At 36.4% G+C, this 60,948-nt stretch overlaps 3 protein-coding genes and 2 non-coding genes across 8 annotated transcripts; 2 read left to right on the forward strand and 3 right to left on the reverse strand.

The window, feature by feature from the left end:
• Positions 1-10,351: 10,351 nt before the first annotated feature.
• Positions 10,352-10,458, reverse strand: LOC120580366 (small nucleolar RNA R71). The gene has a single exon (XR_005646090.1). It is a non-coding gene; the product is annotated as a small nucleolar RNA R71 (small nucleolar RNA).
• Positions 10,459-28,811: 18,353 nt separating this feature from the next.
• On the forward strand, positions 28,812-28,918 carry LOC120580354 (small nucleolar RNA R71). The gene has a single exon (XR_005646078.1). It is a non-coding gene; the product is annotated as a small nucleolar RNA R71 (small nucleolar RNA).
• An 8,083-nt stretch (positions 28,919-37,001) lies between these two features.
• On the reverse strand, positions 37,002-38,123 carry LOC25479450 (heat shock 22 kDa protein, mitochondrial). Of its 2 annotated transcripts, none has more exons than XM_013588155.3 (2): positions 37,693-38,123; positions 37,002-37,601 (listed from the first exon to the last, which is right to left on the reverse strand). In XM_013588155.3, the coding sequence occupies exons 1-2, from the start codon at positions 37,898-37,900 to the stop codon at positions 37,177-37,179; spliced, it is 633 nt and encodes a 210-aa protein (XP_013443609.1). In that variant the 5' UTR covers positions 37,901-38,123; the 3' UTR covers positions 37,002-37,176. The 2 variants fall into 2 exon arrangements, with proteins under 2 accessions (XP_013443609.1, XP_013443608.1); XM_013588154.3 differs by having other exon boundaries at positions 37,696-38,119.
• A 6,154-nt stretch (positions 38,124-44,277) lies between these two features.
• On the forward strand, positions 44,278-50,630 carry LOC25479449 (conserved oligomeric Golgi complex subunit 7). The gene is made up of 9 exons (XM_013588153.3): positions 44,278-44,780; positions 44,851-44,970; positions 45,076-45,177; positions 45,262-45,542; positions 45,844-45,989; positions 47,032-47,230; positions 47,560-48,229; positions 49,129-49,458; positions 50,166-50,630. Exons 1-9 carry the CDS (start codon positions 44,406-44,408, stop codon positions 50,445-50,447), a joined length of 2,505 nt encoding a protein of 834 aa, XP_013443607.1. The 5' UTR covers positions 44,278-44,405; the 3' UTR covers positions 50,448-50,630.
• Positions 50,631-52,720: 2,090 nt separating this feature from the next.
• Positions 52,721-57,285, reverse strand: LOC25479448 (luc7-like protein 3). Of its 3 annotated transcripts, XR_003008680.2 has the most exons (9): positions 57,055-57,285; positions 56,852-56,980; positions 55,890-55,929; positions 55,097-55,172; positions 54,798-54,998; positions 54,427-54,633; positions 53,952-54,352; positions 53,031-53,854; positions 52,721-52,915 (listed from the first exon to the last, which is right to left on the reverse strand). XR_003008680.2 is itself a non-coding variant. In XM_024774858.2 (7 exons), exons 1-7 carry the CDS (start codon positions 57,095-57,097, stop codon positions 54,014-54,016), a joined length of 1,035 nt encoding a protein of 344 aa, XP_024630626.1. In that variant the 5' UTR covers positions 57,098-57,285; the 3' UTR covers positions 53,866-54,013. The 3 variants fall into 3 exon arrangements, 1 of the variants encoding a protein (XP_024630626.1); XR_003008679.2 differs by having other exon boundaries at positions 52,721-53,854; XM_024774858.2 differs by lacking the exons at positions 52,721-52,915; positions 53,031-53,854 and having other exon boundaries at positions 53,866-54,352.
• Positions 57,286-60,948: the final 3,663 nt, after the last annotated feature.

The following is a 60,948-nucleotide window of genomic DNA, read 5'->3' on the forward strand; positions in this document are numbered from 1 at the left end:
TTTCGACAACCATTTCTCCATTCATATCAGACATGACAAGACCCAACTTAGTAGCACAATCATAAGCAATAAAACAATGTGTAGCACTAGTATCAATAATAGAAACTAAAGGTGTATTATCAATATAGCAAGTACCTCTGATCAAATGATCCTCGTTCTCTGTCTGTGTACCAGTCAAAGCAAAAACTCTACCAGTAGCCGGCGCCTTCTTAGGCTTCTTGCACTGTGAACCAATGTGACCCTCTTCATTGTAGTTAAAGCATACAATATCATCATGTTTGCACTCAGCTAGTGCATGACCCTTCTTCCCACATCGGAAACATCTGTTGGTATCCCTAGGACAAGCATTACTCTTGTGGCCCTTCTCACCACAAGAAAAACAAACAATCTCTGTAGGAGCATCCTTCTTCTTAGGCCGTCTGTCTTCGACCATCCTCTGTTTGCCCTTATCAGCAGGGGCACTGTAAGGCTTAGGGCGACTCTATTGACCCTTAGCTTTCCGCTCATTCACAATCTTGTAATGAATCTTGGTATCCTCCTCATAGATCTTGCAACTGCTCACCAGCTCAGAGAAAACTCGGATCTTCTGGTAACCAATTGCCATCTTAATCTCAGCACGTAACCCGTTCTCAAATTTGATGCACTTTGAAAACTCAGAAGTCTCTGGAGTGTAGTGCGGATAAAACTTTGCCAATTCCACAAACTTGGCAGCATACTCAGTCACGGACATGTTTCCTTGCTTCAGCTCAAGGAATTCGATCTCTTTCTTCCCGCGAACATCTTCCGGAAAGTATTTGCTTAGGAACTCCCTCCTAAACACAGCCCAAGTAACCACATTACCATCTTGCTCTAAGGTAGGTAGAAGACTCACCCACCAATCACCAGCTTCCTCAGCTAGCATGTGCGTACCAAAACGCACCTTCTGAACCTCTGAACACTGCATCACGCGGAACACTCTCTCAATCTCCTTGAGCCACGTCTGGGCTCCATCAGGGTCATATCTTCCCTTAAAAGTAGGAGGATGATTCCTCAGAAAAGTCTCTAGCATCCTCGTCTCAGCATTCGTACCAGCATTTGCATTAGGTTGTTGTCCCACAGCTTGAGCTACGGCTTGTAGTGCAGCAGCTAACGCATCATCATCTCTTCTGGCCATCTCTTAGTTTCTACACATCAAGTAACAACAACATAAGATAGTAATATAACTATTACTAAAACTCGACACGACTCTTCTAATTGGCCGGACGGACCGACCTGCTCTGATACCATTTGTAACACCCTGTTTTCCCAACTTAAAAATTTCAACATTAATCAGAGTAAAACATCATGAAACGGGATATCACACTTCTTAAAAGTCTCAAAATAGATAAATAATAATTTATCCTTCAACATAAACTTCAACATAAAAGTAGCGGAATTAAATTCAACTTCATAAATTGTCTTGGCACGCAGGCCTCATCAAACATGTCATAAATTCAGTTCATTAACATTAATCATAATTTCAAAAGTCAATACGTAAAGGAATAGAAGCATGCAATCAAAGACCCCAGCCCGTTATGTATTAGAGCAACCTAAGACTCAGTGAGGCAAGGCCACTCACGACAGCACAAACAGCAACCTACTCTGGATCACCTGCAAGTTACTCATACGAAGAGCAACATTTCCAAGCAGAAGGGGTGAGATTTTACAAAACAATAAAATTAAGCATATAATTCAACAATTATATTTAACAACTTGGAAACATCATAATAACATCATGGATAATAATATATCACATATCACTTCATAAATAGTTCATAAATGGAACACAGCTCAACATCTTGGCAACTTATCATCTTTGACTCGACAATGCGATTATGCAACTTAGACCTCTTATATGAATGTGGTACCAATCCAGGGCATCAAGCCCTCATCGCTACAAGTTTAATATACTTCCAGGGCATCAAGCCCCCATCGCTATTTGAGCTAAAGCTCCATCGTGTTGAGTACAAGGCTATAGGGCATCAAGCCCCCAACAATGAAATGCTAATGCATGGACTCGACCTCTTAAACATCTTAGAACAACAACCTCTTATATAATCCAATAATTTGGAACATCATCATCTTCATCAACTTAGACCGACTCATGCAGCTTAGTTAAATAACAACAGCAACATAGGCAGTATACAAAACAACATGACATAATAATATCAAATGCAAGTCAACAACATCTCAAATATACATTCATAATTCAAGTAATGCATATAACATTATATCACATCATAATCAACATCAACGCATCTTAAACAGCTTCACAGGTTATAATTAACATCATCATTAAGTCTCAATACTACCCCAAGGTTCAACTCTCAACAACTCGTGCAACACAGGTCGCAAAAACAACAAGGCACTATGTCATACCCTAATTTCTGACATAAGGTCTCACTGACATGTGTCGCTTAACCCTGATCAATCTCTGACGTTTTAGTAAAAATTCGGCAGGAGGGTATTTTAAAATACCTCATTATTGAATCCGAGTCGGACCCTTTTCTCTCTTTATTTTTATTTCCATCTTTTATTTTTAAATTAACTTTAATTAACTTTAATTTTGCTTTTAAAAATCTTTTTATCTTTGTCAAAACAAATCACACGCCTTCACTTTCTTCATCCCAATCCAGTATTTTTGTCACACGTATGCCATTCCAATCCAGATTTCACCAAGCCTTATCTGCAAAAAAACTGGAACAAAAACGCGTACCTTTTCTCCTCCCCAAGCTACTGACTTTCTGCTCATTCTCAACAAACCCTAGTCCCAAGCAGCATTATAAATACAGATCATCACCTACACTAAAAGACACACAGGAAAAGAACAGGAAACACAGAGGAAACACAGAAGCACAGAACGGAGGCGCACAAGATACAAGAATCGCATAGAAAAGGGAGAAGAAGCAAGAATCGCACATCCCCAAGGGGCAGTCCGAACCACAACACAGACACGATTTCCAGATCGCAAGCAGTAACGATCCAGTAGCAATCGGCCGATCCAAACTCGTACAAACCAGATTCAGTCTCGAATTCAAACCGACACAACCGGTCCATACCCGAATCCGAATCAAAAGCTCAACAAAATGTAGTATTTACTTCTCCTTTAGATGTAGGTCTCTGGGTGCGTGTTATTGAAAATTTAGGATTAGAATCGTGTAGAGGGGAAGAAAACAAGTGAAAGAGCTAAAAAAAAACAAAAAGGTCGACTTTAAAGTCCAGCGCGGCGGCGCCGCCACCCTTGGTCGGCGACCACCGCGCCGGAAAATTCATGCTTGCCGGAAAATTGTTAGAAGGGAAGAACATGAAGAGAGAGAACAGAGAGCATAGGGGAGAAGAGAAGAGAAGAGAGAGAAAGGGAAAAGAAAAATGAAGAAAAAACCAGCCCCTGTAGGCTGAACCGGTTCAGCCATTGAACCGAACCGGACCAAAACCGATTATCGTTAAGCCCAATTTCCCAGCGCCCCACCTGTTTCCATGAGCCCAATTCATTTTTACTTGCTGTTTAATACCCCTGGATACTGCTGCACCCCTACCTTGTGATTGAACCTTGTTTTTTTTATTTCAAGTCTTGCATTATTTTTTATCTCTTAGCATTGCAATTATCTCCTCATGCATATTTTAGGATTAGATTTATTATTTTGTTTTTTTATTTATTTATGTCATTTATTTTATAGCAAGGATATTAGAATGTAAATTAGGTTTTAATGTAAATAATTTATTTTCTTGTCATTTATTTTCCGCAGACCTTAGAATGTATAGTAGGCTTAATGTAAATTCATGCATGTGTTCGTGTGTGTGCTTTATTTTCATGTTTCTAGCTTAGGTTACTATGTTTTATTTTCTTGCTCCGTTAGTTTACTTTCTAGTTTAGCCATTATTCAAAAACATACAAATAACCAAAAAAATCAAAAAAACATTTTTCATAAGCAAACCTTGATCCTAAATCAAGTGATCGTCTTTTTATTTTATTTCTTTAATCAAATTGCAATCAACTCTAATTCACTTTAAGTCATTTTCTTTTAAACATAAAAAATACAAACCAATTCTTATTTGCCACTTGGCTTTTCAATTTAAAACCTTTTTTTTTTTCAAAACTAATAAAAAACACAAAAACAAATCAAACGTCAATTTCTACCCCGAACTACGAGGTTTTGATCCCTCACGGGTACGTAGGCAGAGGACACTTGTCCTTCCAAACAATAAAAATGTAGATAATTAGGTCTTTATTTTTTTCACTTTAATTCTTTCTTTTCAAAAAGATAGCAAGCAAGTTATAGCACGAAAATTAAATAAAAACCAAGAGGTTCCCGTAGAGTACCACGGACATAAAGGGTGCTAACACCTTCCCTTTATGTAGCTAACCCCCGAACCCTAAATCTTTTCAAATAGGCTAAGTTTGAACTTTTTTCCCCTTTTTCTTAAAAAATTAAATGTTTGATCGTGAAATAATTAGTGAGTCAAAAGCTAATCAAATAACCTTGATCTCCGAAAAATGACGCGACACACTCTGTTTCTGGGTCACTCGCGAGGCGAGAGCCTCCGCTCACCGTGGCGAGTTCAGGTCAGATTTCCAAAAGTTCATTCTACAATCTTTTCAGATTCAATCTCATTCTACATTCTTTCCTAATCATTATTAGACATGTTCAGGCACTCAAAAGCATATAAGGATCAACTCGAAGGTCAAAATCACAAAATCTTACAAGCTCTCTGGTCAAGCTCGCTAGGCGAGTTCATCTGCTCGCTATGGCGAGCTGCGACGTGCAACTCGCAAGGTGGGGAAAGGTTGCTCGCGTGGCAAGCGATGAATTTCATCACTCGCCGTGGCGAGGATCATAGCTCGGGAGGCGAGCGATGAATGTTGCTACGGGAAGAAGTGCAGTTTTTCATAAAAATCACTAATTCTCATGGTTTTAAGCCTAACATTGATTCCAGAATTCATCAAACACATTATCTAAGGTCTAGGGACAATTTCTACATCAATCTAACAAGTTTTCACCGTTTAATTATCAAATTCTATCATTAACCCTAATTCTCCGACTTCTCTAATTCAATCCTACACTTGCTAAATATGATCATCAGGATTATATAGATTAATAGAATTGTAAGTTAGTCTCACCCTTACCTTATAGGATGAAAATCGCAGCCCTTCTTGGTGGTTTCTCTTCTCTTGGCTTTTTCTCCCTCTTTTCCAAAAATGATCGTATGTACAAATGTTTTTATCTAAACTAGGTTTCCCTATTTATATCTCCTCCATCTATCTTATCTTATTTCTCTTTCTCCCCCAAAACTCTCTAAAATTTTGTTGAATCTCCATGAGGTTGATCCCACTTAGTGGGAAAATGCTTATGTGTTGTTGTATTATTAAAATGATAAGATGATAAACAAAATTAGGGATGACAAAACGGGTTGGGCCCTCGAGTCGGCCCGTTTAGCCCGCCTATTTTGACTGAGTCAGTTGAGATTTTTAATCCATCATTAGTAGGTGCCCGCCCCGCATAACCCGCTAAAAACGGTGCGGTGACAGGGCGGGCGTGTTGGCCCGTCGGGAAGACTACTTATTGTTATTGCTTAATATTCGATCGTATCGTTTAATCGACGATTTCTCAGTCTATTAAACGATCTAAAAGCATGAAGCTTATATACACAAAGTCTACTTGGGGTACTCCACCGTGCCTCATGCCCTGCAGCTTACTTTATGCGAGAGGTGGCATCCGGAGACCAGCACCTTCCACATGCCGATGGGGGAGATGACTGTGACATTGGATGATGTCGCATGTCTCATGCATCTTCCTATTGAGGGGCGGATGTTGGATCATGGGAAGAAGATGCCCAAGCATGAGGGAGCGGCACTACTGATGACGTATCTGGGTGTGGCCCAGCATGAGGCTGAGAAGATCTGCAACCAGGAGTACGGTGGGTACATTAGCTACCCCAGGCTGAGGGACTTCTATACCTCGTACCTTGGTAGGGCCAACGTATTGGCGGGTACGGAGGATCCTGAGGAGGTTGAGGAGCTGGCGAGGGTCATGAAATAATGCGTCCGGTGTTACCTTCTGTACTTGGTCGGATGCTTGTTGTTTGGCGATAGAAGCAACAAGCGCATCGAGCTGATATATTTGACGACCATGGCGGACGGCTACGCAGGGATGCGTAATTATTCCTGGGGAGCTATGACCCTCGCCTACCTATACGGCGAGTTGGCGGATGCATGTAGGCCTGGACACAGAGCGCTTGGGGGGAGCGTGACATTGCTCACTGTAAGAAAACTGAAATTTTATATTTATGTTAACTTTATTTTTTTGTGAACTTTTATTTTTTTGTTATATTTTTCCGTGCGTAATAATTTATAAATGTTATTTGTTTGGTTTGTGCAGGCATGGTTTTTGGCGCATTTTCCAGGATTTTTCAGTGTTGATCTCAACACTGACTACCTGGAAAACTATCCGGTTACAGCGAGGTGGAAGCTCCAGAAGAGTCATGGGGAGGGGATCAGGTATCGGTCACTGCTCGATCGTATACAGTTAGATGATGTATGCTGGAGGCCGTACGAGGAGCACAGAGAGATCCAGGACTTCGAGGAGGTTTTCTGGTATTCTGGATGGATTATGTGCGGCGTCCGTAGGGTGTACCGTCACTTGCCCGAGAGGGTTTTGAGGCAGTACGGATACGTGCAGACCATCCCCAGACATCCGACTGATGTTAGGGACCTCCCCCCGCCTTCCATTGTGCAGATGTTCGTTGACTTCGGCACTCACACGCTTAAGGCGGACGCTCGGGGTGAGCAGGCAGGAGAGGATACATGGCGGGTGGCGGATGGCTATGTCCTGTGGTACACTAGGGTGTCTCACCCTCAGATCTTGCCACCTATTCCAGGAGATCTTCCGAGGCCTGCAAATGAAGAGCAGATCATTGCAGAGCAGTGGCAGCGGTATGAGGCGAGAAGCTCGCCTGACACCTATGACATGGTTAGTGGCGCTGTTGCCTACGCTGATGCGCAGTTAGGCCAGGAGGAGGTCATGAGCATGACCCCTCAGCAGTGGTTTGAGGCCATGACCCATATGAGGGAGCAGATCGCGCCGATTTTGACTAGGAGGAGAGCCCAGAGGCCGAGGAGGAGGCACCATCAGCAGGATCAGGACCAGTAGTACTATTTTCCTTTTTTAGGACTTATTTTTTAGTTTTAGTCTTTTGATGACATTGAGTTATGTATATTTGTATATTTGTATATTTCTACTTTGATGACATTATTTTTAATTTCATGGGCGTTTTTTACTTTGTTTAATGTGCAAATATAGGTTGCTTTGGAAGATTAACATTTGTTCGGGTTCTTCACTGGATCATCATCTCCATGATCATTAATTCATTAAAAACATAAAACATAAAAATAAGTTGATAGTAGGAAAAATAGGGATGAGAAACAATTATTTTGTTTCAAATAGTAGAACTTAAGAGAAAAATATAAATTAAATAGATCTAATTTATAGTAAACATGAAAGCTGATGACAATGGCTGGAAATGGTATCTAAAAATGATAGGTGCTGCACAAAGGACAACTCTTTCCATAGTTTCAGATCAAGAGATAAGAGAGGAAAAGAGAGTGTAAGGTGAAGACCTTAACTTGGCTCTTGAGAGAGAGAGAGGAGTGTAAATACTTAGACTCAATGAAAATTAAAGTTTGTTCTTATAACTTCATGTATTGATAATAAGCAATTTTCAATGAGACGTGATCGTTACTTTTTTCCAAGAGTGTAGTAGTAGATTTGAGAGAACTTGAGAATTTCCTCGGCAGTTAACTACCGAGGTTTTACTCGGCACCTAACTGCCGCCGGATTCCTAAAAACTTCGGCAGTTAACTGCCGCCGGTTTCCTAAAAACTTCGGTAGCAAACTGCCGAGGGGCATTTTGGTATTTTACTCGTGTGGCACAGCCAAACAACATGTGGGAACAGCAATTCTCTTTAAGTTTTCACTCACGTGGACGGTAAATTCAAACATACAGTAACTTCGGTTATGCGGTGGCGAAAATTGACTTTTAACTTAAAAACACATGTGGTACACATAATGTAAAGGAGAAAATCTTTGAGCAAAGATCAGAAAGGGCATTAAAAAGCACCATCAACATCAAAAGTGGACAGTTTCCATAAAGGGAATGAAGTGAATATTTTTGTAACAACACTAAAAAAATTTAGCACTGAAGATTAGTTACCAAAGCAAATTCATGAACTGTTTAGGGTTATATTTTTATACAGAGAATGAAGTCAAGTAAATTACTCTAATATAAAATTAAACATTAATGGAGTTGCATTAATGAAAATGGGGACATTGAGAATTTAGGCCGGATAGAAAATCCAAATGACCATTTACAAAATCAACCCAACATCCTTCATGAACCATAAAGGATGCAGAAGCTGAGGCACTTAAAGAATCAATGTCAAAGCATAAAGATTACATCCCAAATTCACTCATCTTTAGTTCAATCAGATACTTGTGTGTTTTAACCTTGGAGGAAGTATTCTACCTATGCAAGTCATTTATTATCCATTTTTATATGTTATTTAGTTTAGTTTTAATTAGATTTAAGTTTATTTTATATTAGTATTATTTCCTTTTTGAGATAATTTACTACAAATTGCATTTTATTATATTTCAGGAACGAATATTGGATGGATTGAGTCTTGGAGCAAAAGAAAGTGACTTGGAGCTGATTCGGTACGAAAATACGAAGATTCGGAGACAAAAATATGTCTCCCCCAAAGTCAGAAGCTTGGCACGGCCGTGCCACCCTCCAGAGTCACTTTTGCTGCTTTTGCTTAGATTTTAAGCTACTCTATTTTAGCCCGCAGTTTTTTGTGGAACATTCTAGTAATGTAATTGCTTAGATCTTAAGTCGAATGTATGCTATAAATAGAGTAGCTAGCCATCACAAATATTCATCTTTTCTTGGAATTCAAGAAGTGACAATTGTTTTTCTAATAAAAGTTCTTTTCTTTTCCTTTAGTTTCTTGTCATTTACTTTTATGCTTTCTCTCTTATTCTCCATGTCTACGATGAACATGAGTGAGTAGACTTCTCTTTGTCTTGAGATTGTTGGATAAGTCTAAATGACATAATCCTAATCAAGCCAAGCTCTAAGCCTTAATTATGTAACCCTAATTTCTTATCTAAATTCACCGCTTTAACATGGATCAACCATTATCAAACTATGGAAACGAAAGTGGAGGGTTTGATAATTGTTTATCCATCATCTCAAATATCAATTCATAAAATGAAAGTGGAGCTTTGATATTCGAACAAGTGAATTTAGATGAGGATTGGAAAGGCAGCGAAATAGTCTTTGCAATCTTTGAGACATATAGTTTCGATCTTCAAGGGAACTAATAATGATCAAGTCAGCGAAATAGGCTTGGTTGTTATAGGAACCAAAATCTAATAGTAATCAAGTTAGCGAAATAGGCTTGGTTGCTAGAGGAACAAAAGAGAAATTGTCTTGAGAAATTAGGTCTAACATAAAGTTATAAGCTTATAGTTTGGTTTGTGAAGGACTTGTCATTTAGATAAACCAACGATCCCAAGGCTCCTTTTATTATATTATCTTTCAATCCTTTGAAAACCCCAAACTTACAACTCGATTCTCCTCTAATCATCATCAAAGGTTAATTGAATTAAACTACTTCCTGTCGGAACGATACTCTTTTATTACTACTTCGATAAGACTGTGCACTTGCGGTTTTATCCTATCAAGTTTTTGGCGCTGCTGCCGGGGAGTAAACTAATTTAATTAACTCTTTCTTTGTGATTAGAACTCTTTCTTCTTCATCTTTTCTTCTACTTCTTTCTTTCTTTGTGTTACCATTAACTTCTTGGGTTCTCGATTTCTTATGCGAAGAAGTAAAAGTCTCGGAGAATTTATTCCTGAGATTGAAAGATATTTTCATAAGAAAAAGAGAGAGGCACAAAATAATACTGCTATGGCTGAACGCACTCTCAAAGAGTATGCTACTCCTTCAACGGAAGAGCCCCAAGCTATTATCGTGTACCTGACGGTTGAGGGTAACAACTTCGAGATCAAGCCTGCACTACTCAATTTGGTGCAGCAAAATCAATTTTCTGGATCACCCACTGAGGATCCAAATCTCCATGTTTCTTCCTTCTTAAGACTTAGTGGCACCATAAAAGAGAACCAAGAAGCCGTAAGACTTCATTTCTTTCCCTTTTCCTTAAGGGATAGAGCTAGTGCTTGGTTCCATTCCCTAGAACTTGGTTCCATCACTTCATGGGATCAAATGAGGCGAGCATTCCTTGTCCGATTCTTTCCCCCATCTAAAACCGCTAAACTAAGAGATCAAATTACGCGGTTCAACCAAAAAGATGGAGAGTCTCTTTATGATGCGTGGGAGCGTTTCAAGGAAATGCTTAGACTTTGTCCCCACCATGGTTTAGAAAAGTGGCTCATAGTCCACACTTTTTATAACGGCCTAACATATACCACTAAGATGTCTGTTGATGCAACTGCAGGTGGAGCCTTGATGAACAAGAACTACACGGAGGCTTACGCATTGATTGAAGCAACGTATATAAACATGCGAATAATACAATTATTCAAGAAATAGAGGCTACGCCGCATTCAAAAATTCAAAAACAATAATCATGTATATAAACCTCAACAGTCGCAGCGGAATATAAACCAGAGTAAATTCAAATATACATGTCAATAATCAATAAATTACATCACATAGATGCATCTCAATAATCCCAACAAACGGATAAATCACCAAACAACGAATAATCCAAAACAAAAGATCTAGACTAAGACGGACGCCTAGATCAGAGCCACCTAGACTCTATAAACGCCGATATCGGAGAAAGCTCCCGATATCACCAGTACAACTCACAAGCACTACTCCTGCACAACGTCTACTCACCCATACAGGCAAGTAGGCGGTTAAAACCACTAGGGGTGAGTATTACATCAACATAATCAAAATAGTAGTTAACATGAATATTACAATTAATCATCATGCATTTGATCGATAATAGTCACACAATAATACTTACATCACACCCCAATATTTCTCATCAATAATCATCAATCACATGAGCAATTATCAATGCACAACTATTCATTCGCAATCACCAATTACATTTATCATGAATAACCATTAATCACCTTTCATGAACAATCACCAATCACATACATCAAATAAGACTCATGTCATGTTATGCACTTATTGACACATAAATGCATGTGGTACCGAATCTCCAAAAGGTCGTCACCTTCGATGATAAAACACATCGTATGTAAGGGTTCACACCCGCCTTACATAATCTCCGAAGTAAAAGAACCACCCTTTTACAACTACACGACTATGATGCATGGACATGTAACAAGACTCGATAATGCAACAACAATCACAATTTTCTCCACAATATATAGGACGACACCCAATTATATTGTTAATCTCCACATCATTTGCATTATCAAGGAAACATGCCCACATACAATTAAATCATAGTATTCATCATCACACCTCAACATATTTATCAATAATCAACAATGTCATCCAACATCAATTACATGATTTTCAATAATCAACAAACATCACTTATCTCATATGATTTCACCAATTCGAGAATTCTCATATTCCAAGTAATTAGCATACGTTTCTCATGATAATCAACATATCTCAAACATATACATGCATACACAATCATTCACCCCAAGTACTTCATTAACCCATTATTAAGTTTTGAAAAGTTCTACGGCTCAAATAAAAAGTTATGATAAGTTTTAACAAAAATCCACATGACCCATGTGTAGTAAATTATTCATAACTTAAGTTATAAAAATCATTTGAAAGCCAAACCAAAGCCATTAGAACAATAACATAATTATCTAAAACTTTCATGTTTTCCAAAAAGTCAAAATCAAAACAGAAATATACGAAAACAATGCAAGAGCGCGAAACAGGGGAAGCTGGCACAGGGCTACTCGCCTCGCGAGTAAAGGTTACTCGCCGTGGCGAGCAATTCCAGTAGCTACTTGCCACCGGCTCGCCTCCCACTCGCCTCGCGAGTTATGACAGGTTGCAGAAAATTCTGTTTTCGTGAAAAATCCATTTTCACCCCAAAATTCCAATTTTTGACTTCCCAATATCCAAATTGATTCCAAAGGTTTACCCAAATGTTTTTAGACATGAAAAGATACTTAAATCCATATACAAACTTGAATCAAACATCATTTTAATCAAAATCACCATTTGATCCATTTTCTCAAAACAACAACAACATCTCATTTCTCATCATCAATCCACAATTAAGTATACCCAAGTCATGATTCCCTCACAATAGCATCAGTTAACAACAACAACATCAATGGAATATGAATTACATCTCATTTCAATCAAAACATATCAAATTTCATCAATTAAGTATAATTTCATAACTTAACATTTATACATACTTTGAAACATGTAATTTCACCCACAAACATACCATAATCATCAATTCATGCACAAGAAAATATCATCACAGCAAGAGCACGAATTTAGCAACAATTATTCATCAACCCATTTTCATACAACATGAGAAAATGCAAAAATTGAACATGATTATGAAGAAGACAAACCCCCTTACCTTAGATGATGATTAACCCCAACTTAGGCTTCACTTTAGCTCTTAAGCTTACCCCAAATGATTCCTCAAGCTTTCCTCTCTAAAACCCTTGTTCTTCTCTTCACCTCTTTCTCTCTCTACCTCTCTCTAGGATAGTCTTATGAAAAATGAATGAAAGATATTTTCTCTATGACAACCCTAGTGTTATCTCCCTTAATGGGCTTAACTTAGTTTCTAATGGGCCTAACCCATTTCTATTCAAACCCCAAATATTTCTCTTAACTATTAATGGTAAAAAGTCACTAACGGTCATTAAATGGTAAAGTCTCGACTTACTCTAGTAACTTAATGAAATAAATATTTTTACTAGTCACTAAAAGTAATTCCCACTAAAAATTATAATTTTACCCGTTCTCCCTAAAATTACCAAAATGCCCTTCTAATACGGAAATTCTAAGAAAATGCATCCAATAATGAATGATCACATACAAACACATAAAGCACATAATAAAACAAATAAAAAATAAATTTAGCTAAAAATCAGGCTGTTACAACTCCCCCCCCCCTAAAAAGAATTTTCGCCCTCGAAAATTACCTGAAGGAAACAACTCCGGATACGAAACCCTCATCCTACTCTCCGGTTCCCAAGTGGTACTCTCACCAGTTGGTCCAATCCAAATCACTTTGACCAAAACAATCTCCTTGCCACGCAAACGCTTCAACTCTCGATCCTCAATCCTAACCGGCCAAGTTTCAACCGTCAAATTATCTCTTACTTCCAATTCATCCACTTGAACCACATGAGACGCATCATGCACATACTTCCTCAACTGAGACACATGAAACACATTATGAAGATTCGACAAAGATGGTGGTAACGCAATCCGATATGCTACAACCCCAACCTTCTCAATGACATCAAACGGTCCAACAAAACGAGGAGTCAACTTCCTACACTTCAAAGCACGACCAACACCGGTCACAGGGTTCACCCTCAAAAACATGTGATCACCAACCTGAAACTCAATGTCCTTCCTTCTCTTATCATGATAACTCTTCTGTCTACTCTGAGACACTTTCATCTTCTCCTGAATCATCTTAAGCTTCTTCGTAGTTTCTTGCACAACTTCTGGTCCTAACAAAGCACTCTCTCCGGATTCAAACCAACACAACGGTGTTCTACACCTCCTACCATACAAAGCCTCAAACGGTGCCATACCAATACTAGCATGAAAACTGTTGTTGTAAGTAAACTCAATCAACGGTAAACATTCATCCCAACCAACACCTTGCTCCAAAACACAAGCTCTCAACAATTCCTCCAAACTCTGAATAGTCCTCTCTGTCTGCCCATCGGTCTGAGGATGGTAAGCAGAACTCAATCTCAACTTAGTTCCCAAAGCAGCTTGCAAACTCTCCCAAAACTTAGAAGTAAACCTCGGATCCCGATCCGACACAATACTAGAAGGTATACCATGCAACCTCACTATCTGCTCAATGTAGATCTCAGCCAACTTAGCCATAGACATACCAGTCTTAATAGGAACAAAATGCGCTGACTTCGTCAACCGATCAACAATCACCCAAATTGAATCAAAACTCTTGCTAGTCTTAGTCTGGCACAAACAACGGTTGCATCAAACCCGACGGTCTCTGATGTTCAATCTTTGATTTCTGACAAATCAAACAAGCATAAACAAACTCAACAATCTCTTTCTTCATTCCAGGCCACCAAAACAACCTCTTCAAATCTTGATACATCTTAGTCGCTCCTGGATGAACACTCAAACTACTTCTATGACCTTCGTCCAAAATCTGCCTCTTAAGCTCAAGAACATCTGGCACACAAACTTGATCGCGAAACATCAAGACCTTACTCTCATCCAATCTAAAGTCTCCACCTTTACCTTGATTAACCAACGTCACTCGATCCACGAGTTCCAAATCTTCCCTCTGACCATTCTTGATCTCTTCCAAAATATAGCTTGTCAGCTTCAACATTCCCAACCTCACACCATCTGGTGTTAACTCACTAACCAAACTCAAATCCCGAAACTGCTCAATTAATTCCAACTCTTTAACCATCAAAGCAGACACATGCAAAGTCTTTCTACTCAAAGCATCAGCAACAACATTAGCCTTCCCGGGGTGATAACTCAACTGAAAATCAAAATCCTTAAGATACTCCAACCATCTTCTCTGCCTCATATTCAACTCTTTCTGATCAAACAAATACTTCAAACTCTTGTGGTCACTGAACACCTCAAACTTAGAACGATAAAGATAATGCCTCCAAATCTTCAATGTATACACAACGGCTGCCAATTCCAAATCATGAGTTAGATAATTCTTCTCATGCACTTTCAACTGCCTCGAAGCATAAGCCACAACCTGACGATTCTGCATAAGTACACCACCAAGACCCATCAAAGAAGCATCACAAAACACAACAAACGATTCCTTCGGATTCGGCAAAATCAACACTAGAGCTGAAGTCAACCTCTTCTTCAACTCTTGGAAACTCTTCTCACACTTGTCATCCCAAACAAAAGCTTGTCCTTTCCGAGTCAACTGCGTCAATGGCAACGCCAACTTAGAGAATCCCTCAATGAACCTCCGATAATAACCAACCAAACCCAAAAAGCTTCTAATCTCAAAAACAGACTTAGGAGACTCCCACTGCAACACCGCATCAACCTTAGACGGATCCACAGAAATACCTCCCTTAGAAATTACATGACCAAGGAAACTCACTTCCTCCAGCCAAAACTCACACTTAGACAACTTTGCACATAATTGGTTCTCTTTCAAGACTTGCAACACAATCCTCAAATGCTCAGCATGCTCTTCCTCAGACTTCGAATACACCAAAATATCATCTATAAACACCACCACAAAACGGTCCAGATAAGGATGAAATATCCTATTCATGTACTCCATAAAGACACCTGGCGCATTGGAAACTCCAAATGGCATTACGGAATACTCATAGTTTCCATACCTTGTTCGGAACGCGGTTTTGGATACATCTTCTGCCTTCACTCTAATCTGATGATATCCTAACTTCAAATCAATCTTACTAAACACCTCTGCACCAACCAACTGATCCATCAAATCATCAATCCTTGGAAGTGGATACCGATTCTTAATCGTCACTTTGTTCAACTGCCGATAATCCACACACAACCTCATACTCCCATCTTTCTTCTTAACCAACAACACTAGAGCACCCCACGGCGAAACACTTGGTCTAATAAACTGCTTCTCAAGCAACTCTTCCAACTGTTTCTTCAATTCACCCAACTCTGATGCAGACATCTGATACGGCGCCATCGAAATAGGACTCGTGCCTGGTACCAAATCAATTGCAAACTCAACTTCCCTCTCCGGCGGTAACTCGGTAATATCGTCCGGAAAAACTTCAGGAAACACTTGCACAACCGGCAATTCACCAACTCCTTTCTCACTACTATCCTTCAAGGATGCAAACATCAAACACACACAAGCTTCACCTTCTAGAGACTTCTTCACTTGCTCCGCGGTCAAGAACCTCTTATCTAACTCTTTTACCGGCTTAGAAAACGTTACACTCTTAGTCAAACAATTAATGCTAACCCCAGAAGCTAACAACCAATCCATACCAAAAATCACATCCATATGCTTCAACGGAAGACAAACAAGATCCAACTCAAAATCAGTATTACCAAAATTAACAGGACACTTAGCACACATAAAAGAAGTAGTCACCGAACCACTAGCCGGGGTGTCAACAACCATCCCCTGCGACAAAGGAGTTACAACCAATTTCAAACGTTCAACACAACTAACCGAGATAAAAGAATGAGTAGCACCAGTATCAATAATTGCAATCAAAGGAGTACTATTGATAAAACACATACCTCAGATAAGATTATCCGGCTGCTCCACCTCCTCCGCATTCAAAGCAAACACCTTTCCCGCCGCCTTCTTCGGTTTGGTACACTTGGTACTAATATGACCTTTCTCTCCACAATTATAACAAGTGATCTCCCTTGCAACACTCTTGCAATCAGCCGCCCTGTGACCCGCTTTCCCACACTTGTGACAACTCATGTCATTCTTACAATCATTAGCATAATGACCCAAGGTTCCACACCTATAGCACTTGACATCCGCCAAACTTGGCTTAGAGCCCCCACCAGATTATCTCTTCTTTCCCTTGTCCTTGCTGTAAGGTTTACCAACTCCATGGCCTCTTCCACTCTTGTCATTCTGAGCCTTGTAGTAATTGGTCTTAGCTCTCCCAGCATCATCAAACATACGACACTTATGAACCAAAGTATCAAAATCTCGGATCTCCTAAACACACATGTACTGATTGATATCCGGCCTAAGCCCACTCTCAAACTTCACACATTTCGAAACCATAGCATCCTCAGCATTGATGTAGGGACAAAACCTCGAAAGCTCCTCAAACTTCGCCGCATACTCGGCTACAGACATGCCTCCTTGTCTCAGATTCAGAAACTCAACTTCCTTCTTGGTCCTCAAGTCTTCAGGGAAATACTTCCTCAAGAATTCAACCTTGAACTTAGCCCAGTTCACCACATCACCTCCCATCTCAAGTCTTCCTTTGGCATTAGCCCACCAGTGCTCTGCTTCCTCAGCTAGCATATGAGTCGCCAGTCTGACCTTCTGGTCATCTCCCGTAACCATAGCTCGGAAAATCCGCTCCATCCCCTAGACCCAAGTCTGTGCTCCCTCTGGATCGAATCTCCCCTTTAAAGTCGGTGGATTGTTCCTCAAGAAGCTATCGAGCCTCCTCTCTTCGGCCCCACCTTCATTCCTACGGTTAGCCACCGCATTCTCATTTGCTTGAGCCAAAACTTGTGCCATAGCCGCTAAAGCTTGCGCAATCGCCGAATCATCACGACCACCTGCCATCTCAGCACTACACAACCATCTAACCGATAAGAAACAACACAACAAAGCAAATGTCGAAGGTACTAAGCTACCATTCGCACACAACAGAGAAAAACAACAAACATAAGTCTAGACACTACTTACCATGGCTCTGATACCAACTTGTAACACCCTACTTCTATTAAAGCAATTAAACATGCGAATAATACAATTATTCAAGAAATAGAGGCTACGCCGCATTCAAAAATTCAAAAACAATAATCATGTATATAAACCTCAACAGTCGCAGCGGAATATAAACCAGAGTAAATTCAAATATACATGTCAATAATCAATAAATTACATCACATAGATGCATCTCAATAATCCCAACAAACGGATAAATCACCAAACAACGAATAATCCAAAACAAAAGATCTAGACTAAGACGGACGCCTAGATCAGAGCCACCTAGACTCTATAAACGCCGATATCGGAGAAAGCTCCCGATATCACCAGTACAACTCACAAGCACTAATCCTGCACAACGTCTACTCACCCATACAGGCAAGTAGGCGGTTAAAACCACTAGGGGTGAGTATTACATCAACATAATCAAAATAGTAGTTAACATGAATATTACAATTAATCATCATGCATTTGATCGATAATAGTCACACAATAATACTTACATCACACCCCAATATTTCTCATCAATAATCATCAATCACATGAGCAATTATCAATGCACAACTATTCATTCGCAATCACCAATTACATTTATCATGAATAACCATTAATCACCTTTCATGAACAATCACCAATCACATACATCAAATAAGACTCATGTCATGTTATGCACTTATTGACACATAAATGCATGTGGTACCAAATCTCCAAAAGGTCGTCACCTTCGATGATAAAACACATCGTATGTAAGGGTTCACACCCGCCTTACATAATCTCCGAAGTAAAAGAACCACCCTTTTACAACTACACGACTATGATGCATGGACATGTAACAAGACTCGATAATGCAACAACAATCACAATTTTCTCCACAATATATAGGACGACACCCAATTATATTGTTAATCTCCACATCATTTGCATTATCAAGGAAACATGCCCACATACAATTAAATCATAGTATTCATCATCACACCTCAACATATTTATCAATAATCAACAATGTCATCCAACATCAATTACATGATTTTCAATAATCAACAAACATCACTTATCTCATATGATTTCACCAATTCGAGAATTCTCATATTCCAAGTAATTAGCATACGTTTCTCATGATAATCAACATATCTCAAACATATACATGCATACACAATCATTCACCCCAAGTACTTCATTAACCCATTATTAAGTTTTGAAAAGTTCTACGGCTCAAATAAAAAGTTATGATAAGTTTTAACAAAAATCCACATGACCCATGTGTAGTAAATTATTCATAACTTAAGTTATAAAAATCATTTGAAAGCCAAACCAAAGCCATTAGAACAATAACATAATTATCTAAAACTTTCATGTTTTCCAAAAAGTCAAAATCAAAACAGAAATATACGAAAACAATGCAAGAGCGCGAAACAGGGGAAGCTGGCACAGGGCTACTCGCCTCGCGAGTAAAGGTTACTCGCCGTGGCGAGCAATTCCAGTAGCTACTTGCCACCGGCTCGCCTCCCACTCGCCTCGCGAGTTATGACAGGTTGCAGAAAATTCTATTTTCGTGAAAAATTCATTTTCACCCCAAAATTCCAATTTTTGACTTCCCATTATCCAAATTGATTCCAAAGGTTTACCCAAATGTTTTTAGACATGAAAAGATACTTAAATCCATATACAAAATTGAATCAAACATCATTTTAATCAAAATCACCATTTGATCCATTTTCTCAAAACAACAACAACATCTCATTTCTCATCGTCAATCCACAATTAAGTATACCCAAGTCATGATTCCCTCACAATAGCATCAGTTAACAACAACAACATCAATGGAATATGAATTACATCTCATTTCAATCAAAACATATCAAATTTCATCAATTAAGTATAATTTCATAACTTAGCATTTATACATACTTTGAAACATGTAATTTCACCCACAAACATACCATAATCATCAATTCATGCACAAGAAAATATCATCACAGCAAGAGCACGAATTTAGCAACAATTATTCATCAACCCATTTTCATACAACATGAGAAAATGCAAAAATTGAACATGATTATGAAGAAGACAAACCCCCTTACCTTAGATGATGATTAACCCCAACTTAGGCTTCACTTTAGCTCATAAGCTTACCCCAATTGATTCCTCAAGCTTTCCTCTCTAAAACCCTTGTTCTGCTCTTCACCTCTTTCTCTCTCTATCTCTCTCTAGGATAGTTTTATGAAAAATGAATGAAAGATATTTTCTCTATGACAACCCTAGTGTTATCAACCTTAATGGGCTTAACTTAGTTTCTAATGGGCCTAACCCATTTCTATTCAAACCACAAATATTTCTCTTAGGTATTAACGGTAAAAAGTCACTAACGGTCATTAAATGGTAAAGTCTCGACTTACTCTAGTAACTTAATGAAATAACTATTTTTACTAGTCACTAAAAGTAATTCCCACTAAAAATTATAATTTCACCCGTTCTCCCTAAAATTACCAAAATGCCCTTCTAATACGAAAATTCTAAGAAAATGCACCCAATAATGAATGATCACATACAAACACATAAAGCACATAATAAAACAAATAAAAAATAAATTTAGCTAAAAATCGGGCTGTTACAGACCCAACCAAAATTTTTATAAAAATCCTCAAGGTTCCTATGGGCAACTAGCACCACCAGGCTATACAAACAACTAGAGAGTGGCTCAGAAATCAAGTTTGGAAATTTTGTTAGGAAATTGCATGATGAATCAAAATAAACAACTTCAAGAGCTCAAAAACCAAACGGGATTTCTGAACGACTCTCTCTCCAAACTCACTACCAAGGTTGATTCTATCGCCACACACACCAAAATGCTTGAGACCCAAATCTCCCAAGTGGCCCAACAAGTGGCCACCTCTTCTCAAACACCGGGAGTCTTTCCCGGTCAAACCGAAACAAACCCCAAAGCTCATGTCAATGCTATTTCTTGTGGGGGTAGTAAGTTAGAAGAGACCGTTGCTAAAGCCAAAAGTATTAAGGGAGAGAGTGTTAGGCTTTTAGGTAAGAAAGATGCGATAGAAAGTGAGAAACCGCTTGATAAGAACAAAGCCCCTTCCCCATTAAGGCTTACTAAGCTTAACTTGGAGGCTCAATTCGATAAGTTTGTCAACACCCTTAAGAAGATTTACATTAAGATTCCCTTTGCGGAAGCTTTGTCTCGAATGCCTCTATATGCCAAGTTTATAAAAGAAATTTTTTCAAAGAAAAAGGCTATAGACCACAAAGAAACAATAGCTTTGACTAGGGAAAGTAGTGCAATCATCATGAAGCAACCCCAAAAGTTTAGAGATCCAGGTAGTTTTGTCATCCCTTGTGAGATAGGGAAAGAGACCGTAGACAAAGCCTTGTGTGACTTAGGAGCTAGTGTTAGTTTGTTGCCTCTATCCCTCTTTAAAAAGATGGGAATAGGAGAGTTGAAACCTGTAACAGCCCGATTTTTAGCTAGATTTATTTTAATTACTTTTATTATGTGCTTGTGTGTGATTATTTGTGCTTGTGTGTATTTAATTGTCATCGGGTGCATTTACATGGATTACCGTATTAGAGGGGTATTTTGGTCATTTGGCGGATAAGGGTAAAATGGTAATTTTGGTGAGAATCATTTTAATATTTAGTGAGAACCCTTATTTTACTAAGTTACTAGTGTAGTGATTAGTTTTTACAGTTAGTGACCGTTCGTTATATTTTACCGTTGTTAGTAATTACCGTGGAGTGTATAGAAACTTTTGAATTGTGTTAGGATGGGTTAGGCCCATTAGAATTTCGAGTTGAGCCCATTAAGGGAGATAACATTAGGGTTGTCATAGAAAATATCTTTCATTCACTTCACAAAACATTTTCCTAGAGAGAGAGAGGTAGAGAGAGAAAGAGGTGAAGAGAAGAACAAGAGTGTTGAAGGGAAAGCTTGAGGAATCAATTGGGGTGACCTAGGAGCTGAATTGAAGCAAGGGTTAGGAATAATCATCTTCAAAGGTAAGGGGGTTAGTTATTATCATAATCATGTACAATCTTTGCATTTTCTCATGTTGTATGAAAATGGGTTGATGAACAATTGTTGTTAAATTCGTGCTCTTTCTGTGATGCTATTTTCTTGTGCATGAATTGATGATTATGGTATGTTTATGGGTGAAATTACATGTTTCAAAGTATGTATAAATGTTAAGTTATGAAATTATGCTTAATTGATGAAATTTGATATGTTTTGATTGAAATGAGATGTGATTCATATTCCATTGATGTGGATATTATCAACTAATGCTATTGTAAGTGAATTATGATTTGGGTATACTTAATTGTGGATTGATGATGAGAAATAAATTGTTGTTGGTGGTTTTGTGAAATTGGTGAAGTTGAGAAGTGTTCATGTGAAGGACCAAAATGAACTTTTTGATATATATATATATATATATGGTTGTTGACTGAAATTTTGTTATTGTTGGATGAATTGAACCTATGAGAATTTCTGTTTTCATGTTGTGGTTATGTTAGTTGAGTCGTTTGAGAGAAAACGGGTTTTTCGTGTGAAATGTCGATGTTTAAGCGTTTTCGCCAATAAGTGATTATGTGAGGTTTTGGAAAATGACTTTTTGGATGGTTGAAACATGAAATTTTTATAGATTATGTTAGAGTCAAGTGTCAGGATCGTGTAGGAAGATTAGGATGGGTTGCTATGTTGAGACCTATGAGAGGGTATGAGAATTTCACCTATGAGTTTTTAAGTTCTATTGTTTTTACAAAAGATAGGTTGAACTTTGACAACCCTAACCATAGAGTCTCTTTCCGGCTTATGAATATTGATTATGAGATGTCTCTTCAACACTTTTGTGATGAAATGGGCTTCGCAAATGCGGGGTTCATCCATGACTCTTGGGATCAAAATCTAAAGCCGGTTGACTATCAACCCGCCGCCTTTTGGGAACGCATTACCGGTCTTAGTCAGTTTAACACACGTGCCAACAAAGCTAGCAACGTTCGCAACCATGTACTTAGGTACCTTCAAAGGGTTATGGCTTGCACCATTTGGGGTAGGACTGAATTGGGGAACACTAGGACCGATGAACTCTTCATGTTGTGGGCTATTGATGAGACAAAACCGCAAGTGCACGGTCTTACCGAAGTAGTATAAAAGAGTATCGTTCCGACAGGGAGTAGTTCAATTTAATTAACCTTTAGAGATGATTAGAAGAGAGAAGAGAATTGTAAGTTGGGGGTTTTTAAGCGGTTGAAAAGCAATATAATAAAAGAGCCTTGGGATCGTTGGTTTCATCTAAATAATAAGTCCTTCTCAAACCAAAACCATAAGCTTATAATGTTATGTTAGACCTAATTTCTCAAGACAATTTCTCTTAAGTTCCTCTAACAACCAAGCCTATTTCGCTGACTTGATTACTATTGGATTTTGGTTCCTCTAACAACCAAGCCTATTTCGCTGACTTGATTGTTATTAGTTCCCTTGAAGATCGAAACTATATGTCTCAAAGATTGCAAAGCCTATTTCGCTGACTTTGCAATCCTTGTCTGAATTCACTTGTTCGAATATCAAAGCTCCACTTTCGTTTTATGAATTGATATTTGGAATAATGGACGAACAATTATCAAACCCTCCACTTTCGTTTCCACAGTTTGATAATGGTTAATCCATGTTAAGACGGTGAATTCATATAAGAAATTAGGGTTACATAAGATTAAGGCTTAGGGCTTGGTTTGATTAGGATTACGTCATTTAGACTTATCCAACAATCCCAAGACAAGAAGAAGTCTACTCACTCATGTTCATCGTAGACATGGGGGAGAAGAGAGAAAGCATGAAAGTAAAAGACAGGAAAATAAAGGAAAGGAAAAGAACTTTATTTAGAAAAGCAATTGTCACTTATTGTATTCCAAGTAAAGATGAATATTTGTGATGGCTAGCTACTCTATTTATAGTACACAATTGACTTAAAATCTAAGCAAGTATATTCCAAGAATATTCCTCGGTAGATTGTGCGCCAAAATAGAATAGCTTGGAGTCCCAGCAAAAGCAGCAAAAGGTCTCTGGAGGGTGGCACGGCCGTGCCAAGGCTAGCACGGGCCGTGCCAGGCTTCTGACTTGTGGGAGATATATTTTGTTTCCCAATCTTCGTATTTTCGTGTCCAATCTGCTCCAAATCCCTTTCTTTTGCTCCAAGACTCAATCCATCCAATATTCTTCCCTGAAATATAATAAATTGCAATTTAAAGTAAACTATCCTAAAAAGGAAATAATACTAATATAAAATTATATAAAATCTAAATAAAACTAAACTAAAAAGCATATTAAAATAGCATATAAATGACTCATCAAACTCCCCCATACTTGAATCTTTGCTTGTCCTCAAGCAAAAGGCATAAACATAGTAGCATCAACAGTTAAATCAAATGACAATTTAATTAAAGCACATGTCTCCTCAAGGGCTTAAATCCCAAAATGTACACTAATTACAAACTCAAGTATTTCTTGAAATCTTTATTCTATCTAACGATCAAGTTTCAAGTGAGTGTGTGTGTGAAGTCCAACCCTTTTCTTGCTCCTGTATAAGATAGGTATTATGAGGAAACATGGTCTAATCCTAGCACTAAACTAACCAAGAAAGATTCCTTCTACAATTCACATAAGAGAGATGGGAGTTTTTGAGAATCTTTGTTCTTTGCCATATGCATATTTTAAGTTCTTTATTTAAGGAACAACATTTTCACGTAGGAGGTCGGAGGGCCTACCCCCTTCCCCAATCTAGATTCAATGGTATCCCTTAAAACATCGTCTTCACGTAGGAAGTCGGAGGGCCTACCTCCTTCCCCAATCTAGTTTCAACGATGCTTTTTAAAGTTTTTTCTCAAGATAACAATCACCTTCACGTAGGAAGTCGGAAGGCCTACCTCCTTCCCCAATCTAGATTCGGCGATGAGATCTTGGAATTTATTTGGCTTTTTATGATCTCCCTTATACTCACTTATACTACTGGCGCTTTGAGAATCTTTAAAGGTTAATGCACCACTAAGATTAGAACGCGTTTCCTTAAAATACCTATTCATACATTTACTCAAGGGAAGCAACTTTGTGTTTTTCTCATTGGAGAATTTTATTCACTTTAAAACAAGATGTGGTTATATCAAGAAGACTTAAAACACAAGAGTTTGCTTTTATGTACAAGAATCAACAAAATAAGAGGAGACAATGAAAATTTTTGTGTCATGATGTTTTCAATAAAAATTAGCTACTTAACCATGCCTTTTACAATAAAACAAAACAAAAGAATAAAGTTCAAGGGAGTTTGGAAACACTACGACTAAAGACACTTTATTAGGCTCCCCCCACACTTAGGAGAAGCATTGTCCTCAATGATTCAAGGTAAAAGAAAAATAAAAGAGGAGGAGAGGTAGAAGAAGAAGAAGAAGAAGAAAGAGAAAGAAGGGAAGAGTGGAAGAGGAAAGCTCACATTTTTATCATTGAGGTCCATATGGAGGACCTTGGAGGTGAAAGTGGTGCATCATGTTCCGAAGCATTTGGTTATTTTCTTCGGATATGCGGTTTCCCCGTTGGACATCGTGTCTTATGCTCATGAGTTCAACACCTTGCCTTTGTTGCTCGGTGCTTATTCTTTCGACCTCGGTAGTCATCCATGCCCATCTTGCATCTTCATTTGTTTCACCTTCATTAGGGTCATGGTGTTCCTCATCATGGTGCAGTTGTGCACCTTCCTCTTCTTTATGCAAGTGTGCACCCGCTGTTTCTTCATTATGCTGTTCTATGTGCACCTGTGGGTCATCATCAACATACAACAAATTTGCTTCCACCTCGGTGTTAGTTCGAGATGGGTTAGGCAATAAAATCAAGATGGGCACATTGAGTTGGAGTGTATAGACAAAGAGGGGACTCGAGTTTTTATGAAATTCATAGAGATGAGAGTTTCTATGTTTAGTCTATTGTTACCCTCGATCTTGTTTATCCCTAGGTCTTCACTCACACCGAATCGCCCAGCTATGTATGTTATGATACCACCAACTACTATTTCTCCCCTACTATCGGACCTATTGCCTATAAGGGAAAGGTAGTCAAGCAAGTAAAAACAAGTGTTAATGGGTTGGTTGTGCAGCATAGCCCAAAGCATGAAGAGTTCATCATTCCTAGTGTTCCCTAGTTCTTTCCGTCCCCTAATGGTGCAAGCCATAACCCTTTGAAGGTACCTAAGTACGGGGTTGTGAATGTTGCTAGCTTTGTTGGCACGTGTGTTAAATTGGTCAAGACCGGTGATTTGCTCCCAAAAGGCGGCGGGTTGATAGTCAACCGGTTTTAAATTTTGATCCCAAGAGTCGTGGATGAACCCCGCATTTGCGAAGCCCATCTCATCACAGAAGTGCTGAAGAGACATCTCGTAATCAATATTCAAAAGCCGGAAAGAAACTCTATGGTTAGGGTTATCAAAGTTCAACCTATCTTTCGTAAAAACAATAGAACTTAAAAATTCATAGGTGAAATTCTCATACCCTCGCATAGGTCTCAACATATCAACCCATCCTAACCTTTCTAGCAGATTAAACACATTATCCTTAATACCTAGCTTATTCATGTCATGGTTATCAGGGTACCTGCAAGGTTGTAGAGGTTTAGAGATTAGAAGTTTGTACCTATCCCTTTGCTTGTTGTCCCGGAAGATGATGCCATGATTTTTGGCTTGTGCTTTCTTCTTTGGGGGAGGTCCTCCGGATGAGCTTGCAACTTCCTTTCCACTTCTCTTTGAAGTCATTGCCTTGACCTTGCCTTTGGTGTGGTGGTTTGGGTAAGGGTTGTTTTGGTGGAAAAGGTTGGATTAGTGTTGTGGTGAAGGTTTAAGTGAGTTTTGGGGGTTGGGTTATGGAGATTGGTGAAGAATTTTAGGTTTTTAGGTTAGGTTTATGAGGGTGACGAATTTGGGTGATGTTGTTTGGATGGATGAAATTGGTTTTTGAATGGTGGGTTATGATTGGAATGGTGTTTGTGATTGATTGGGTGGAGAAATTTTGGGAATTGGTGAGATTTGGGGTGGGTGTGGAGGTTTGAGGTTGTATGGTTATGGAGGTTTTAGAGAGAAGGTGAAGGTAGAGAGATGTTTGTGTTTGAGAGTGAAGGAAGAAGATGAGGGAAAAACGAGCAAATAGCCTACCTGGGTCGGGCACGGCCGTGCCAACCTCAGCACGGGCCGTGCCAACATTCTGGAATTTCTGCTGGTTTTGGATAGGCAAGGTCTGGCACGGCCGTGCCAGTGTGAGCACGGGCCGTGCCAAGGTTCTGGACATGGGGCCTCAAAATTTTTCTCGTTTTCTTGAATCACCTTCGGACAATTACCTACAAAATAACTTAAAAACAACAAAAACAAACAAAACGAAAGCAGTTAAATGCGTGGGTTGCCTCCCACGAAGCGCTCTTTTATTGTCATTAGCTTGACGTTAAGAAAGTGTCCTTAGAAAGGATCAAAGAGATCATATTGTGTAGTTGACGCTAGGAAACGTTCTTTCACATTATGTACTTCAATCATGTTACAAGAATAAAGAGCGGGACCTTTCATAACATTTTCCAACTCGAATCCAATCATCGCATCACTCGCTTGAAAAACTATCCTACCACTCTGAACATCTACTATAGCACCTGCAGTAGCTAGGAAGGGTCGTCCTAAGATTATAGGGACATCATGGTCCTCCTCTATGTCAACCACCACGAAATCAGTCGGGATATATATCCCTTCTATTTTGACGGGTATGTCCTCGATGTAGCCAACGAGAGGGATAGTAGAACGATCTGCTAACTTCAAGATCATCTCGGTAGGTTTAAGCTCTCCTATTCCCATCCTTTTGAAGATGGATAAGGGCAACAAACTTATACTAGCCCCTAAGTCACACAAGGCCTTGTCAACGGTTTCTTTCCCTATCACACAAGGGATGGCAAAACTACCTGGATCTCTAAGCTTTGGGGGTTGCTTCTTGACGATTGCACTACTTTCCCTAGTTAAAGCTATTGTCTCTTTGTGATCTATAGCCTTTTTCTTTGAAAAAATTTCTTTTAAAAACTTGGTGTATAGAGGTATACGAGACAAGGCTTCAGCAAAGGGAATCTTAATGCAAATCCTTTTAAGTATGTTTAAGAATTTAGCAAATTGGGCCTCCAAGTTGAGCTTAGTGAGCCTTAATGGGTTAAGGGCCTTGTTCTTATCAAGCGGTGTCTTTATCGCATCCTTCTCACCTAGAAGCTTAACACTCTCTCCCTTGACACTTTTGGCTTTGGTAGTGGTCTCTTCTAACTTATTGCCCCCAAGAGAAATGGCATTGACATGGGCTTTGGGGTTTGTTTCAGTTTGACCAGGAAAGACTCCTGGTGTTTGAGAAGAGATGGCCACTTGTTGGGCCACTTGGGAGATTTGGGTCTCAAGCATTTTGGTGTGTGTGGCGATGGAATCAACCTTGGTATTGAGCTTGGAGAGAGAGTCGTTTAGAGATCCTGTTTGGTTTTTTAACTCCTGAAGTTGTTTATTTTGATTCATCATGCAATTTTCCAACAGTATTTCCAAACTAGATTTATGAGCTACTCTCTGGTTGTTTGTATAGCCAGGTGGTGCTGTTTGCCCATAGGAACCTTGAGGATTTTTGTAAAAATTTTGATTTGGCCTCATTCCTTGGTTGTATTGAGCGTAATTCAGTTGCTCAATATTGGCAGCACTACCTAACTGACAATCAACACATGTATGACCAGTTATACCACAGACTTCACAAGTAGGGGATGCAGGGGAAGGTTGGGCAGCATTAACATTAAGTTTTTCAATTTTTTGTGTTAATGCCTCAACCTTAGCAGCAAGGTGGTTATATTCAGAGACTTCGTGTATACCTGCCTCTTTCTTAGAGGGAGTAGGAGTGGTGACGGCTCTTTCGTTGGTCCATTGATAGTGATTTTGAGCCATGTCCTCAATCAAAGCATAAGCCTCCGTGTAGTTTTTGTTCATTAGAGCTCCACCTGCAGCTGCATCAACAGACATTTTAGTGGTATATGACAAGCCATTATAAAATGTGTGGACTATAAGCCACTTCTCTAGGCCATGGTGGGGACAAAGTCTAAGCATTTCCTTGAAACGCTCCCACGCCTCATAGAGAGACTCCCCATCTTTTTGATTGAAACGCGTAATTTGGTCTCTAAGCTTAGCTGTTTTAGATGGGGGGAAAATCGGGCGAGGAATGCTCGCCTCATATCATCCCATGAAGTAATGGAACCGACTTCTAGGGAATGGAACCAAGCGCTAGGTCTATCCCATAAGGAAAAGGGAAAGAGATGAAGTCTTACGGCTTCTTGGTTCTCTTTTATGGTGCCACTGAGTCTAAGGAAGGAAGAAATATGGAGATTTGGATCCTCAGTGGGTGATCCAAAAAACTGGTTTTGCTGCACTAAATTGAGTAGTGCAGGCTTGATCTCGAAGTTATTACCCGCAACCGTTGGGTACACGATAATAGCTTGTGGCTCTTCCGTTGAAGGAGTAGCATACTCTTTGAGAGTGCGTTCAGCCATAGCAGTATTATTTTGTGCCTCTCTCTTTTTCTTATGCAAAAATCTTTCGATCTCAGGAATAAATTCTCCGAGACTTTTACTTCTTCGCATAAGAAACCGAGAACCCAAAAAGTTAGTGGTAAAACAAAAGAAAGAAGTAGAAGAAAAGAGGAAGAGAAGAGAGTTCTAATCACAAGGAAAGAGTTAATCAAATTAGTTTACTCCCCGGCAGCGGCGCCAAAAACTTGATGAGACAAAACCGCAAGTGCACGGTCTTACCGAAGTAGTATAAAAGAGTATCGTTCCGACAGGGAGTAGTTCAATTTAATTAACCTTTAGAGATGATTAGAAGAGAGAAGAGAATTGTAAGTTGGGGGTTTTTAAGCGGTTGAAAAGCAATATAATAAAAGAGCCTTGGGATCGTTGGTTTCATCTAAATAATAAGTCCTTCTCAAACCAAAACCATAAGCTTATAATGTTATGTTAGACCTAATTTCTCAAGACAGTTTCTCTTAAGTTCCTCTAGCAACCAAGCCTATTTCGCTGACTTGATTACTATTGGATTTTGGTTCCTCTAACAACCAAGCCTATTTCGCTGACTTGATTGTTATTAGTTCCCTTGAAGATCGAAACTATATGTCTCAAAGATTGCAAAGCCTATTTCGCTGACTTTGCAATCCTTGTCTGAATTCACTTGTTCGAATATCAAAGCTCCACTTTCGTTTTATGAATTGATATTTGGAATAATGGACGAACAATTATCAAACCCTCCACTTTCGTTTCCACAGTTTGATAATGGTTAATCCATGTTAAGACGGTGAATTCAGATAAGAAATTAGGGTTACATAAGATTAAGGCTTAGGGCTTGGTTTGATTAGGATTATGTCATTTAGACTTATCCAACAATCCCAAGACAAGAAGAAGTCTACTCACTCATGTTCATCGTAGACATGGGGGAGAAGAGAGAAAGCATGAAAGTAAAAGACAGGAAAATAAAGGAAAGGAAAAGAACTTTATTTAGAAAAGCAATTGTCACTTATTGTATTCCAAGTAAAGATGAATATTTGTGATGGCTAGCTACTCTATTTATAGTACACAATTGACTTAAAATCTAAGCAAGTATATTCCAAGAATATTCCTCGGTAGATTGTGCGCCAAAATAGAATAGCTTGGAGTCCAAGCAAAAGCAGCAAAAGGTCTCTGGAAGGTGGCACGGCCGTGCCAAGGCTAGCACGGGCCGTGCCAGGCTTCTGACTTGTGGGAGATATATTTTGTTTCCCAATCTTCGTATTTTCGTGTCCAATCTGCTCCAAATCCCTTTCTTTTGCTCCAAGACTCAATCCATCCAATATTCTTCCCTGAAATATAATAAATTGCAATTTAAAGTAAACTATCCTAAAAAGGAAATAATACTAATATAAAATTATATAAAATCTAAATAAAACTAAACTAAAAAGCATATTAAAATAGCATATAAATGACTCATCAGCTATGCTGCACAACCACCCCGTTAACACTTGCTTTTACTTGCTTGACTATCTTTCCCATATAGGTAATAGGTCTGATGGTAAGGGGGAAATAGTAGTCCGTGGTATCATCACATACATAGCTAGGAAATTGGGAGTGGGTGAGGACCTAGGGATAAACAAGATTGAGGGAAACAATAGGCTTAACATAGAGACAAGGTGCCTGTGGAAACTGTCTCTATGAACTTCATAAAACCTCGACCCCCCTTGGATTATACACTCAAACTCAACGTGCCTGTTTTGATTATACTTCCTAACCCATCTCGGACTAACACCGAGGTGGAAGAAAATTTGTTGTATGTTGGTGACAACTCGCAGGTACATAAAAAGCACATTGCGAAAGAAGCGAAAGGTTGAAAGGATAAGCACCGAGCAACAAAGGCAAGGTGTTGAACTATCCGGACTCATAAATGATGTCCTAAAGGGCAACCACATCACCGAAGAGAATAATCAAATGTTTCGGAACATGATGCAACACCTCAACCTCCACGGTCCTCACTATGGACCTCAACGAAAAATGTGAGCTTTCCTCTTCCTCTCTTCCTTCCCCTCTTCCCTCTTTCTTTTCCTTCTTCTTCTTCTTCTTCTTCTTCTTCTTTTTCTCTCTCTTCTATTTTTCTTATTTTGAATCATTGAGGACAATGTTTCTCCTAAGTTTGGGGGGAGCCTAATAAAGTGTCTTTAGTCGTAGTGTTTTCAAACTCCCTCAAACTTTATTCCATTGTTTTGTTTTATTGTAAAAGGCATGGTTAAGTAGCTTGTTTTTAATGAAATAAATCATGACATAAAATTTTTATTGTCTCCTCTTAGTTGATCGTTTCTTGTACATGAAAGTAAACTCTTGTGTTTTAAGTTTTCCTGATATACCCACATCTTGTTTTAAAGTGAATAAATTCTCCAATGAGAAATGCACAAGTTGCTTCCCTTGAGTAAATGTATGGATAGGTATTTTAAGAAAATGCATTCTAATATTAGTGGTACGTTGACCTTTAAAAATTTTCAAGAGTAAAAGTAGTATAAGTTAGTATAAGGGAGTCTATAAAAAGCCAAATAGCCAAATTGATTTCAAGGTCGCATCATTGAATCTAGATTGGGGAAGGGGGTAGGCCCTCCGACTTCCTACGTGAAGGTGATGTTATCTTGAGAAACTTTAAAAAGCGTCATTGAATCTAGACTGGGGAAGAGGGTAGGCCCTCCGACTTCCTACGTGAAGATGATGTTTTAAGGGGCACCATTGAATCTAGATTTGGGAAGGAGGTAGGCCCTCCGACTTCCTACGTGAAGGTGTTGTTTCCTTAAATAAAGTATCCAAAAATGTGTAAATGGCAAAGATCAAAAGATCACAAATACTCCCATCTCTCTTATATGAAATGAAGAAAGAATTTTTCTTGTTTGGTTTAGCACTAGGATTAGAATATGTTTCCTCATAATATCTATCTTATACAGGAGCAAGAATAGGGTTGGACTACACACACACACTCACTTGGAACTTGATTGTTGGGTTGAATAAGGTTTACAAGAAATGCTTGAGTTTGTGACTAGTGTACGCTTGAAATTAAAGCCCTTGAGGAGACATGTGTTTTAATTAAATTGTCAAATGATAATATTGTTTTGTGCTACCATGTTTATGCCATTTGCTTGAGGACAAGTAAAGATTCAAGTGTGGGGGAGTTTGATGAGTCATTTATTATCCATTTTTATATGTTATTTAGTTTTGTTTTAACTAGATTTAAGTTTATTTTATATTAGTATTATTTCCTTTTTGAGATAGTTTACTACAAATTGCATTTTATTATATTTCAGGAACGAATATTGGATGGAATGAGTCTTGGAGCAAAAGAAAGTGACTTGGAGCTGATTCGGTACGAAAATACGAAGATTCGGAGACAAAAATATGTCCCCCCAAAATCAGAAGCTTGGCACGGCCCGTGCTAGCATTGGCACGGCCGTGCCACCCTCCAGAGTCACTTTTGCTGCTTTTGCTTAGATTTTAAGCTACTCTATTTTAGCCCGCAGTTTCTTGTGGAACATTCTAGTAATGTAATTGCTTAGATTTTAAGTCGAATGTATGCTATAAATAGAGTAGCTAGCCATCACAAATATTCATCTTTTCTTGGAATTCAAGAAGTGACAATTGTCTTTCTAATAAAAGTTCTTTTCTTTTCCTTTACTTTCTTGTCATTTACTTTTATGCTTTCTCTCTTCTTCTCCATGTCTACGATGAACATGAGTGAGTAGACTTCTCTTTGTCTAGGGATTGTTGGATAAGTCAAAATGACATAATCCTAATCAAGCCAAGCTCTCTAAGCCTTAATCTTATGTAACCCTAATTTCTTATCTAAATTCACCGCTTTAACATGGATCAACCATCATCAAACTGTGGAAACGAAAGTGGAGGGTTTGATAATTGTTTATCCATCATCTCAAATATCAATTCATAAAACGAAAGTGGAGCTTTGATATTCGAACAAGTGAATTTAGACGAGGATTGCAAAGGCAGCGAAATAGTCTTTGCAATCTTTGAGACATATAGTTTCGATCTTCAAGGGAACTAATAATGATCAAGTCAGCGAAATAGGCTTGGTTGTTAGAGGAACCAAAATCTAATAGTAATCAAGTCAGCGAAATAGGCTTGGTTGCTAGAGGAACAAAAGAGAAACTGTCTTGAGAAATTAAGTCTAACATAAAGTTATAAGCTTATAGTTTGGTTTGTGAAGGACTTGTCATTTAGATAAACCAACGATCCCATGGCTCCTTTTATTATATTATCTTTCAATCCTTTGAAAACCCCAAACTTACAACTCGATTCTCCTCTAATCATCATCAAAGGTTAATTGAATTAAACTACTCCTTGTCGGAATGATACTCTTTTATTACTACTTCGATAAGACCGTGCACTTGCGGTTTTATCCTATCAGCTATTCCTTGAAATGCCTCAAGATTAATGGTGATGTTGATACTGGTCCCTTAAATGAAGAAGAGTTGTGGCGTAACTTCAAGTCCAAGAAAGATGCACTCCCTTAAATTTTGAGCTGATTTTTTTGGCAGAGACATCTATAAATATATATGAAGAGCTTGTTAAGGAAGGTATTAATTAAGAAGTGTATCAATAAACATACAGTATACTGAGAATGATCCTCTACTGCCATCAAAGAACTTAGATCAAAGAGTAAAAGTGGAAAATTTATGTCCCATGGCCTCAGCTCAAAGTGTTGCAATTGAGGGATATTTGAATTTTGTATAATTGGATTCATTTGTCTTTCAAGGGCTTTATGTGCTCATTGTAGACTAAAACTTCTAGGCGTTTTTTCCCCTCCTTTTTGCCTGGTGGAAACTAAAGGGTATTGTTCTATAAACAATTATCTTTTTCTTTCAGTTATATGGGACCACATTTTTTTGAGTTGGAAGTTGTTGCTTGTATGCCACGTTTCTAAACTATGGATGTGATCAGGATTATGCAATCTGGATACATCTGTGTGACAGATTCACACATAGTTTGTGATGCTAAATTTCCATATGCTAAATTTCCATTTGCATCGGGCGTACAGTTTTAGAGCAGACTTTTTTTGATTCTTGTAGGATATATAGTATGGTGTATATATCTAGCGGATTGTGTTAGTTGATTAACTTGAAAAATTGTCTCATGTGGAGTTATTCTAAATTCTAAAAAGAGCATGTAGGGTTAGAAGTTTTGTAAATGACTAAGTGAAGTCTATTCTAAAAATAGTTTAAATGAATGATATATTGTTAGAGATTTTTATTATTTTTTGGTAGTATGACAAAAATCCTTTTTGTATATTGTTAGAAATTAGTATTATTTTTACAATTGTATTCAAAATTCTTATAACTAAACCATATCTCGTTGATCCTATTTATATATTTATTTTAACAAATCGTAGATCATATTTCTGTAAAAAAAAAAAATCACACACATATTTTTTGACAAAATCCTTTTTATTATTTCATTCAAAATTGATCTTTTTAGATTTATTTTTTGACATAACTTTTTGGATATTTGGAAGTAAATTAACAACATCACTATATATTTAAGCGCCTACCAATATTTTTTTGTTGTATTGGACTAACCAAGTTATAAGTACAGTACTCCATAATTTCAATACTCGTACCAAGAATCATGAAGCGCAAACATGCTTTGACGGAAGAAAGTGAATCCATTGATATGGTTGTTACTAGTGATAATCATGCTACTAAGGAAATAATGATTGATGCAAGATTCACATCTTTTCTTAAGAAAGATAATTCTTTTCTCACACCATGGAGTTGGGACCCATGATTGACAATAGAGAAATGATATTTGCACAATCAATTTGTGATAACTTTTGTACAACTTTCTCTCTCATACTCACATGATGGTCTTATCATTTCTCTTCATTTTTCTCTCTCCATTGTTTTTGATCAATAAGAAGAGAGAAAAACAAGGTTGTCACTAAAGTTGTCATGGAATGGATGTACAAATATCATTGCTCTTGACAATAATTCTACCAAAGAAAAGGAGTATCTTTCTTTCCATCCGGAATCCTATTTTACTTATGAGGTAATTTTTTCTTTGTTTTTTTTATTATTCCTAAATCACTAAATGTTCAATGATTCTGGTACATACCATTGCCTACCTTCATGATTTGAATTCGCCGCGAAACCTATTTGCTTCAATAATTTGTACGTACCTCTAATATTGTTAGTTAAGTCTTGAAATCTGCCCTAATTCTAGTGAACCCTCGAAACACAACTCATCTAAACTTTTCAAAACCTCTTAAAAATAATCGCCGTCATCATGTAGAGCTGTTGGATTTGGTGTTAGCAAAACATATTCAAAATATATAGATTAATAACATCTTAAGTTTTGATAAGATTTTTAGAATTTTGTAAATTTTATTTTGGCCATATATCATCATTATTTGTGTTGTATGATCAGTTGTTAAAGGATGTTTTGGTAGAGTTACATGAGTTTTTAAAATCGCAAGGAAAAAAACAATCTCACTAATATGTACTAGCTTATCATGTTAATGACAAGAAGACTTTTAAGTTATTTTTTGTTGTTTTCAGATTATTGATCAGAAGTGCTGGAACAATGTCCAAGTAACCGATAATCAATTCTGGCCGTCTACAAGGTAATTTGAAAAATAAATTGGAAAATTAAGGATGATTAATATATTGTACCAAAAAAAAAAAGGATGACTAATCTATAAATTTATTATGTTTTTGATAATGGTTTCATGCATGTACTCCCCAATCGTCAAAGTGAATTCGTAGTTTTGCTAGCGATTGCTTTAGATGTCTAGCCACCACTAACATGATACTTGATCCAAAAGTTCCCTTGAGAGAAAACTAGTTGTGTGACAAAACAAAGTGGGAACCAGCCAGATCGAGAAAATTGAGTGCTCTATGCAGTAAAACTAAAATTAAGATCATTTCCCAAAACATGAAAAGAGTTAGGATAATAATCGCTGTCACTGTTCAACACACTTGGACTATCACTATTATATATCCATAGGAAACGCACCTGAAGACAACTATTTTTCACTACTAGCCATTATGAATTTCCATTGCAAAATTCTAGCATAACACTTGAAAAACACAAACATACATCAACAAAAAGGCACATGAAAAAATAACCATATATACATTAGCCATACAAACAACAGTCAATGAAGTAACAATGACTCAATGTAACTTGCATACACTAACTCACTTTTGATCACTTATCAAAACCATGCTTTAAAGATTGCTGTCAAAAGCATCAGAAACAAGTTTAAGTGCAACAAATTCCTGCAAAACCTGTTTGGCAGAATTAACCCAGTGACGAGGAGCACTCATGTGTGACAAGGAGAGTGTTCCACACAACCAACAAATGAGAATAACTAAATACTTCAGCAATTTGAAGTAAAATCCTACACTAAAAAAATCAAGACGCCAGATTCTAAGATGGTATCAAAATTTATCTAAGATTAATTGTAATCCTCGTAATCAACTTAGAAACAATTTGTCTATAGTCTTTATACTAATATATCAACGAATTTTTATACCTCTAAGACCCAATTGATCCAATTTTGCAATCCCTCAAATTATGACTTAGTCCAACATTTATAAGCTGATATGGTCATGTCACTATAGTAGATATCATCACATGACATTCTTCAGAGAAATATGGTATTAAAGCAAACACAAAATCAGATTTACAAAAAAAAAAAAAAAAAAAAAAAAAAAAAACTCAACTCATTACTTTAAAAACGATTATTACAATGAAAAGCTAAGGTCTCAAAAGCTTTAACATAGCAACATAACTCACCAACAAAACCTAGATCCATCAACTAGTGCAGAACTAACAAAATGTCTTAGTGAAAATAACCAATAAAAGAAAAACCTTGACCTACTACTCGACATTGACATTAATCACATCATTCCTCTCCTCTTCCTTCATCTTAGGCACAACAACCTTAAGCACACCGTTTTTCATCTCAGCTTTAATCTGATCAATCTTGTAAAGCTTCTCAGGCAAATCAATTCTGCTAGAGAATCGACGTGCACCTTCTTCATCTTCCTCACTTTCTTTAGCACCTTCACCTTTAATAGTAAGGGTATTCTGTTCAACAGAGATCTTCACATCTTCCTTACCAAGTCCAGGCATATCCAAACGAAGAAGCAGAGAATCCTCTGTCTCTTTCGCATCCCAGCCGCGTCGAGCTCCACCGGCACCAATCCCACGTGAAGCAGAGAGGAATGGATTGTCCATCAACTGATCCACCATGTTCAGCACCTGGCTCAGACTCCTACTTGGAGAAAACGGATCAAACACGTCTAAAAACATACACAAGAGTTTAGTATTTAGTATTTAGTATTTAGTATTTAACATTGAAATTGATTAATTGAGTGAGAGAGCGATAACAACTACCTGAGAGGAAATCGTCGCGGCGAGTGCGAGGGAAAGAGCGATCGGCACGACGAGAATCGGCAACATTGGAATCATCGGAGCGTTCGTCGTACTGGCGCATGGCGTTGGTGTTGAATGAACGGGAAGCGGAAGAGGCAACAGGACGGAGAGACCTGGAGAGGAGGCCTGAGGAGAAAATTCGCTTGACTGCAACAGAAGAAGCCATTTGAGAGATTGGAAGGAAACGATTCACGATTGTTTGAGAGTAGAGAGAGTGAATAGTGAAAATTCGTTGTGTAGCGATTCGGAGGGGAGAGTGAGTGATATTTGAAGGGAGTGAATGGGAGAAGCTAGAAGGTACTGGAGAAATGACTGGAAGGTTCCAGAGCTCAAATATTGATTCGGTTGTGAAAGATTCTCGAAAGATCTACAGACTTGGGAAGCAAGTCAATTTCTTTTTCTTTTTCTTTTTTTTTAGAATGGATTGGATAGCAAGTTTTTTTTTTTTTTTTTCTTTTTACTAATGGATTGGGTAGCAAGTTAATAAGTGGCTGCTCACGTGGCCATATGTTTTGCCAATGCCTAGTGTGATCTTCCCCCCAAAAAAAAAAAATTGAGCTTATACGTTGGTTTGTGTAAGTTGGGTTTGATCAAAGTTAAAACTTGGTTTAGATGAGGTAATATAACCGCCTATAATATATTGGATAAGTTTGAATAAACCCGTTAATTTTTGGGTTTGGTTGGATTGGATAGTGAGTTATCAATTTTTTTTTCTATTTTAAAATTAAATTATTAATGATGAGTTCTCATAATTTTTCATAAAAATTGCTCTACCTTTGATTGAGGGAGTAAAAATTGTTCTACTTTTTTATTTTCTTAAAAAAAATGTGTAACTTATTTTCACTCGTTTTTTAGCATGATAATATTAAATAAACTACATCATAAAATACTTGCTATAAACTAAAGTTGTATGACATAAAATTGCATTAACATCGAAATAAATTAAAAAGTGTAACATCTTAATTTATAACTCTAGCATGTTTTGATTTTCAATTTCAATATATATGGTGCACTACGTTAGTTTTGAAAATATGACTTGGTTTATCACCAAAACCTTTAGTATTTTCTTTCTTCCCTATGAAAATATAAAATAAAAAATGTTGACATTATTTGATAAATGGTTTTTTGGGTCTGGCAATGGTTTTAACCGTAACCCATTTATTTTTTATGGGTTTTTTATTTTTAGAAACCATATTCATTCAATTACTCCACCCAATCCATTTTTGTTGAGTTTGAACAGATTTTTCAGGTTGACCCAACCCATGTACACCCCTATTTTTTTTTTACAAAAGCTAAATTAACTCATATCATTAATAAGAAAGGGTTCGATACAAAAAGGAGAAAACTCAAAAACATGGTTAGCCCAAGAACTGACTGCCCTAGCTAACAAGTGAGCAACCTGAAGGTGAGAAAAATACAAGAAGGGGAGTTGAATTCTGTTAGCTTTTTATTTATTTTTTCCTACTGAAGTCACTGATCAGAAGTAGATAGAGTTCAGCTTCTAAAAAGATGTTCAGAGAGAGAGAGAGAAGAAAGACACAAAGCAATTATACAGGTTCCTTCCACAAACCGGAAGTAGTCGTGTCCCCCTTGCACTTTCAAGGAGGGTTCACTAAAAATGTAATATCTGATTACAACTGCTCACTGCTAAAACTAGCAAGAGACTTCAAACTACTCAAGCACAGCTGCAAGAAATTTCCTATGCTCAAGAACTAAATCAAGAGACTTCCTATGCTCAAGCACACAAGCAAGAGAGTTCTATTCAAACAGAATTACAAAGAAATATGTTTGAGGTTGAAACTTGATATACAATCAGTGGTGTTCACAATACAAATCAGATACAGACTCTTAAGACTCTAGAATTTCTAAGATATGAAAGTTGTTAAGAAATTCTAAGTGAACTTTTGATGCAGAACAATTTTGACAGAGTTTTGGCACTTGTAAATTGTTGTATGAGTCTTGCCATTCTCTAAGTCTTCACTTCTTTATATAGAGGTTTGAAAGAGACGTTGTGAATTGCCAGCACATCAAAAAGAGTCGTTTGAAGCTTGATCAAATCACCAATGATCTTTTGCCTGATTTGGTTATTGTCCTATGAAGGATCAATTTCAAATCCGTTTAAAGTCTGGAGGAACATCGTTGCAGGCATAGCTGTTATTCTTGTCCTGATGCAGAAACAAACAGAGTAGTGGAGGTAGTGGTTGTACACTTCGTACAATTGTCCTTTTTCAACGCTCTTCAAAGAACAAGCATCCAATGTCTTCAAATCCTTTTGAATTAGTTGTTGCTTCACTCTTCTGGTCTTCTGCAACGCCAGGCGTGATTAAATCTTTTGAACAGCCTTTGAAACTTCAATTCTCTCATCTTCTATGATCTTCAGCTCCTGATGATCTTTAGATGCTTTGACGAAAACTGCTTCTGGTGATGTTGCTTCTGATGAGGTACTTTTGATGAACTTGCTTTTGATGACGTCATCACTTCATGAGCACTTGACTTCAGAACCTCTTTTCTTCAGATGCTTCAAGCTTCCTTCTTGTTGATTCCATTGCTCTAATTTGTTCTTCCAGAACCTATGCTTCAAAGAGACACTAAATTTTTGTCTATGGTCCTGCACACAATATTAGCATATCCAATTGACAATTTTTAATACCTTGTTATCATCAAAACTCTAAAGGGTAATGTTAAACACATTTTGTTCCAACACAATCATATTCGCTTATTGCCGAATAAAATTCACCTCGAAGTTGAAATCTATAGATAGTTGGTCTTTAATAACTGAAAGTAGCATATAAAATTCAGAAACTCCACTACACTAAGACGATAGAGAATTCACAAGATTGCACGAATCCGACTCAAAGATGACACTGTGCCATCATTTGCTGCTAACAAACCTGATTGCCTCCAATACGGCCATTGCCTCTCCTTCCAAGATCGACACTTTCAATCTATCAAAGTAATGTACATACAAAAATACCATTTTACCCTTGACAAAGGCCTTTTCGTAATCCAATATGTATTCAAACAAAGAGAAAGCTCCACATCATGTGATGACCTAATTCACGTGTGTTCTATTTCCCAACATTTTTATCATTAAACCGATTTCTTCATCATTTTAGTACGTCCAAAGCTTAAGTTCAACATCAACAACTCTATCAGCTTCATCTTCATCTGAGGTAAGCTTCCATTTATTTATAATGTTTACCTTTTTTCCATAGATTTGAAACCATGCATGACCTATTGTCACTTTATTTTCTCTTCAACTTCTGCATTTAAGTGGTTGAAACTACATAACCTTGCAATTACAGAGTATTTTCCTTTTTTTTCTTTCGTTGATTTCTTAAAGGTTTCATCTTTGCATTTTAGGTTTTGTTATTGTCATTGGATTTTTATAAAGGATGTTCTTTGCATGAATTGCTTTATTTAACCCTTTTTGTTTTGTTAAAAATAGTTATTTGTATTAAGATGGTATTTGGCTTTTTTGTAAGGTATCGGGTCTGGTTTATTTTCTTTGCATTTGTTGTGTTTTCAAATATGGTGTTTTATGAAAGAAAAAAAAAAGTGTTCTTTATGGTCTTTAAAGAAACCATTATTCCTCCAAGAACATCATCCAAAGGTCTATAGTGGCGTTGAATGAAGATATTTAAATATTACATATGATTTTTTGTTGTTGAAAAGTTTTTACTCATTCATTGTAAACTCTATATTTCAGCTGCGTTATATCTGATTTTGAATATATTTACTACTTTATTAATATGAAAAAACATATTTCATAGTTTATTGTGCTCATGGTTAATTTTATTTAGGGCCCGTTTGGATTAGCTTATTTTATAGCTTATATAAAATAGTTTATGCAAATAAATAAGTTTTTATGTATTATATATAAGTTTTCAAGCTATTTTATGGAAAAACAGGTTATGAAGATACGATTTTCGTTAGCGAGAGCTTATAAATTAAAATAAAAACCTATTTATTTACATAAGCTATTTTTCATAAGCCTAAAATAAGCTCAAACCAAACGGGACCTTATTGTGGTATATATGGTTTCTAATCAGAAGCGGACTTGGATTAACAATATCATTGAGGCACAATTTTTTTTATCAAATGATTAAATAATATTAAATTTAATAAGAATTATATTAAAAATAGTTGTAGCTGTTGAGACAAATCCCTAATTAATTTTAAGGATAACAAACCTTGATAATTAAAGGATTATTGGGCTTTGATTAGTTTCTAGGTATTTAATTTGTGTTCTTGGGTGTTTAACTAAGACAAAAACAAAATATAAATCAAACTAAAAAGCAAGCAATCAAAGAACATTAAGATATATAAACCCATTCAGAGTTCAGAAGGTTGAACATAGTTCAGAAGGTTCAAGATATTTCATAAGGTTGTTCTTATGATTATCAAAAACAAGCCCATAAACACATGAATATTATCAAGACACATTCAAGGTTCACATGACATAAATAAAAGTATAATGACTTAGATTAATCAAGGTTTAAACACATTTATTTGGATAAAAGTGAAAAGGCATATTCAATGTTCATTTAAGACTTATGAACAATTGAAGTACAAAACATTAGGAATATTTCTCTAAGAATATCATCCTAGATGTTATACACACTACACTTCATTGATGTATTACTATTAGGATCTGATTACATCAAATAGAAGTCTTACAAATCATCCTAAGTGAAACAAAGGAACATTATGAAGTTCAGAAAGTTCGTTTCCAGCACATGCTTTAATATGATTGAACAGTACAGTAAGTGAAAAGCTAAAGCAAAAATGCTAACTCGAGTCTCATTCAATTAGAACTAGACACGTATGGGAGTTGGTACAGTAAAAGACCAGCAAAATTCCCTAAAGCATAGACATGAAGTGACAATTCCACTTTCCTCTCTCCTGCACAAGTTTCAAGACAGATCTGCAAAGGTATGGGTCTAGGAACTTTATGTGGCCTAATTCACGTGTGTTCTATTTCCCAACATTTCTATCACTAAACCACCTTCTTCATCATTTTAGTACTTCCAAAGGTTAACTTTAACATCAACAACTCTTTCGGCTTCATCTTCATCTGAGGTATGCTTCCATTTATTTCTAATATTTACCTTTTTTCTTCCATAAATTTGAAACCATGCATGACCTATTGTCACTTTATTTTCTCTTCAACTTATGCATTTAAGTGGTTGAAACCACATAACCTTGCATTTGCAGAGTATTTTCCTTTTTTCCTTTGGTTGATTTCTTAAAAGTTTCATCTTTGCATTTTAGGTTTTGTTATTCTCATTGGATTTTTATAAAGGATGTTCTCATGAATTGTTTTATTTAACCTTTTTTGTTTTGTTAAAAAGATGTTCTTTGTATTAAGATGGTATTTGACTTTTTTGTAAGGTGTTGGGTCTTTTTTTTTTTTTTCCTTTCCATTTGTTGTATTTTAATATATAGAATTTATAAATAAATAAAAATTGTTTTTTATGATCTTTAAGAAACCATTATTTCTCAAAGAACATCATCCAAAGGTCTTTTGTGGCTCTGAATGAAGATATGTAAATATTACATATGATTATGTCTTGTTGAAAAGTTTTTACTTATTCAGTTCAAATAATCGTATTTCACTTGTGTTAAATCTGATTTTGAAGATATTTAAACTTTACATATGATTTTTCATGTTAAGATGGTATGCCTCTATTTTGACGACTTTCTATGATTGATATCATATTGCATGTTATATATATCTATTCCTATGTTTTTTAAACATAAGAATAGTACAAATACTACTTTAGTAATATGAAGAAAAAAACATATTCCATAGTTTATTGTGTTCATGGTTAATCTTATTAATTGTGGTATATATGATTTTCAATGCTAAGAGATTACGACTATGTTAAAGATCTCAAAAGGATATGAATATTTGGAAAATAGAATTTAGACTGCTCGTTTCTTCAATTGTGACCGACAACGATAGGAATCAACATACGGAGCTCATTATTGACGATGTAAAGTTTAGTGATATTCGTAAAGAGTTTTTGACAATCAATATTTTTTTTAAGGAACGATAAATTTTTGTTTGTTTGTTTGTTTTATAACTTGGATTTAACCCTATTTTTTGTTTATTAATATTTAAGGTGATCGAATTCATTACTTAAAAAAAAAAATGCTGATCAAATTCATTTTAGATTGACCAACTTTTACATGTCTAAATTCGCCTAGAGACCTATTTAAAAATGTAAATTAGGTCAAGAAACTATTTATTCAGGGTGATCGAGTTCTAATTAAAAAAAATATACAACTTTTTTTTAGTTTAAAGACCTATTTAAAAATTATCAAATACTCCAGACTTATTAACACAAAAACTAATACTAATAAATTTAGAACAAACAATGATATTTGAACAACCACTTAGTACAACTTTCATGACAACCTTCTTTTTCTTTATTCTTATCGGTGAAAAACAAACAAACAATAGAGAGAAAAGAATGAATGAGAGAGAAAAATGATATAATATAAGTATGAGAAAATTATCTAAAAATTGTCAAATATCATATCTACACACCTCCTCTTTCATATGTAAATGTTAAAGTTAAACTGAGAGAGATCTTCCTTCCTTGCCTTGTTGATGGATCTAGCATTGATCTCATGATCTGTGAATGTGAAGAGTGAAGACAAAGATGATGGTGGATTTGAGTCCATTCTCGAACGAGAATTTCGACCCAAAGAAATGGATCAACTCAGCGTGTCAGAGTCGACACCCAGAAGAGTCCTTAGACAAACATCTGGTCGATTTAGAGATGAAACTCCAGATGGTTTCCGAGGAAATCGCCGCTTCTCTTGAAGAACAAAGCGCCGCCGCACTCCTCCGTGTCCCTCGCGCCACTCGTGATGTCATCCGTCTCCGTGATGACGCCGTTTCTCTCCGTTCTGCTGTCTCCGCCATCCTCCAAAAACTCAAGAAGGCGGAGGGATCTTCGTCTGAGTCTATATCGGCACTCGCTAAGGTCGATGTAGTCAAGCAGAGGATGGAAGCTGCATATGAAACTTTGCAGGTAGAGATACTGAATTTGAAATTTGAAATATGATATAGTTCGTTCAGATTTTTATATAATGTGGCCACAGGATGCTGCTGGATTAACTCAATTGAGTTCGACGGTGGAAGATGTATTTGCCAGTGGTGATCTCCCTCGTGCCGCTGAAACTTTGGCTAATATGAGGCATTGCTTGTCTGCTGTTGGGGAGGTACTAATTTTCCCCTTTTGGTTATGGAAAATATCGAGTTTCGGTACATTTACTTGATGTAATAAATAACGTTTCTTTTTGCCTTTGCATGTTCTATGTATTTAGGTTGCTGAATTTGCCAACATAAGAAAGCAGCTTCAAGTCTTGGAGGATAGGCTAGACACAATGGTGCAGCCTCGTCTTACCGATGCATTATCCAATCGCAAGGTTATGTGTACTTTTGACACCATGGACTTACATCCTATGATTTGAATTTAATTTGTCTGAGATCTTGTTCTTGTTGTTGTTTAGGTTGATGCTGCTCAAGATTTGCGTGGAATTCTCATTAGAATTGGAAGGTTTAAGTCTCTCGAATCACAATATTCAAAGGTACATCTAAAACCAATAAAGCAGCTTTGGGAAGACTTTGAATCAAGAGAACGGGCTAATAAGTCTGCAAATGAGAAGAATGAAATGGAGAGGACTTCAAGTGGTGGTGGTTTTCAGTCAATTCCACCTGCATTGTCATTCTCCAATTGGTTACCAAGCTTTTATGATGAGCTACTACTTTATCTTGAACAAGAATGGAAATGGTACAATTATCCGTGTTTTCTTCTATTGTTTTTACCGTTGAACAAATGATTGATTAAAGCACCACCGATACTATATTTTGATTGTCCATGTCAGATGTCAACATTTGCTAGTTAAATTGCAAGTTTCTTATCCATCCAAAAATGGTTTGCCTGACCAGTGATTCTGTACTCAAAACTTGGTGCTAGTGGATTTTAATATTCTATGTCCACCTACTAAAAAAAATAAGCTAGCACAAAATGATATTGACTAAATATGCATATTCAAGTAGTGTAATAAAAACATTTGAATTGTTGTTTGCAGGTGTATGGTTGCTTTTCCTGAAGATTATAAAACTCTTGTGCCGAGGTTGCTAAGTGAGACTATGATGGCTATAGGTGCAAGTTTCATATCTCATATCAACCTTGCCATTGGAGATGCTGTTCCAGAAACAAAAGCACTGGCTAAAGGTAGTTCGTGAATCTTTTACATGTTTTTTTTTTTGTCAGAGAAAATCTTAGCTAATATGTATGTATTCACTATTCAGTAACTGTTATCCGCATTGATTTTTTGAAGTAATAATTGAGAGGATAATTGGGTCGGGCAAGTCCGGCTGTGGAGCATAGGGTTCCTTTCCTAGTAGATTTATCATTTTGTCATTTTGTTTTCTTCTGTATTGTTCAGTACCATTTTGAAAGGATCTCTTCTCCAATTTATGGTTATCTTATCATTTCAGTTTCTTGGTATACTCTGTACAAAATTTTATCTTCTGGTTGAGTGATCTAGGCTCTGTTTGGTAAAAAGTTGTGGATGGTAGATAAGCTAGTTGATGGCGAATAAGATTGTATCGAATAAGCTTGCTGATAATTGATAGTGAATAAGCTAGCAGATTGGATTTGAAGTGTTTGGTAAAATTAACGGTTGAACTAATTGATAAATCTACAATGACATAAAATATATTTTTAATTAATAATTAAAAAAAAATCAAACAAGATAATGATGGTAAAAATGAGAGAAAATGTGAGCTATAAGCTATATATGCTCAAACGCTACTTGAGGTAACATCTCAATAAATCCTATAAGCTGGTGAAATAATACTTTCAGCTGATCAGAGAAAATCGTTACCAAACAGTCTATCTCTGATCGTACGAGCTTATCTATAAGTTATCCTAAGCTAGTGGTTTGACCTTGCCAAACAGAGCCTCAGTATGTCAGAAACCCAAGAATCATTTTCCAGTTCAAATTTTCGGTAACTATCCATCCATTCATTGGTTCTTCTAACACCTGTCTCACTGGACCATGATATTTGTACATTTCATTCCCTTTTTTTTTTTCTCTCCAATTGACCATCTGAGTTTAATCTATAATAGAGAGTAATGTAAGTTGAAAAATTGATAATTTAGCTTATATCTTTCATTTAGCAAAAAGTGTAAGATAATTGCCATTGTTAACCACATTATGCGGTGTTAACCCTATAAATCAATTGATATTTTAGCTCATGAATCTTCGTAGGTTTATCAGATATTTTATCTGGGGACATGCAAAAGGGTATTAAGCTTCAGACAAAGCACCTGGAGGCCTTGATTGATTTACACAGTATCACGGGGACCTTTGCAAGGAATATTCAGCACTTATTTTCTGGTTCTGATGTACAAATTTTAATGGATGTGCTGAAAGCTGTGTACTTGCCATATGAATCGTTTAAACAGAGGTAAAAACTTATTTTCATTTGAAACATAATTGAAATTGTTTGATGAATCAAGTCTGTCTGCTCATTCCCTTTGACATATGGCCTCAATATTGTGGAAAAATGGACGGGTCTATGGAAATGCATTTTAACCTCATATCTCACAGTTTTCTTTCTAAAAATTAGAAGAATAAAATAAGAGAAATATTAACATAAATGTTGATCAACAATGATCTTATGTTGTCGAGACTTGAGATGCCTGGACAATTTTCTCATATATAAGCATTTATTATACCCTTTTCTAATTCGTAGAAACATCTTCTGTTTTACTATCTTTTTTGGAATATCTATAGGTATGGACAAATGGAGCGTGCCATCCTTTCCTCTGAGATTGCAGGAATAGATTTAAGAGGAGCTGTAATTCGAGGGGTAGGAGCCCAAGGAGTTGAACTCAGTGAAACCGTTCGTAGGATGGAGGAGTCTATTGCTCAAGTTATTATACTTCTTGAAGCATCTTCCGAGAGATGCATCAGCTTCACTGGAGGTTCTGAGGCGGATGAGCTGATTCTTGCCCTGGATGACATAATGTTAAAATACATTTCCACTCTACAAGAAACTCTGAAGTCACTAAGAACTGTCTGTGGTGTGGATTATGGTGGCGATGGTACTGGAAAGAAAGAGGCAGAGAAGAAAGATGGAAGCCAAAATGCACGGAGAGTTGATTTGATCTCAAATGAGGAGGAATGGTCCATGGTTCAAGGGGCACTGCAGATCCTTACAGTTGCAGATAGTTTAACAAGCAGATCTTCTGTCTTTGAAGCATCTTTAAGAGCTACTCTTGCTAGACTAAGCACAACTTTATCTTTTTCAGCATTTGGTTCAAGACTAGATGAAAACCAGACTATAAATGGTAATGACAATGCGGAGCCATCTTTAGGTGGAAGGGCTGCCTTAGACATGGCAACACTACGGCTGGTTGATGTGCCTGAGAAAGCCAGGAAACTCTTCAGCCTTTTGAATCAGGTATATGTAAGATTAGGTTTATCGCAGTCTCATTTTTATTTCTTCGGTTTAGAAATTCATAGAAGGGATAGTGGATTATTCTTAATATTTGGATTGAGAAGAGCCTTGAAAATATGATGTTTATTATTCACATTGATAGATATTACTACCTCCGTCCCTAAATATAGTAACCCCTTGCCTAAATCACAGGAATTAAGAAAGTAGGTGGTGGTATTAAATTTATTTGATAATTGATATTGTTTTACAAATTTATCCTTCAAGAGAGAGAACTAGATTATGTTCCCCTCATAGTATTTATTGTTGATCGTAGAAAAAATTGTAAAATAAATAGGGGTATGCTGGTAAAAAAAAATATTGCAGTTGAAAATTCAAAGAGTGTCGTATAAAAAGCGACAAGAAAATTTCTGAAGAGGGTCTTACATGTAGGGACGACGGTCGTATAATTTAAGAAAACAAATAAGCAAGACTTCTATGAAACTGTTTTCTCTGCTTCAGACTCTAATCTGCCTCCTCTTGTTCCCTCCTTGAATAGGAGGTGAAAAAGCATTTATTCTTTTATTTCATTTAAATAGAACTAAATGTTAAGAGCATGAAATAAATGGGGAAAAAATGACATTTTCTTTCATCGAGTACTTGGTTGTAATCTGCATATGGTTAATGCAAAGTTAAGCCACAGCTAAAAGTTTATGCTCATGATTTTCAAGCTTAATTGACCATCCTTTTCTCAACCAAAACAATGAATGTCATTTATTTCGCAAATCATTGCTTTCTAAGACGAAAAGGCTGCCTTGGTGTTCCTTTTGCTACGTGCTGACACTTGTTTCTATCTATTCAGATATATTTTTTGTTTTTATGTTTTCCGGCATTACATAAATATATTTTTTATTATTTATTTGCAGTCTAAAGATCCTCGTTTTCATGCACTTCCCCTTGCATCGCAAAGAGTTGCAGCATTTGCCGACACTGTTAATGAACTTGTATATGATGTCCTCATATCTAAAGTACGGCAACGACTCAGCGATGTGTCCCGTTTGCCAATATGGTCATCAGTTGAGGAACAGGGTGCTTTTCATCTCCCTACCTTCAGTGCATATCCACAGTCCTATGTGACTAGTGTTGGTGAGTATCTTCTTACTTTACCCCAACAATTGGAGCCCCTTGCTGAGGGAATATCTAGCAGTGAAGCCAATGATGAAGCGCAGTTCTTTGCAACAGAATGGATGTTCAAGGTATAACTAAAGACTTCGAGAAAGATTGGTAGTTAGGAAGAGTACATTTTCTCTTTTGTCTGAAATAGTGTGAATCAAGCTTCATTTTCTGCTGCAATTTAATCTGCATGCTTCAGCATAAAGCTAATATTTATGACCCAATATCAACTTAATTTCTACTGAGATATATGTGTCTGAGATCAATATTTGGCCTACATGATACTCAGCTAGCTTAGAATAAACAATTTTCCTTTTCTAACACAGTAGTAAAGTTTCCTCAAAAGTTAAGAAGACAGGGCTAAGTTTCTTAGTTTCCAAAAGTTGAATAAGATACTACATCCATTCATTTTTAGTTACCATTTTAGGTTGAAAAAACTAACAAGTTTTGTTACTATTGATGGAATTACTTGTTTTTTCGTAGAATCAACTATTTATAATCTAATTCCATCTATTCCTCTCTTTGTAATAAATATTTAAGAGTATTATTGACAAAACAGTAATTAATGTTGCATAACTTTGAAAATGACAAGTAAATAGGAACAATTTTTTTTTACAAAAGTGACAAGAGGATCAGAGGGAGTAATTTATTGGGGCTTGTTCGTGAAAAATGAATTATTCAAAATCATTCAAACTGTCATATGCTACTTAGACCATGAATTTCTTTTCTTTCTGCACATACGGAGTAGTGAATATGACTCACATTTAATGCTGATTGTATTAAATTTCAGGTTGCAGAGGGTGCAACAGCACTTTACATAGAACAGTTGCGTGGGATTCAGTATATTACAGATCGCGGTGCACAGCAGCTATCAGTTGATATTGATTATCTTAGTAATGTTCTTTCCGCTCTGTCAATGCCCATCCCTGCAGTTCTGGCTACATTTCACAGTTGCCTTTCTACCTCAAGAGACCAGCTAAAAGATCTTTTGAAGACAGATTCTGCAAACCAACTAGATCTGCCAACAGCAAACCTTGTATGTAAGATGCGGCAGCTGAATTTAGATTCATGATCGAGCACTTCCAGCATCTCCCCTCTTTTACAGATATGTTTTTATCTTGTGGAGAACATTCTTTTACATCGGCAATACTTACTGATTGAACATTTTTTGTTTTTGTTGAATATAACTTCTTTCATATAGATTTATGACTCGTTATTACGCATATAATGTATATCACTACATTGTTCTTTTTTCCCCTCCCTCTACCACACTTGTGTGCTAGGCCAATCTAGGAAGCTGCAACCTAAGTGTGAAAGAATCGTCCAAGTATCTTATCGTTGTTTAAAGAAAAAATCAGTAGACGTCTAATTTTGTTTTAACCTCAAAGAAATACACCTCTCCTATCTTCCAGCACAAAAATTTTGTTAAGTGTTAGGTAATTTTAAAAATAACTTTTAAAAAGAAAATTCCATGGATATTTATATACATCCGTGGATACGTAAAAATTTGGGATTACCTGCTTAATGAATATCCAATGGGACTAGCATGAATATCATGGTATATCTTTTCTCAGAATCCACCGCACAATCATACTCACTTCTCTAATCTATAACATGGTAGGTTCAGTTCTTCAAGTTTCTTTTTTTTAAAGTCTAATGATAAAAAATTCACACATTGAAAAGTGGAGCATTGCTAGTTCAAACCAACACTCCAACATATTGAATGTCAGTCTTCACCATCTAAATGTACTTATTTATTTCTTCTACTTTTACCCAATCATCTGACATTTATTGTTCTAAAAACACCAATTCTTCTCTATTTAAAGTTTGATCTAGCTTGACCTAACGTAGGCGAGGTCGTAGAACCTATCAATCGATCTGAACTTTTCCCATCCCTACATACAAGTAAACCCAAGTCTATCTCATATGATTGTAGATGTTGTCTCATTACCGTCATCAATAGATCATTGGGAAAATTGCGCAAACCTCTCATGACGTCACTTTAAACAACACATACACACTTCTAGTTTTGTAATCGACATTAACCTACCCGAAATTCTCATAAACTTGTAAGAACCTCCTTTTCTACTCTGTTAAAACTAAACTTTTTATAAAAATAAAATAAAATAAAATAATTGGATAAGTAAAACATCTTTTATATTTATAAAGATATATTTGTTTGTTGCTGTGGAATTAAGCTTTGGAGTTGCAAGAATGAAATGTCATAACATCAGCATAAAGTAACAACTGAAGTCAGAACAATGAACAAAGCAAATTTGAAATAATGGATCCCTTGTAGCATGGCTGCATCTGCGATTGGATGTTCATGAGAAAGAAGCATTTTCATTTTTTATATTTTTAACAAAAGATGGTCGGAGTTAATGGAATATATTCACATAAACCTCGGAGAAGATTAGTGTAAATTTTCCCTATCTTTTGTTGTATTTTATTTTATTTTATTGAAGAACCCTATCTTATACGTAGCAAACAGTGTCATTTTTTTTTTTGACAAGGAACAGTGTGATTCTTAATTGTTCCAACAAGACCGAATCCTCTTCCAAAACATCGCCGTGTTCGGTTAGAAACTCTTGAACGAAGATCTTAACCAATTCACCATAAACGTGACAATTTTCTACAATCCACTTGAAAATAGTAGTATCAATGTAAATACATTACTATTAATTTATAGGTTTAAATATGCAATCCGTCCATGTAATTTGGATATATTTGGATATTTAAGCCTAATTTATAAACATATTTCAATTAACTAACTAATCAAGTCTGCCCTCGCACATCTTTCAAAAAAATAAAATTCTGCCCTCGCACATTTTTTTTAAGACAGTTAGAAAAGAAGATCATCCTTTCAGTTTCACAACAATGGATTTTTTTTTTTTTTTTGGAGTTGGAATTTAAACCCCAAACCTTTCATATATTATGCATTGTTTCTCCCAAGTGAGCTTAAACTCACGAGGACAGTTTCACAATGGATTATCAAGTCATATAACAAATACGGAGCTTATTTAAATTTAATTTTAAACTTGTTAGTATACGTAATTGGATTAACACTGAGACTTATGTATAACATATCAAAACGTTATTTTTTATGCTAGAATAACTATCAATAAATATGCTAACTACTTTTTTTTTTTATAAATAATTTCCATTAAGCAAAAGTGGTAGTTGAAAGGTCAATGCACATGGTCAAAAATTAATCTACAGACATCAAATTTTTAATTATCATTTTTGCTTTATAGTATTTCATTTTGGAGGGAACAGCTCAAACAAGAGAAGATGGAAACTTGACGACGACAAGAAAATGAAATCACGCAAGATAAGGGCAGCTAATTATTTCAAAGTCGCTCATTTTTATTTTCGTGGAACTTTACAATCATTATTAAGACTGAATTTCAAAAGTACTACCAAGATTTACCAACGTTTTGACTTCCAGTTGAGTAATGTAACATCACTTTCTTCACAATCTAAAAAGAATAAGCTAAATTTTCATTGTGTTGTTTCTCCCATCATGAAGCAGTTATTTACCTGCACATATCACGTCCAGAAGCTATCTAGCAATTAAATATCATAATTCACAACGACATTTGTGTGTTCCTGAACACCAAATTAAACACTCTTAACAGATATGAGAGCCAATTACCTCCAATCGCACAGACAATAACTTGCTTGTTCACAAAAAACGAAGCATCCCAAGGCCCTGTTCAATGACAGTTTTTCTTGCAAATGACTATGTCTCTATAAATTAACTTGGCAAAGGGCTAAATACCTGTATTTTCCAGTCCTATATGTTCAATTAAAACAGTATTTTGCACATCAAACTTTTTTTTTTTTAAGGATGAGGTAGTTCACCATTCCAAACGAGTTACCAATTGGACAAACTCAAAGTAAAACTGCTGAGTTTTGAGGTGACAACATGCAATCATCTTTTCCCCAATAAAATTATGAGTATGAGTACCATGGATTCGAGTAGTGCCTAACAACAAATTCAGTAAGATTACCTATATCTTCTAAACAGGTGCCTTCAGAGTGTAGTTCAATGTCAAATGTATGTCAGAATAAGCAGCATTTATAAACCTGTGCTGGTTTATATCAACTTAAGGAACAAAAGTAATGAAACATACAAAAAGGGCAAACAGAAACATTTCTATGAACAAATACCAATCTTTGCCTCAAGGTAATAAGATTCACATGTTACCTCAAAACAAGAGTAAATCATCCACTTTTGCGGCAATGACAATCACTCATGTAATTTTGTGTCTGACATCTTTACTCAGTCAAATGATTTCCAGAAAATGCATGTAAAGAAAGACTACACACAATGTTTGAGATGAATTATCATAAATAACTTAAAATTAAGACGCAAACCAATTTATGAGAGAAGTTACAACGGTGAAATGCCTACCTCGACCCTTTACTCCATTAATAATATTGATGAAAGGGAGATTGTATAGTCTCAAGAAAGCTCTGAGATGGGAAAAAGGTAAATTTACCCTTTGATGATGAGAAAACTTAAGACTCCAAAAACACATATTTATATAAGTCTTGGGATATTAAGGTCTACCTCTTTTGAATTTAAATTCTGACATCTATCGAGAAATTCCACTACTTGGAGCAAACACAACTTCAAGACCTTCTGTAGTTATGCTTAATAGGGGAACGTGATCTGCTCCGATTGTGGTACCTGTCTCTGCTTCCATTTTTTTCATTCCTCAACCTAGAAACCATCCCCCTTCCCCGATCTCGATTACCTCTACCTTCATATTCCCGAGATCTTTCACGATCCGAGTCTTTATCTCTGTACCTATCACGCTGCCTATCTCGATCTTTATCACGATATTTCTCCCTATCACTTGAATCACTCCGTCTCTTTCTCTCAGGATCCTGCTCCTTTTGTTTTCTTCGCTCTTCTACCTCTTTTTCCCGAGTCAATCTTTCTTCTTCCTTAGCCTTCTCCTTAGCAATCTGAAAATATACTAACTAATTTCAAGAAAGATTTTATTTAATAAATGTATAGATTAATTTAGGATAAAACTTACCTTGTGTTCATTTATGAAGTCACGAACCATACCATAGCCAACATGCTGCTTTCCTGCGACATGAGACTGAGTTCTTTCTGCAGCATCGTTTGCCACAAGAAATGAACCACATACCTCACAGAGTGCCATCTTCTTCTCCTGAAGCATTAACACCTTTTCATTTTGAGGTTGTGTTAAGACTGCCTTCTCAGTATTAAGTGTCTCCACCTGAAAGAAAAATATCCCGCGAAAAAATAAATTCACGAGAATCTCAGTCACGGATATTTCAAATATAAATCTTCACAAGTTCATTTCTATGATTGGGGTCATAGAAACTTAACAAATCATCAATAGTATACACAAGGAACAAGGTGTGACATCATCTTTAGCACCTTTCTCATAAGAGCTTCAGCTTCATCAACCTTCCCAGCTTCACCAAGAGATTCAACTTGTTCCAGAAGGTTCTTTATTTTCTCCTCCAGGACAGACAACTGTTCAGATTTTTCAGCTGTCAGTGGTGGCGGCGGTGGTAGCTCCACCTCTTGATTAAGACGTTCTCGTCCACGTTTTACTCTTCTATCCAAGTCCATCACCTGTGATTATTACCAGAAAATATGAAGAACATCAGCATACAAGCAAAGGTCAACTGTTTTTAATGTAGAGTGAGGATGGCAACAGATAGGTGGCCTACCAATTTCTCACAAAATTGAGCAAGATCGGCTTCAAATTTAGGCACATACGCATCATGCCTTGGGGAATTCTCAAAACTGAAGTCAACAGAACAGTAAAACTAATTAAATCTGCAACTCAGTTACACAATTATGGGAAATCAAAAAACAATTTACTGGCATTTTATGCTTTATTTATCGGCATATCATGGATGAACATATATGACAGTAAATTCTGCACAATAGAGCAACCATGTGCAGATAGGCATCTGCACGAACTACGCAGACCAAATTATCATAGGCATATGTTGTTATCAAATGCCATACATGACAGTAAAATATGCAAAGGATAAGAAACTTTTAAAGGGAAGCAATATTGGTACGGTGCACTTTTAATGGTATTTGAACAAATGACCATAGCCCCAATTGAACGAGTCATGAAATTGACATTCAAATTTAATATGTGTAGCATACACTCAAAAGCATAAACAAAAAAAATAATTAAGGTATACTTACGGTGCTTCTAAAAGCACCACAGCACTAAGATAGCTTAATCACATAGATAGAAGAGCAACACTAATGACATTTTTGTAATAGACGCATATGTGAAACCTCAGTGGCTGAGTCAACAATTAAAAAAATCAAAATTACATCTTTATGAAGACATGTCTAAAACGCAGAACCATATTAGTTTTCTGACAGTAATCAGGAATAATTGCAGCAAGAATACAGAAGCATCACACAGCACATCACCAGAAATCTCAAACTATTTAATAACTAAACAAAAGTTATTGATGAATAAATATATGTGCTTACTTTTCTTTCAACTTCGGGTCATGTACTTTCGGGCAAGCTCCTGCATCGGTTTAAACACGTTAAAAAATAGATAAAAACTCCAACCAAAGCTATCACAGTTAATAAGATCTTTAGAGTAGAAGAGGAAATTGCACAACAGTATCATAAAGTTCATTATGTTTGTATCATAAAGTTCATTCTGTTTCATGCAGGCAACAATCTAATACAGTAATTGACACCTAGGTAGTCAATCCCGGATAGTGGCGCGGAGCGGTGGGGTAGCGGGATCTCCAAGATTAATAATTTTTTGGACAAGTTACATGAATAATATAAGTATAAACAAACCATATATTTAATATAAAATTAAACAAACAACTCACAACTCAAAACACAAGTCTTAATCAAAATATTACTTCCTATGCCAAATACCAACAAAAAATCAAAGATTGGCCAGGATCACACTACAAAAACAGTATAGTTGAATTGACACAAAATACCATGGATGCAATATCACACTACAATTACAATGTTTTTGAAAATCACGGGCTGCAGTTGATTTCAATGGGCCTGTTTAGATTGAAAAGAGCTTGTGCAAAGAATTAAGCTTTTATGTTAATTCATAAGATCTTACTAACGAAAATTGTATATTCATAAGCTGTTTTTTTCATAAACTACCTTAACAAACTTATAAATACTACATTAATGCTTATTTATTCGCATAAGCTCTAAAATAAGCCAATCCAAAAAGACCCAAAGTCCTTCCTCATTCTCATATTGAAAAAAAAAAAAAAAAAAATCATTTTTATAACAAAATAACAACTTTTTAAAAGTGATTTTCATTCTGATAAACAAACACAATACAGTCCTCGTGAGTTTGGCTCAGTTGGTAGGACAATGCATAATATATAGGTCCGGGATTCAAACCCAACCCCGACAACACAATTAATTGGTGATGAATAGAGGGTATTGTTGAATTGACTGACCGAGATCACTGCGCGTATTGACGAAGAGATCGTGAGGGCAAAAGCGAACCATATAGAAACCACAAACTTCCTTATCGTCCCAACTCACTTCCTTGTAACCCCTTCTTTCTTCCTCAGTCATGTTTCGAGCTGAATTAATCAAAAATCAATGAGATCGATTTATCGAATGAGTGGAAAATTCACAAGAATTGAGTAGTACGTACCTGAACCCATGAGTTCGTCGAGGAGAGCTCGTTGAGCGTCCATAGCTAACAACACAACACAATTCAAATCGAATTGATGAGTAGAGAATGTATCAATGGATAATTTAGAATTTTGTATCTAGGGTTTCTTGTGCTATGCGAATCAATCAAGCGATTACGTGACTCAAAACCTCGTTTCGCTCTATCTCTTTTTATTTTCAGAAAACTATCTCTTTATTGTTTTTTTTTTCTCCTTCAAATAAGACTAAAAAATTAACCAATAAATAGAGAAATACAAACAAAAATGTAAAAGATTTGGACACACAGGTACACTCACATGAATATTAAATTATGTGACCATTTTTTTGTACAAGTAACTAATTTATTTATCATTTAATTTTTTCATTGTTGTACGTGCCCAAATAAATGAGTGTTCACGATTTATATTTGATTTAAATATATTAAGTAATGTCTTTTTCCTAAAAAAAAAAGTGCAATGTTTTTAGCGTTAAAAGTTATTTTGGTCTCTGAATGTGTAATGAGTAAATTACAATTATTTAATGTATTGAAATTTCAAAATAATCTCTGACTCAAAATAGTCTCTGATATTAATCTTTATAAGTACTTATTTATTTTCATATCAATTCTTATAAGTACTTACTTATTTTCAAGTCAATCTTATATGAAAAAAGTTATTGTGAGTATTAAAGTATTATTTTAGCGTCAGAGACTAGTTTGACTAACATAATGTATAACTATGGACTGTTGTGACTACTTATTACACATTGAGGAACCAAAGTGATTATTACCCAGATGTTTTTTTTATCAATTAGGTTAAATTTAAGTGGATAAAACGCAAAATTTTATCGTTAGTTTATAAAAGTTTTACACATGCATTTTAATATATTATTGAACTAAATTACTTAATGAGGTATGGCAAGCAATGTATTTTTTGTCGGTCTATACGACGAACTAGGAAGTGCGTTATAAGAGGGTGAATATCATTTTTCGTTTTTCAAAAGGTTTTACGAAAGCGTGGATTAACAAGAGTATGATTGTTAAATTTGTGTAAGATGAGGAAAACAAAATTAAGATAATGAATAAAAAATAAGATTCAAAAATGAATTGAGAGGTTCAAATAATTAGTCTTATGGAGCAAATCAATAATCAATACAGATACATTCAAATCCCAAAACTAAACAATCTCAAATCAAACCTATTAACAACAAATCACACTAACAACTAATGAACAGAAGACATATGAATTACTTTGTTTGAAGCTTACTTTAAACAAGATTGTGAGAATCTCAATTGAAGTAGTTGAGATTAAGTGATGTAAAAAATGAAAGTTCACAATCAATTTAACACGTCTTCAACAAGGAATTCATATGTTATTAATATATGCATAAATTTAAAGGAATATGAACAAGAAGAACACCGCGTTTTATATTGGTTTCCATTGTTCGTCCTCGCTAAGGGTACATCCATTATTCTTGATAGAAAACGTCTCTATCAAGGACTTTCACTATGTTGAAAAATGTTAGCAAATTGTTATGATTACAAAAGATTTCTTTGATTCCCTAATCTTCAATCCTAAGCAACCACACTACCACCAATCTTCAAGTCCTCTTGAAATTGGAGAGCCTTTAGGTCTTCGAAACTAAAGCTTCCACGCAATCCCTTGAATTGCTTCACCGTGAATTCATCTTTGTTATGTACGAAGCTTGGATCCCCTTGAACCGTTGAAAAGACTATAAACAACCCCCAAAATTCCCCTTGGAGGTGAAAATAGATCTTTCTTTTCCTTTAGACCATTGATCCTCAATCAAGATCCTTGAAAGAAACCAATGTACAAAGCCTATAGACTCTAGCAATCTATGCCTCAAATTCTACAAAGATCTCAAAAAAAGTGTTTAATCTCAAGAACAAGTAGAGAGAGAGGATTGGAGACTCAAAAGTGATATTTGCAAATTGATTTAGTAAGTTAGAAGGTGAGTGTGAGAAGCTATATATAGACATGAGTGGAAAGTGCAAAATTAGTGGCAAAAATAACGACCTGATTCGAACCACATTAAGTATGAATCGATTCAGACACTTGAAAATAGGAAAATATGAAGCTATGAAGATTGATACAATTCAAAGAATACCTGAATTGAATCAAAAGTTTTACAAATGAATATTGATACGATTCAAGATTGTATATATATAAGGGTATGAATCCAATCAGTGAGATCCATATGAAGATTGAATCAATTCAAAGAACATTGATACGAATCAATAAGGCCAAACACAAGGGAAAAGAGGACAAATGAATGATTCATTGATTTGAAATATTTCTTGAGTCGAATCAAAGTAATATGAATCATAATTTGCATGAAACGATTCAAAATGTCCCAAACAACCAAGAACAAAACAAAGAACCCAAATGAATCAAATCATGATTCAATTCATCTAGCTTAAAGAAGGTTTCAATAAAACTTGACACACAAGACACATGACACTTCGTAAGAAACTAAGATCATAGATTGTTAGGTGCTTTAACATATGTGCTAACTACTAAGAACATTTAAACAATAAATATCATTAAAATACTTAGTACCTAATCTTGTCAAACATCGTCAAAACAACTCTAGCACTAAGAGCAACTTCATTCTCACCCTTTTTATGATGACAACACAATGTTGGCTTAGTTATCCCCCTGAAACTTAGCATAGAAGGAACCAAGCAAGCAAGCATAGCATCTATCTATATTCATACAAGTAAATTCCCCTAGCAAGCACAAGTCATATCATAACCAAGTAAGCAAACACAAGACATATCATAAGAAATTCAACCAACCATAGCAAGCATAAGACATGTTTCAAGCAAGCATTCATAGAAAAAACATCATAAACATAATCCATTCCCCTGTCAAAAAAGGGATGTTCATAGAAGTTAATTATTACAAAACCAATGCCTAAGGCAAATTGTCATAAGCAAATGTAAAATGTAAGGGAAAAAAAAATGAGAAATCGCTAAGTTGGAAGGATCATCCTAGTTTGGGTTAGGGTGAGGTTATGAGAAATTTTGAGAAGGTGACAAACCCACGGTTGTAGCATTCTCCCACCTTTGGATAGAGGCCCCTATCTTCCTAAATTGAGCATCCTGAGCATCAAACCTTTGATTTATCTCCATGAACTGGACATCAAGGGCATCAAATCTTTGAGTTATGAACAGTTGCATGTTCCTCATCCCTTCCTTCAGATCATTCAAACTCACCCCAGATGCAGGAGGCTCATAGTCAAGATCACACTCTTCATCCTCATACCATGCATCCTCCATGTCCTGATCAAGGCCTTCCTCCAATTCAGTATGTTGCCTCAGATTGTTCTGGTACATGGCTTCAACCATTTTTAGAGAGGTTCCTTCAAGAAGAACGACATGATCATAAAGATAGGTTCCACTCATATCATCATAATACTAGTTTTTCTTCCATCTCTGTAATAGTGCATTTTGCCAACAACCCTAGCATCCAATCCACTTTTATCATGAGGAGTAGTGAGAAAATTGGACTGATTGTACACCTTATTAGCCCTCAAAACTTTAGTCACAAAAGAAGGATAGGGAAGATCATTTCTATAAGCTACCACCCTACCACAAAAAATTGTGGCCAATTGATCTTAATCTTGTTTTTCAATAGCCAGATCATACGCATATCTACATCATCAATCCTCCCATAATTATTAAGCTTAACTACCCAGTGAAGCATCCTATCAACACACTTCAATTACAGAGGACTGAAGGATGAATACTTAATCAACTCCATGCCGATTTTCGAAATACTTTTCACGAACTCAATCTTATCATATCTAGCAAAAGTTTTGGTAGCATTAAAATCAGCCCCATCAAAATCCAACCCAGCCAAATCCCTCCAAT

Source organism: Medicago truncatula, chromosome 4 (genome assembly GCF_003473485.1).
Source record: "Medicago truncatula cultivar Jemalong A17 chromosome 4, MtrunA17r5.0-ANR, whole genome shotgun sequence".
NCBI classification, from domain to species: domain Eukaryota; kingdom Viridiplantae; phylum Streptophyta; class Magnoliopsida; order Fabales; family Fabaceae; genus Medicago; species Medicago truncatula.

Bases quoted from the DNA above. Each gene is read 5' to 3' on its own strand.
- LOC25479450 (XM_013588155.3), bottom strand. From the start codon at position 37,900: ATGGCTTCTTCTGTTGCAGTCAAGCGAATTTTCTCCTCAGGCCTCCTC. The intron at 37,602-37,692 runs GTTGTTATCGCT...GTATGTTTTTAG, and splicing joins CGACGATTTCCTCTCAGGTA to ACGTGTTTGATCCGTTTTCT.
- LOC25479449 (XM_013588153.3), top strand. From the start codon at position 44,406: ATGATGGTGGATTTGAGTCCATTCTCGAACGAGAATTTCGACCCAAAG. The intron at 45,178-45,261 runs GTTATGTGTACT...GTTGTTGTTTAG, and splicing joins ATGCATTATCCAATCGCAAG to GTTGATGCTGCTCAAGATTT. The intron at 49,459-50,165 runs GTATAACTAAAG...ATTAAATTTCAG, and splicing joins CAACAGAATGGATGTTCAAG to GTTGCAGAGGGTGCAACAGC.
- LOC25479448 (XM_024774858.2), bottom strand. From the start codon at position 57,097: ATGGACGCTCAACGAGCTCTCCTCGACGAACTCATGGGTTCAG. The intron at 55,173-55,889 runs GTAAGCACATAT...TGTTGACTTCAG, and splicing joins GACCCGAAGTTGAAAGAAAA to TTTTGAGAATTCCCCAAGGC. The intron at 54,634-54,797 runs GTGCTAAAGATG...TTTTTCTTTCAG, and splicing joins CTGAAGCTCTTATGAGAAAG to GTGGAGACACTTAATACTGA.